Source organism: Aethalodelphis obliquidens, unplaced genomic scaffold (assembly GCF_003676395.1).
Source record: "Aethalodelphis obliquidens isolate GAN/ISIS:26980383/991018 unplaced genomic scaffold, ASM367639v1 scaffold43, whole genome shotgun sequence".
NCBI lineage: Eukaryota > Metazoa > Chordata > Mammalia > Artiodactyla > Delphinidae > Aethalodelphis > Aethalodelphis obliquidens.
The window spans coordinates 6,449,137-6,521,225 of record NW_020837987.1 but is presented as its reverse complement, the minus strand read 5'-3'; the positions used below and the strand labels follow the sequence as shown (position 1 = coordinate 6,521,225).

General features: G+C 39.3%; 1 protein-coding gene across 2 annotated transcripts; it reads left to right on the top strand.

Moving 5' to 3' along the window:
* The first annotated feature begins 28,423 nt into the window (after positions 1-28,423).
* On the top strand, positions 28,424-50,940 carry LOC113605530 (zinc finger protein 568-like). Of its 2 annotated transcripts, none has more exons than XM_027078958.1 (5): positions 28,424-28,894; positions 29,978-30,030; positions 42,894-43,017; positions 43,314-43,409; positions 48,674-50,940. In XM_027078958.1, exons 2-5 carry the CDS (start codon positions 30,022-30,024, stop codon positions 50,107-50,109), a joined length of 1,665 nt encoding a protein of 554 aa, XP_026934759.1. In that variant the 5' UTR covers positions 28,424-28,894; positions 29,978-30,021; the 3' UTR covers positions 50,110-50,940. The 2 variants fall into 2 exon arrangements, with proteins under 2 accessions (XP_026934759.1, XP_026934760.1); XM_027078959.1 differs by lacking the exon at positions 28,424-28,894 and adding an exon at positions 29,120-29,238.
* The last annotated feature ends 21,149 nt before the right edge of the window (positions 50,941-72,089 follow it).

Here is a 72,089-nt window from a genome sequence, read left to right as displayed (position 1 = left end):
AAAGTGTTGGGGAAAAAAACCCTAACATTCTATAAAGCTATAGTAATCAAAATGGTATGGTGCTGGCACAAAAACAGACACATAGATAAATGGAACAAAATAGAGAGCCCAGAAGTAAACCCACACATATCTGGTCAATTAATCTATGACATAGGAGGCAAGAGTATACAATGAAGAGACAGCCTCTTCCATAAGTGATGTTGGGAAAACTGGACAGCTACATGTAAAAGGATGAAATTAGAACATTTTCTCACACCATATACAAAAATAAACTCAAAATTAATCAAAGACCTACTGTAAGACCTGAAATCATAATACTCCTAGAAGAAAACATAGTACACTCTTTACAGGTCTTAGCAATTTTTTTTTTTGGATCTGTCTCCTTAGGCAAGGGAAACAAGAGCAAAAATAAATCAAACTTAAAAGCTTTTGCACAGCTAATGAAACCATCAACAAAACGAAAAAAGCAACTTACTGAATGGGAGAAGATATTTGCAAATGATATGTCTGATAAGAGGTTAATATCCAAAATATATTAGGAACTCATACAGCTCAGTAGCAAAAACAAACAAACAACCTGATTTAATAATGGCCAAAGGACCTGAATAGGCATTTTTCCAAGAAGACATATGGATGACCAACAGACACATGAAAAGATGTGCAACATTACTAATCATCAAGGAAATGCAAGTCAAAACCATTGTGAGATATTACTTCACACCTGTCAGAATGGCTACTGTCAAAAAGACAAGAAATAAAAAGTGTTGGCGAGGATGTGGAGAAAAGGGAACCCTAGTACATTATTAGTGGGAGTGTAAATTGGTATAGCCACTATGGAAAACAGTATGGAGGTTCCTCAAAACATTAAAAATAGAACTACTATATGATCCAGCAATTCCACTCCTAGTTGTATATACAAAGAAAATGAAAACACTGATTCGAAGATACATGCATTCCCATATTCACTGCAGCATTATTTACAACAGAACAAGGAATATTATCAGGGGAAAAGAAGGCATCAAATAATCATAAAGAGATCAATTGCTCAAGAAGTCATAATAATCATTAAAGTGTATAGACCTAAGAGCAGAGCATCAAAATGCATGAGGCAAAAACTGATTGAACTATATTCATAATAGCCAAAAGGTAGAAATAATGAAAATGTCCACTACCGGATGAATGGATAAACAAAATATGCAGGGGCTTCTCTGGTGGGGCAGTGGTTGAGAATCCGCCTGCCAATGCAGGGGATATGGGTTCAATCCCTGGTCTGGGAAGATCCCACATGCCCTGGAGGAACTAACCCCGTGTGCCACAACTACTGAGCCTGTGCTCTAGAGCCCATGAGCCACAACTACTGAGCCCGCATGCCACAACTACTGAAGCCTGTGTGCCTAGAACCCGTGCTCCACAACGAGAGAAGCCACTGCAATGAGAAACCCACACACCACAACAAAGAATAGCCCCCACTCGCCGCAACTAGAGAAAGCCCGCGCGCAGCAACAAAGACCCAACACACCCCAAAACAAATAAAATAAATAAGTTTTTTTTAAAATGCTGTATCCATTTAACAGAATATTATTTGGCCGTAAAAAGGAATGAAGTACTGATACATGTTACAGTATAGATGAACCTCAAAAACATTATGCTACATGAAACAAGCCAGAAGCAAAAGACCACATATTATATGATTATTCCATTTATGTGAATTATACAGAATAGGCAAATCCATAGAAACAGAAAGCAGATTAATGGTTTCCAGGGACACTGGGGAACGAGGGATTGGGGAGTGACTGGTTAATGGGCATGGGCTTTCCATTTGGGGTGATGAAAATTTTCTGGAATTAGTGGTGACAATTGCACACCGCTGTTAATGCACTAAATGCAACTGAATTGTACACTTTTTAAATGGATAAAATGTGAATTTCATCATCATATAAATGACTAATAGAACTGTAAGGAGACTACTACACCCCACTTTCAGTAATTGATAAGTCCATGAGACAGAAAATCAGTAAGGACGTAGTTGAACTGAATAGCAGCATTGATCAGCTGAATTTAATTGATGCTTATAGACTGTTTCATCCAAAAACAGCTGAGTACACATTCTTCTCAACTCAGTTCAAACATTCACCAAAATAGACCACATTCTGGCCATAAAACACACCTAACACATTTTGAAGACTAGAAATCATATAAAGTATGGCCTCAGGCCACAATGAGAAATAAACTAGAAATCAGTAATAAAAAGCTGAAAAAAATCACAAAATGTTTGGAGATTAAACAACAGATTTATAAATAACACATGGGTTAAACAATTATCAAGAGAAATTCAAATATGTTTTCAACCAAATGAAAATACAATTTATCAAAATTGTGGAGTGCAGTGAAATGAGTACTTGGAGAGAAATTATAGCCTTGAAGTACTATATTAGAAAAGAAGAAATATCTAAAATCAATAACTTAAGCTCCCACCTTAGCAAATGAGATAAAGAGGAGCAATTTAAACCTAAATCAAGCAGAAAGAAAGCAATAATAAAAACTAGAAATCATTGAAATTGAAAACAGGAAATTAATGGAGAAAATCAGTGGAAACAAAAGCTAATTCTTTGAAAAGATCAATAAATTGATAAAACCCTAATGAGTCTAACCAAGAAAAAAGATGACAAAACTATAAATCTCTTAGAAAAAAAATTTAGGGGACAACTGACATTGGATTGGTAATGATTTCTTGGCTATGACACCAAAAGCACAGACAATGAAAGAAAAAGTAGATATATTGGACTTAATCAAAATAAAAAACTGTGCATAAAAGTATACTATCAAGAGAGCTAAAAGACAACTCACAGAATGGGAGAAAAAATCATATTTCTAATAAGTGATTAACATCCAGAATATATGAAGAATTCCTAACAACAAATAACAATCCAGTTTAAAAATTGGCAAGTGCCTTTTATAGACATTTTTCCAGTGAAGATACACAGATGGCTAACAAGCACATGAAAAGATACTCAACTTCAATTGTCATTATGAAAATGAAAAATCAAGACCATAATGAGATATGACTCCACACCCATTAGGATGACTATTATTTTAAAAATGGAAAATAATAAGGTTTGGCAAGGATGTGAAGAAATTGGAACCCTTGTGAATTGTTGGTGGGAAAGTAAAATAGTGCAACTGCTGAGGAAAACTGTTTGGCATTTCTTCAGAAAAGTTAAACTTAGAGGGCTTCCCTGGTGGCGCAGTGGTTGAGAGTCCGCCTGCCAATGCAGGGGACACGGATTCGTGCCCCGGTCTGGGAAGATCCCACGTGCCGCGGAGCGGCTGGGCCCGTGAGCCATGGCCGCTGAGCCTGTGCGTCCGGAGCCTGTGCTCTGCAACGGGAGAGGCCACAACAGTGAGAGGCCCACGTACTGCAAAAAAAAAAAAAGTTAAACTTAGAACTACCATATGATTCTATATTTCCACACCTAAGTATATATCAAAAGAATTGAAAGCAGGAATTCAAATTGATATTTGTAAACCAATGTTCATAACAGCATATTGACAATAGCCCCAAAATGGCCATCAGTGGATGAAATGGGTAACCAAAATGTGGTATATATATACAACAGAATATTATTCAGCCATGCAAAAGAATGAAATTCTGATATACACTACAATATAGATGTAACTTGAAGACAGTGGTGACTTTTGTCCTGAAAAACAGTTACCTTGGCTGGATTATTTTTTAATAAGAATCTTGATAGATGGAATTTTTTTTGATATTTATTTTATTTATTTGTTTGCACTGGGTCTTAGTTGCAGCAGGTGGGCTTCTTAGTTGTCGCTCACTGGCTCTTTAGTTGCAGCTCACCAGCTTCTTAGTTGTGGCAGTCAGGCCCCTTAGTTGTGGCTCATGGACTCCTTAGTTGTGGCATGCAAACTCTCAGTTTGGGCATGCATGTGGGATCTAGTTCCCTGACCAGGGATCGAATCCAGGCCCCTTGCATTGGGAACATGGAGTCTTAACCACTGCGCCACCAGGGAATCCCTTGGCTGGATTTAAAATACAATCTGTCTCCCCTGAATAAGCAGTAACTGAAATATCTGCTCCATTTTTCCAGTCTTCTAGTTGTTGATTTCCCTAGGCTCTTTGGAGTTTCCTTTTACTTGTAAGTTTCAGGCATCAGTCAAAGATTTGGGCAGAATTTGTATGTAGATCTTGAGTCTCTTTCTCGGTAGCTCCCTCCTTACTGGAATTTAACTATTCATTATTAAACCATTTCATGAAACTTCAAACGTCATCCTCCAACTTCTCAAGCCAGTATGATTGTGGCTTTCTACTTGTGTTCAGCTACCTCGTGCCACAGAGGCTGTAAAGTGCTCTTAGGTGATAATCTATATAAATGTTAATGTGTCACAGTGCACTTTTTGTTTTTCAAGGTTCAACTCCCCTTCAATTTTTGCCTACTTTTATTTGTTCCCCAATGCCTTCACATTGTGTGTGTGTGTGTGTGTGTGTGTGTGTGTGTGTGTGTGTGTGTGTAAAAACATAGTCCAGAGTTTATAGTTATTATCTTTGTGTGGATTAGTCTGAAATAAGCAAGTCTGCCACTACTGAAAGTGGAACTAGACAATGACATTTGAGCAAAGAACTGAAGGAGGTGTGGGAATGAGTCATGGAAAATTTTGAATAAAGAACATTTAGCTTTAGAGAACAGAAATTTCAAAGACCCTGCAGAGAGCATACGTGACATGTTCAAGGAATGGTAAGAAGCAGGACATTATGGTCAGAGAAAAGAGAGGTAAGAAGGGACTAGTAAGTGATGAAGTTTAGAAAGAGATTGAAGGCCAGATTAAGTTGTGTCTTGAAGATGAGTCTAGGAAGGGATTGGCTTTTGTTTTGTAAGGAGTGGGAAACCATTGGAAGGCCATAAGTAGAGGACTAACACAATATGACTTATGTTTTAAAGGGATTGTCTTATAGGACCTATTAATATTAGAGGGCAGAGGAGCTAATGTGGAACCAGAGATACAAATTGAGAGGCTCAAGGTAATAAGGGCTTGGAGCTGGGTGATAATGGTTGATGTATTGAGAAGTAGTCAGTTTTTTGAGGTATTTTCAAGGTAGAGCTATAAAGATTGGCTGATAGATTTGGTGTGGCTCATTAGAGAAAGAGAAAAATCAAGATGATGCCCAGATTTTTGGCCTGATCAAATTAAAAGATGCAATTTCTATCTGTTGACATGGAAAAGCTACAGGACAAGCTTGTTTGAGGGTCTGGATGGACAGGTTGCTAGGGAGAGGCCTAGATTTCCAAGCACAGAAGTCTACTAGACAACTAGATATGTGGATCTGGAATCCAGGAGGGACGTCTGACTAGAGATATACTTTCATGGGTTGTTAGAATATTAATTGTGTTTAAAGCTATGAGACTGGATGACAAGAGATCTAAGGACTGATCTTTGGGGGGAACTCTATCATTTAGAGGGCAGAGAAACGAAAAGCAAGCAGCATAGAAGATAAGAAAGTGGAGCCAGGGAGTTAGAACAAAAACTTAGGGAGGAAAATGTACTGGGAGCAAAGTGAAGAAACAGTTTTTAAAAGGAGGGAATGATGAACTTTATCAAATTTTGCTAATTGGCCAAGTAAAAAGAAGACTGAGGGGAAAAAAAAAAAAAAGAAGACTGAGGGACTTCCCTGGTGGTGCAGTGGTTAAGACTCTGCACTCCCAATGCAGGGGGCCCGGATTCGATCCCTGGTCAGGGAACTAGATCCCACACTCATGCTGCAACTAAGAGTTCACATGCCACAACTAAGGAGCCCTCAAGCTACAACTAAAGGAGCCCACCTGCCTCAACTAAGACCTTGTGCAACCAAATAAATAAATAAATATTTTTTAAAAAGAAGAAGATGGGATACTGACCACTGAATTCTTTAGCAACAGTAAAGTTATTGGTGACCATGACAAGATTAGTTTCAGTAAAGTGGTGGTAAGTAAAACTCTGAAAGTAGACAGAATATGTAGTTAAAATGACTATAGTGATGGGAGATTTTACAGTCTCTCTAATTGACTGATCAAGCAGACAAAATGTTTTTAGGCTTATAGATAATCTAAGCAGCACACTTAACAAATTTGACCTGCTGGACATATCTAGAGCATGCATCTGACAACTTCAGAATATACATTCTTTCCAAGCAAACATGGAACATTTATAGAAGTTGACCGTAAAGAAACTATCAAGCAAATATCAGTAGATTAATATCTTAAGCTGCAATCTCATCACATTGCAGTTAAACCAGATATCAGTTACAAAAAGCCTGGAACCTTTCAGTATATCAGAAAGCAAGGAAGTTATCAGATTACTGGGGTCATTTCAAAGGACACAGGAGCCAACTTGAAGGGACTCTCACTGGCCAAAGATGATTTTAACAAGGAAAAGATTAATGACTACAGAGGACTGAAATATAACAATTTGTGAAAATCCATAGGATCAAATTATGCTGGAAAAATAGCAAGAAATCAAAACTTATTTTTCACCAGTGGCTGGTGCACCAACTCCTTATATTGAAAATGTGATAATTAAAGAGTTCTCTGTATGAACTGTATTTCATAGTACACAAATAGTCCTAATAGTGATTGCAAATAGCTAAGTAGTTTAAAAAGAAAAGTCTGTACAGAGTAATTCTAGTTAATAAGTCTAATAAGTATGCTAGAAAAAAAGTATGCTAGAATTAGAAAAATCAACATTTTACAACCTTAAATGAAATAACTGATTCAAGCAATCATCATCAATCTATGCTAAAACCCTAAATAAATGGTTGATTGAGAAGTGGATATTTTTAGGATTCCAAAGTGTCACCTTACGTAAAAGGCAAATTAACTTTAAAGTGGAAAGATCACTGGTCAATCTCAGACTCAAAGTAGGACAACTAAATACTAGGTACTGATTGGTGTTGTACAATACAAAGACAGGGCCAGTAATGTTTCATTGGAATCTCATTGAACATTTAACTTATAATTTACATAAAGAGTAGAGGAAAATTAAGTAATGCCAAAAAGAAGCAATCAGGCAAATCCCAAATGTTGCATATTCTGTTGGACAATTGATCTATTCAGTTTCAGTAAGTCAATGGCATGAAAACAAAGGAACATTCTAGATTAAAAGAGACTTGAACCTCAAAATTCAATTTAAATCCAATAAAAGTAAACCAAATTTTAAAATAAATAAATAGACTTGAGAGACATAACAGCCAAACACAATGTGTAGACTCTGTTTGGATCCTTTTTTTTTTTTTTAATTTATTTTTGGCTGCATTGGGTTTTCGTTGCTGGTGCGGGCTTTCTAGTTGCGGCGAGTGGGGGCTACTCTTTGTCGCGGTGCACGGGCTTCTCATTGCAGTGGCTTCTCTTGTTGCAGAGCTTGGGTTTTAGGCACACAGGCTTCAGTAGTTGTGGCACGCGGGCTCTAGAGCGCAGGCTCAGTAGTTGTGGCGCATGGGCTTAGTTGCTCTGCGGCATGTGGGATCTTCCTGGACCAGGGATCAAACCCGCGTCCCCCGCATTGGCAGACGGATTCTTAACCACTCTGCCACCAAGGAAGTCCATGTTTGGATCCTTTTTTGATGAAACCAGTGGCAAAAGGATATTTGTGAGTATAGTGGTATTTTATTGCAGTACCTTTTTGTATATTATTGGCCATTTAGATTTGCTAAATGCCTGTTGTAGTCTATTGCCCATATATTTATTGAATTGTCCATCTTTATTAATTTGTGGATATATATTCTGGATATGTATCCTTTGTCAGATGTACACATTATCTTCTCCCAGTGGCTTGGTTTTTGACTCTCTTAATGATATCTCTTAATGAACAGAATTTCTTAAATTTGAGTGACATCAATATTTTTTCTTTTATGATTAGTGCTTTCTGTGTCCAATTTTAAAAATCTTTACCTATAGGAGTATCATAGATATATTTCCCTTTAGTTTATTCTAGAGGCCTTAATGTTTTATCTTCCACACTTAAGTGTACTATCAATTTTGAATTATTATGTATAGTTTGAATTAAGGATCAAGGTTTATTTTTTTTCCTCACATGAATATCCAATTGATCAAGCACTATGAATTGAAAAGACCATTCTTTACCCGTTGAATTTCAATGGCTTCTTTTTCATAAATCAGGTATCTAAATATGCTCAGTCTGTTTCTGGACTTTCTATTCTGTTCTATTGATCTATTTATTTATCCTTGCACCAAACCACAGTCTTATTGGCTGTGACTTTAGCACAAGTCTTGGTAGATGGTAATTAAGTCCTTCAGCTTCTTCATATTTTCTTGGTTATAATAGAGCCTTTGCATTTCCATATCATTTTGGAATTAGCCTGCCAATTTCCACAAAAATTGTGCTCAGATTTTGATTGAGACTACATTGAATTTATAGATCAATTTGAATGAAAATTGACATAGTAACAACAATCTTGCAGTCAATGAACATGGTATATCTGGGCCACCATTCAATCAGTATAGATGGAGACAGCCTGTCAGGCCAGTGAGGAAAGAAGGGACAGTTGAATCAAAGGAGCAGGAAAAAATTGGTTTTTTATTTGGCAAAAGATGAAGTTCGGCCTTCAATAATACACAAGATCAACTCCATAAAGATGAAGGATTTTCATGTTAAACATAAAACTTTAAAACACTGGTTAAAAAAATATAGTTGCATGTCTTTTAGACATTGGGGTAGGGAAATATTTCTTAAATAAAACACCAAAGAGTTGATTAACAAAGAAAGAATTAATGTATTTGGCCATTTTAAGTGGTCATTCATCAAATGATATCTTAAACCAAAATAACAAGTTATAAATTAGGAAAAGACATTTGCCATACACATAGCTGACAAAGAATTGATATCAAGAAAACCCTCTACAAATCAAGGAGAAAAGCAAAACAACCCAGTAGGAATATTGACAGGAAACATAAGCATTTCAAGAAAAAAATATATGAGATCAATTAATACATTAAGAGATGTTCAATGTAATTAGGAGTAGAGGAAATGCAAGTTCAAAACCACAGCAAAATATTATTTAACACCCATTGGATCAGCAAAAGTTAGAGTCTAACAATAATGTATCAATCCAGGCCTTGCAGGAAATAGGTAGTCATTCAAATTGGGTGCATTGAGTAGAGGTAATTAAAGGAACTATTTATAAAAATGTGGATAGAGTGTAGAGAAATCACAGTATCCTGAGGCAGAGATCCATTATCACCCTAAACCTGAGAGGTGTCTGGGAAAAAGAGTACCAGAACCCCCAAATAGAGAGGGCCATGTGGAGAGGGAATGTTTGTCAAGACCTGAGAACTTTAGTTGAGAGTAACAGCCAACATCCTGCTTCCGCAGGGAAAGAATCGGGAAGGGATAAATGCCTCATCCACTTTCCTTTCTCCCTCTATCTCCTGGTAGGGCTCCCATTGAAGGAATGCAATTAGAGAAAACAAGTTACAACTGGTCGAAGGTAGTGCATTATCTCAATAGATTGTTCACGGTCAGTTACAGATCGCACTCCTCATTCTACTCTTCCCCCCCTTCTCACTACTGCACTTGACTAGTCTTAAAAAAAAGTTACAAATTAGGAAAATATATTTGCTATACACATAACTGACATTGATGCCAGTCATCCTCTCCTGCACAGAATAGGGTGAAAAATGATAGAGAATTGATCAGGGGAGGCAAAAGAAAGCTATTCAGTACAAATCCCAAATGTTGGAGACGATGTGTTTCCAAGTTCTGTCATTCGTTGCTGGTAGTAACATAAATTAGTGAGCCAGTTGTGAAGAGTTTGGCAGTTTAGTTTAGTTTTTTTTTTTTTTTTTTTTTTTTTTGCCGTACACGGGCCTCTCATTGTTGTGGCCTCTCCCGTTGCGGAGCACAGGCTCCAGATGCGCAGGCTCCGGATGCGCAGGCTCAGCGGCCACGGCTCACGGGCCCAGCAGCCGCTCCGCGGCATGTGAGATCTTCCCGGACCGGAGCACGAACCCGTGTGCCCTGCATCGGCAGGCGGACTCTCAACCACTGCGCCACCAGGGAAGCCCGGCAGTTTAGTTTTTATCTTCTATGGTTGAACATTTACATGCCCAGGAACTGTACTCCTAGGAGTATACCCAAGATAAGCTGTTACACATGTACACCAGGAGACACGCACAAGAATGTTCATCACTGCACCATTCTCAATAGCCAAAACACAGAAACAACCCAGATGTCCATCAACAGGAAAAAGTGCTTTACTCTCACAGTGGACTACTTATTAGATAGCAGTCAAAATGAATGAACTGCAATGACACAACAGTACAGAAAATCTTAGTGATATAATAATATTAGAAGAAAAAGTAAATTCCAAAGATTACATATAATGAAGTAGCTTTTATTAATCAAGTAAAAAATAATTAATAATATACTTTTTAGCAAAACATATGCAGTAAAACTGCATAAAAGCAAACGAAGGGACTGATGAACACAGGATTCAGGATGGTGATTACCGGGAGAGGAAGGGGGTTGGAGAGAGTTAACATATAGTTACATATAGGCTATTATCGAGGTTATATTTATTATGCTGGGTGGTGGGTTCATGAGTGCTTATAACATTATTTAAAATAACAAACTTCATTGATCAGTTTAGAATGAATTACCATGTTGTAACGAGTGAGTCTGAGATCTTAGTGACAAACAGCAAAGAATTATTTCTCACTCATATTCATGTCCATTGTAAGTTGGCAGCTGGTCTGTTCCATGTTATCTTTATTCCAAGACCTAGATTGCAGAAGCAGCACTTATATAAAATGTGGCAGTCTCATGGCAGAGGGGAAAGAGAGATGGTGAAATGAAGCAACTACTCTTAAAGCTCCTGCTCTGAACTGGCACATGTCACTTTCACACATTACCAAGCCTGATATCAATGGGCAGGAAGTATAATCCTCTTCTAAGGAGGGGCCCAGAGAAAAGTGGTAAAAAGTATGGTATAATATCAAAGTCTACCACACTAGCCAACTAAAAAACCTAATGTGGGCCCTGAATGGACAAAGGCTGTTATTAATATAACTATGTGCACCTGAGGTAAAAATATCAGACAGGGACTTCCCTGGTGGTGCAGCGGTTAAGAATCTGCCTGCCAATGCAGGGAACATGGGCTTGAGCCTTAGTCCAAGAAGATCCCACATGCCGCGGAGCAACTAAGCCCGTGTACCACAACTACTGAACCTGCGCTCTAGAGCCCGCGAGCCACAACTACTGAGCCTGCAAGCCACAACTACTGAAGCCCGCGTACCTAGAGCCCATGCTCTGCAACAAGAGAAGCCACCGCAAGGAGAAGCCCACGCACCTCAACGAAGAGTAGCCCCTGCTCACTGCAACTAGAGAAAGCCTGCACGCAGCAACGAAGATCCAACGCAGCCATAAATAAATAAATAAATTGAAATATATATATATATCAGACAAAACCCAGCAAAAGCAAAGACAAAGTTAGGAGACATGGATCTGGTATCTACATTTCTTCTCAGTAGAATTACATTCCTTACAATTCTGAAGTCCAAATAATGTCTTCAAAATTGACAGAAAGACTTCAAAAAGAAGCATCTCTGAAAAAAAATAAATAACCACCTACTTCCCAAGCCTGTGATTAAGGTATAATGTCTGTAAAGTCGAAGTTTTCAGATGAAATTCTGATGGAAGTTAGTTGCCTTATGATTTTCAAAGGATTTGTTGGAAGTCTCTATTTCCATTGGACTGTGTCTCAAGAATTACTAGGAAGGGTGTGTAAGCATTTTGCTAAAGTAAGAAGGAGGGGTACTTGATTTATTTAATCATGTTTCATTGGCCTTTCTCTTTGGATTTAGTGCAATGGGCTTCAAACTTTGCCCAAAGGTACCCGAGATTTTGGTTTGTTTTGTTTGTGGGAAAATTGGATGGTTTGGGGTCCTGTAGAGGAAATGGGTTCAAGAACTCTAATGAGAGAGAATTCCATGTCCTATTGATCTACACTGGGCCTAGTGAAAAGTCCTTTCACCAGGAGTTGAATGGGAACTGGGTGTGTTGAACCAAGTTGAAATGTAGAAGGCAGAGGCCAAGATCCTTGGGGTAGAAGATTATTTCCAACTCAGAAGTGTGGGAATAAGGGAGACAAAATACAGAGGGGAGAGAGGAAATGAAGAAAGAGTCACTGCTACTTTAAGATTGCAATAAACTTAAAGGACTTATGAAGGCTTCAGTACACTTGAAATCAAATAAATGCAGTAAAAAAAACCCACATGTAGCCTACATTAAAATTATTTTTATGTAGCTCAATAGAATTGTGTTGAATATTAAACCTGTCAAATTGAATTTTAAAGACATTTGACTATACATGGTAATTTTTATATCGTAGGTCTCATGTTTTAAAGCCTACACATAGGTCTGAAATATTTGTAGGCCCTAGAATAGTCCACAGGGGTCAGGTGGTTTGCCCATCATTAGTTCATCCTTTACTCTATCCCTGGCCCATGTCTCTAAAACTTCCCCACCTACTTCCTTAATGACTAAAGGTCTTTTAATGTCTTTTTTTCCACTCTTTCCCTTTAAAAAAATTGAGGTATAATTTACATATAATAAAATATAAAAATATTAAGTATGCATCATGTGCATATAACTGTGTGTCCCTCACCCAGATCAAGAAATAGAATATTTTCCTTTCCCTCAGAAAGTTCCCTTGGCTCCTTCCCAGACAACAGCTACCATCCTCTTCTGAGGTAATCACTCTTCTGACCTCCATTTCCATAGATTAGTTTTGCTTGCTTTAGAACTCCATGTAAGTGGAATCATACAATGTCTTTGGTATCTGCTTCATTTGCTCAGATGTGAGATTCATCTATGTTGTTGTGTGTAGCAGTTTCTTTCTTTTCGTTGCTGAGTAAGCGTACCACAGTTTGTTTATCAAATCACCTGTTGGTGAATAGTTGGGTTGTTTCCAGTTTGGGACTATTACAGATAAAGCTACCATGAACATTTGTATACAAGTCTTTGTATAGATCTATGTTTCCATTTCTCTTGGATAAATACCTAGGAGTGGATTGACTGGGTTCTATAGAAGGTATATGTATGAAGATTCTTAATTTTTGATACTGTTAATTCAGTCTCAGTAGTTTCATTTTCTTAGCTTGGCAACCCATGGAAATATTAGCCAGAGTGGCAATTTTGACTGATAATTTTGGACCAACAGATAGAGGTGAACATCAGCTGCACCAGGCTTTGGGCAGAGCGCCAGTGGAAAAGCCAAAGCAAAACTTCAGCAGCTGTTTCTGGGGCATAATTAATGACTGTTTTAGTGTTCCCAGGTAACCAGCTGCTAGTTCTTCTCTAACTAAATTTGACAACCAACAGCAACATGAGCAGCCATTTTATGCAATGCTCCCGATAGAGTCTCTGTTAAATGAACTTGGCAGAGAGCTATACTATGACTGCTGCCCCATCCCAAAGTTGTTTCAAGCCACATGAATTTAAATTGGCCTCAACCTTCGTGAAATTTTACTTTCTTGTTGCATGTTGGACAATACCTTTCTAAGATCTCCTGGTGTCTAGTGTGCAGGCGTGGTTTCTGCTGTCTGGGAGTTCCTTCAAGGGACAAATACTGAAGGCACAGAGTAAGTCATAAGTGTTATTTAAAATATGAGGCACTCAAACTGATCTGATCTTTAAATAAAAACAGTGAAGTGAAGGTAGACATAAGAGGTGGTTGAGCTTGCAGCAGAAGACAAATAAGGTATGTCCCATGGGCTGACTGATGCCCCCAGTGTTAGAGGTAGAAGAGGGGTACCTCTGAATAAAAGAATTTATCTTTTGCACTCTCTTAATTAGGACACTAGTTTGATCTTTAGTTATTTGGGGACATACAAATGTTACAGGAGGGAGATTACAGCTGGCCTTGAAATTTTCATTAAGGATATAAATGAGATTTTATTTCTTTGGTCATATTGACTAGAATACAGAAAACTATTAGCTATCTGTTCAAAAAAGACTAAGTAAATATCCCATCCCATCCTTTGTCTTTTAAAGTAGTGCTTCTCAAATTGTGGTGAAAGACAACATCTTTTTTCTTATTTAAAAATTTCAAACTGTTGTGGACCAAGACTTTTGGAAAATATAATAAACATAAATTTAATGAAAAATAAAAAAAGACATACATAACACAGTCCCAATTTCTTTCATTTTTAGATTCAACAAACATAAAATTAGATTTTCATAAATATAATCAGAACAAACATAACAGGGAAAAAGAAAATAATATTAAACACTTCACATTGTTCATTAAAGTGTGCATAGGGGTGATACAAAATTACTGTTATACTCATAGCTTTTGTAGTTCCATAATCCTAACCAAAGAAAATATGAAGGAAATAGCAATTCTCCATACTGTGTCTATACATACACTTTGAATGAACACTGTGCATAACACGTTTTTCAGGTTCTGTGATAAATGAGCTATTTAAATTGTTGAGTAGGAACTTACCTCTTCTGTGCTACCCAGTTGCCATCTGCCTGTCACTATTACCTCTATCCACAGGTCTCAGAGTGTACACTCTTTCATCTACCCTGGTAATAAATGCTCCATCCAAAGCATCACCAGCGTCTGCCACTTCCAGGAGAGTCTCACCTTGGCCCTTCCTCACAGGTTTTACCAGGGGTTACTCTCAGGAGTGATGATTTCTGTTTCTAAGGCCATGTCCTCTTATTTCCCTCCAAAGAATCTGATTTGCAGGTATCTCTAGTTCTAACAGTGTGATTTTTGCCCAAGTCTTAAGCTCAGAAACATTATCTCTTTACCCAGAATCTTCACTCTGGGCCCAAGTTTGTATCTTTCTTGCAAGAAACCAGTTCTCTTCTGGTGGGTGCTTGATGTTTGACAGACATAATAGACAGTCTCAGCCCACCTTTACTTTGCTGATTTCCATTACAGATTTTGGAGGAATTCAGTATTTTATTTTCTAACCTACCTTGTGACTAAGGGCAACCATGTGCCATAAATCTGGCCAGTGATATATAAGCAGATATATTTGGGGGTCAGGGTGTCAGCATTTTCTTTCTTAATAGAAGGGGAACAGTTATCTAGCAAAGTCTTTCCCCTTAATTTTTGCCAACAGCAGAGACCAACCTTGAGTCCCTGATAAGGCACCATTCCCTGTGAGGACCAGCCTGGTAGAAGGTCGATTACATTAGACATTTCCATCATGGATGAGGCAGAGATTCATCCTCACAAGTATAGACACATATTATCTTAGATTTCCTTTCCCTCCCTTTAATGCTTCTGCCAGCATCACTAACCACAGACTCATAGAATGCTTTATCTACCATTATGGCATCCTGCACAAATTTTTGTCTGAACAAGAAACTCATTTCACAGCAAAGGAAGTGCAGCAGTGCATTAATGCCCAGGGAATTAACTGGTCTTATCACATGCTGTATCACCTGGAATCAGCTTGCCCCGTTGAAAAATGGAATGGCTTACTGAAGATTCAGTTACAGAACCAGTTGGAGACATCACCCTGAATGGTTGGAGTTCTGTTTTACAGGATGCAGTATATATTTTGAATTGGAGACCATTATGGCCTACCCTATAGGCAAAACACATGCTCCAGAAATGAAGGAGTGAAGTGGGAGTAGCTTCTCTCACTATGACACCTAATAACCCACTCATGGAATTTGAGCTTTGCTGCTGTGGAGAGAATAGTTCCCAAGAGGGCAATTCTTCCACCTGGAGACACACCAATGGCACTTGGTCTGTGGAATTGGAAGATGAGACTTACCTCTTGAACATTTTGGGTTCCTTATACCACTGTACCAACGGGGGAAAAAAGTTAATCTGCTGGCTGGAATGATTGACCCTAATTACCAAGGAGAAATCAGGTTACTGTTATACAATGGAGGTAAAGAGGGACATATCTGGACATCTCTGGCATTCCTCTTAGTACTTCTACGCCTCAAAGTAAAAATTAATGGAAAATGTAGGTAATAAAAAGAAAAAAATACAGAATGATTGAGGATACTGAATCTTCAGGAATGAAGGTTTGGGTAAATCTACCAGGTAAAGAATCTAGAACATCTGAGGTTCTTGTCGAAGGCAATGGAAATGCAGAATGGATTGTTGAAGAAGGAAGTCATAGACATCAACTATGACCTCATATCTAGTTAGACATGAGGACTGTAGTAGCTTTACATATTTTCTCTTTGCTTGTTGTATTAGTTTATTTGTATGTACTAACTACTTTTTCTTCTTTCTTCTCATTTTTATTTTATATACAAGAAGTTGTTGGAGGTTAACTTTACAATTTATTCTCTAGGCAACAGAATATTCAGTGGGGCTATTACTGAATCCGACTTTGGCTTGAGGAATAATTAATATAGCCAAAAATTAATTAATTAGTAATCAATATAGCTAGCTCTTGGGATTGTACATTTTCTTGTTTGGATAGTTGTACCTAGCTAGGCAGATGTGTAGAGTTGTTTTGTTATTGTATGGGAGCTCAAATGTGTGTAGAAAGTTATTTAGAAACTGAGTAGCCAAAGGGGTTGACTGTGCCCAGTTATTGCCTCTCAGCTCCAAATTCACCCTTCAATACCTACTATGTGACTATGGACTGGATTTTTAAAAAATATTTATTTATTTATTTTAGGCTGCATTGGGTCTTAGTTGCGGTATGAGGGATTTTTCGTTGTGGCGCACGGGCTTCTCTCTAGTTGTGGCATGCGGGCTCCAGAGTGCATGGGCTCGAGTTATGGTGCACAGGCTCAGTAGTTGCAGTGCAGGGGTTAGTTGCCCCAGGGCATGTGGGATCTTAGTTCCTACCAGGGATCGAACCAGCATCCCCTGCATTGGAAAGCAGATTCTTTTTTTTTTTTTTTGAATTTTATTTTATTTATTTTTTTATACATCAGGTTCTTATCAGTCATCAATTTTATACACATCAGTGCATACATGTCAATCCCAGTCGCCTAATTCAGCACATCACCACCCTCACCACCCCGCCGCTTTCCCCCCTTGGTGGCCATATGTTTGTTCTCTACATCTGTGTCTCAATTTCTGCCCTGCAAACCGGTTCATCTGTACCATTTTTCTAGGTTCCACATATATGCGTTAATATATGATATTTGGTTTTCTCTTTCTGACTTACTTCACTCTGTATGACAGTCTCTAGATCCATCCACGTCTCAACAAATGACCCAGTTTCCTTTCTTTTTATGGCTGAGTAATATTCCATTGTATATATGTACAACTTCTTCTTTATCCATTCGTCTGTCGATGGGCATTTAGGTTGCTTCCATGACCTGGCTATTGTAAATAGTGCTGCAATGAACATTGGGGTGCATATGTCTTTTTGAATTATGGTTTTCTCTGGGTATATGCTCAGTAGTGGGATTGCTGGATCATATGGTAATTCTATTTTTAGTTTTTTAAGGAAGCTCCATACTGTTCTCCATAGTGGCTGTATCAATTTACATTCCCACCAACAGTGCAAGAGGGTTCCCGTTTCTCCACACCCTCTCCAGCATTTGTTGTTTGTAGATTTTCTGATGATGCCCATTCTAACTGGTGTGAGCTGATACCTTATTGTAATTTTGATTTGCATTTCTCCAATAATTAGTGACGTTGAGCAGCTTTTCATCTGCTTCTTGGCCATCTGTATGTCTTCTTTGGAGAAATGTCTATTTAGGTCTTCTGCCCATTTTTGGATTGGGTTGTTTGTTTTTTTAATATTGAGCTCCATGAGCTGTTTATATATTTTGGAGATTAATCCTTTGTCCGTTGATTCGTTTGCAAATATTTTCTCCCATTCTGAGGGTTGTCTTTTCGTCTTGTTTATGGTTTCCTTTGCTGTGCAAAAGCTTTGAAGTTTCATTAGGTCCCATTTGTTTATTTTTGTTTTTATTTCCATTACTCTAAGAGGTGGATCAAAAAAGATCTTGCTGTGATTTATGTCAAAGAGTGTTCTCCCTATGTTTTCCTCTAAGAGTTTTATAGTGTCCAGTCTTACATTTAGATCTCTAATCCATTTTGAGTTTATTTTTGTATATGGTGTTAGGGAGTGTTCTAATTTCGTTCTTTTACATGTAGCTGTCTAGTTTTCCCAGCACCACTTATTGGCGAGACTGTCTTTTCTCCATTGAATATCCTTGCCTCCTTTGTCATAGATTAGTTGACCATAGGTGCATGGGTGTATCTCTGGGCTTTCTATCTTGTTCCATTGATCTATGTTTCTGTTTTTGTGCCAGTACCATATTGTCTTGATTACTGTAGCTTTACAGTATAGTCTGAAGTCAGGGAGTCTGATTCCTCCAGCTCCGTTTTTTTCCCTTAAGACTGCTTTGGCTATTCAGTGTCTTTTGTGTCTCCATACAAATTTTAAGATTTTTTTGTTCTAGCTCCATAAAAAATGCCATTGGAAATTTGATAGGGATTGCATTGAATCTGTAGATTGCTTCGGGTAGTATAGTCATTTTCACAAAGTTGATTCCTCCAATCCAAGAACATGGTATATCTCTCCATCTGTTGGTATCATCTTTAATTTCTTTCATCAGTGTCTTATAGTTTTCTGCATACAGGTCTTTTGTCTCACTTGGTAGGTTTATTCCTAGGTATTTTATTCTTTTTGTTGCAGTGGTGACTGGGAGTCTTTCCTTAATTTCTCTTTCAGATTTTTCATCATTAGTGTATAGGAATGCAAGAGATTTCTGTGCATTCATTTTGTATCCTGCAACTTTACCAAATTCATTGATTAGCTCTAGTAGTTTTCTGGTGGCATCTTTAAGATTCTCTATGTATAGTATCATGTCATCTGCAAAGAGTGAGAGTTTTACTTCTTCTTTTCCAATTTGTATTCCTTTTATTTCTTTTTCTTCTCTGATTGCCATGGCTATATTGAATAATAGTGGTGAGAGTGGACATCCTTGTCTTGTTCCTGATCTTAGAGGAAATGCTTTCAGTTTTTCACCATTGAGAATGATGTTTGCTGTGGGTTTGTCGTATATGGCCTTTATTATGTTGAGATAGGTTCCCTCTATGCCCACTTTCTGGACAGTTTTTATCATAAATGAGTGTTGAATTTTGTCAAAAGCTTTTTCTGCATCTATTGAGATGATCATATGGTTTTTATTCTTCAATTTGTTAACATGGTGTATCACATTGATTCATTTGTGTATATTAAAGAATCCTTGCATCCCTGGGAAAAATCCCACTTGATCATGGTGTATGATCCTTTTAATGTGTTGTTGGATTCTGTTTGCTAGTATTTTGTTGAGGATTTTTGCATCTATATTCATCAGTGATATTGGTCTGTAACTTTCTTTTTTTGTAGTATCTTTGTCTGGTTTTGGTATCAGGGTGATGGTGGCCTCATAGAATGAGTTTGGGAGTGTTCCTTCCACTGCAATTTTTTGGAAGCGTTTGAGAAGGATTGATGTTAGCTCTTCTCTAAATGTTTGATAGAATTCACCTGTGAAGCCATCTGGTCCTGAACTTTTGTTTGTTAGAAGATTTTTAATCACAGTTTCAATTTCATTACTTGTGATTGGTCTGTTCATATTTTTCCTATTTATTCCTGGTTCAGTCTTGGAAGGTTATAACTTTCTAAGAATTTGTCCATTTCTTCCAGGTTTTCCATTTTATTGGCATAGAGTTGCTTGTAGTAGTCTCTTAGGATACTTTGTATTTCTGCGGTGTCTGTTGTAACTTCTGCTCTTTCATTTCTAACTTTATGGATTTGAGTCCTCTCCCTCTTTTTCTTGATGAGTCTGGCTAATGGTTTATCAATTTTGTTTATCTTCTCAAAGAACCAGCTGTTAGTTTTATTGATCTTTGCTATTGTTTTCTTTGTTTCTATTTCATTTATTTCTGCTCTCATCTTTATGATTTCTTTCCTTCTGCTAATTTTGGGTTTTGTTTGTTCTTCTTTCTCTAGTTCCTTTAGGTGTAAGGTTAGATTGTTTATTTGAGATTTTTCTTGTTTCTTGAGGTAGGCTTTTATAGCTATAATCTTCCCTCTTAGAACTGCTTTGGCTGCATCCCATAGGTTTTGGATCGTCGTGTTTTCATTGTCATTTGTCTCTAGGTATTTTTTGATTTCCTCTTTGATTTCTTCAGTGATCTCTTGGTTGTTTAGTAACGTATTGTTTAGCCTCTATGTGTTTGTGTTTTTTACGTTTCTTTCCCTGTAATTGAGTTCTAATCTCATAGTGTTGTGGTCAGAAAAGATGCTTGATGTGATTTCAATTTTCTTAAATTTACTGAGGCTTGATTTGTGACCCAAGATGTGGTCTATCCTGGAGAATGTTCCGTGCACACTTTAGAAGAAAGTGTAATCTGCTGTTTTTGGATGGAATGTCTTATAAATATCAATTAAATCTATCTGGTCTATTGTGTCATTTAAAGCTTCTGTTTCCTTATTTATTTTCATTTTGGATGATCTGTCCATTGGTGTAAGTGAGGTGTTAAAGTCCCCCACTATTATAGTGTTACTGTTGATTTCCTCTTTTATAGCTGTCAGCAGTTGCCTTATGTATTGAGGTGCTCCTATGTTTTGCGCATATATATTTATAATTGTTATATTTTCTCCTTGGATTGATCCCTTGATCATTATGTAGTTTCATTCCTTGTCTCTTGTAACATTCTTTATTTTAAAGTCTATTTTTTCTGATATGAGTATTGCTACTCCAGCTTTCTTTTGATTTCCATTTTCATGGAATATCTTTTTCCATCCCCTCACTTTCAGTCTCTATGTGTCCGTAGGTCTGAAGTGGGTCTCTTGTATACAGCATATATATGGGTCTTGCATTTGTATCCATTCAGCAAGCCGTCGTGTCATTTGGTTGGAGCATTTAATCCATTCACGTTTAAGGTAATTATCAATATGTATGTTCCAATGACCATTTTCTTAATTGTTTTGGGTTTGTTTTTGTAGGTCCTTTTCTTCTCTTGTGTTTCCCACTTAGAGAAGTTCCTTTAGCATTTGTTGTAGAGCTGGTTTGGTGGTGCTGAATTCTCTTAGCTTTTGCTTGTCTGTAAAGCTTTTGAATTCTCCATCGAATCTGAATGAGATCCTTGCTGGGTAGAGTAATCTTGGTTGTAGGTTCTTCCCTTTCATCACTTTAAGTATATCATGCCACTCCCTTCTGGCTTGTAGAGTTTCTGCTAAGAAATCAGCTGGAGTTCCCCTGTATGTTATTTGGCATTTTTCCCTTGCTGCTTTCAATAATTTTTCTTTGTCTTTAATTTTTGCCAATTTGATTACTATGTGTCTTGGCATGTTTCTCCTTGGGTTTATCCTGTATGAGACTCTCTGCACTTCCTGGACTTGTATGGCTATTTCCTTTCCCATGTTAGGGAAGTTTTTGACTATAATCTCTTCAGATATTTTCTCGGGTCATTTCTCTCTCTCTTCTCCTTCTGGGACCCCTATAATGCGAATTTTGTTGTGTTTAATGTTGTCCCAGAGGTCTCTTAGGCTGTCTTCATTTCTTTTCATTCTTTTCTCTTTATTCTCTTCCACAGTTGTGAATTCCACCATTCTGTCTTCCAGGTCACTTATCTGTTCTTCTGCCTCAGTCATTCTGCTATTGATTCCTTCTAGTGTATTTTTCATTTCAATTATTGTACTGTTCATCTCTGCTTGTTTGTTCTTTAATTCTTCTAGGTCTTTGTTAAGCATTTTTTCATCTTCTCGATCTTTGCCTCCATTCTTTTTCTGCAGTCCTGTATCATCTTCACTATCATTATTCTAAATTCTTTTTCTGGAAAGTTGCCTATCTCCACTTCATTTAGTTGTTTTTCTTGTGTTTTATCTTGTTCCTTCATCTGGTACATAGCCCTCTGCCTTTTCATTTTGTCTATATTTCTGTGAATGTGGTTTTTGTTCCACAGGCTGCAGGATTGTAGTTCTTGCTTCTGCTGTCTGCCCTCAGGAAGCAGATTCTTAACAACTGGACCACCAGGGAAGTCCCTGGACTGGATTCTTTAAGCATATCTTTACAGTGAATATGATGTGAAGCTTTGTCAGTAGAGGGCACTGGAGGAGGAAGGGGGCATCTCTTCCTGGTTCTGGTCACTGTATTTTGCTTTTTCTTGCTCTTGCTTCATGGTCTATGAGGTGTGTGTGTGTATGTGTGTGTGGTGTGTGTGTGTGAACCCTCAGTGATGCTCAGCACCAGCTGTGCTCCAGAGCATGCAGTCTCTTGGAGGTCTCGCAGACTTGAACTGGACCCAGTGACCACATTGCTGAGGCCCTCCTGATGAGACACTGTGTGCTCCAGACCTCATGCCCATAGTGGCACATCAACTCTCTCTGCATGCCTGCCCATCAGCTTTGGCTTGTATGTGCCTTGGAGGGCTGTTTCCTGGAACTCTCCTGATGTGGGTACCATGCATCTCAGGCCTCATACCTGTAGTGCTATTCTAACTTTCTTTGAGTACTTGGCATCCCAGCAAATTTCTTTGCCATCCAATGGGCTGCAACCACATTTTATCAAATGAGGTCTGAAACCCAGCTTCTGGGAGGGACCCTCCTTCCAAGTTTGTCCTTCCTCAGCCATAAAGGACCCTTTCAAATTCTCTGATGTCTTTATAGTTACCCTCCTATAATTGCTTTATAATTCTTTATATTAAACTTCTGTTTAAATTCTGGTACAATTTTTGTTTTGTGAATGAACCCAAACTGATACAAACTGACTATAGGAATTGGCTACTGGTACAAAAACTTCTCATTCATTTTTGGCAAAAACCCACGATTATTCACCAAGACCTTCACACTTCTCTATGATACACAACTATTAAAAGTCTTCAGGCTTCCCTGGTGGCGCAGTGGTTGAGAATCTGCCTGCTAATGCAGGGGACACAGGTTCGTGCCCTGGTCTGGGAGGATCCCACATGCCGCGGAGCAACTAGGCCCGTGAGCCAAAACTACTGAGCCTGCGCGTCTGGAGCCTGTGCTCCGCAACAAGAGAGGCCGCGATAGTGAGAGGCCCGCGCACCGCGATGAAGAGTGGCCCCCGCTTGCCACAACTAGAGAAAGCCCTCGCACAGAAACGAAGACTCAACACAGCAAAAATAAATTAATTAATTAATAAAACTCCTACCCCCAACATCTTCTTTTAAAAAAAGAAAAAGTCTTGTAAGGCAGGATAGTTTTTGCCATATTCCTCCTTGACAGATCATTATCTCCACAATAAAGACCCTCAACTTTCTCTTCAAGATATGTGTTTCTGCCAATCAGTGTTCTTAACAGAACACTGAGCATGATGGAGAAGCTCAACAATCTGAAAGTGAATATTTGTTTACAGTGATGTTATATTTTTATGGGGGTTAAACTCAAAAGTCAGGAACAGAATAAAAAATTGGTTATAGTCTAAATTATACTATAAAATATCTTAAATGGTTCACAAGGCATATAACATGGATTGATTACCTAACACTGAGGAATAATGTATATATATGTGTGTTAATAACACACCATTAATACACATATATAAAGTCCATATACAAAATACAATTTCATGGTTCATATTCACATGAAATATTAACACATATATTAATTTATGTAACATGTACCTTATAGTAAATATGCATATGATTGTTGAGAAATAGGATATTCATGTGGTCCTAAGTTATCAGCCCTCAGGTTACTCACTAGTTAGAGAGGAAAAAATATAACTTTACAATTAAGATATCTGGCCATTACCACCTTAACCAAATGATCAAATTTAGCATCACCAATAGTGACATGACCTGACTTCATGTTTCTCCTGATGTGATACAACAAGAGGACACAACACTGTCTACGTAGTATCCTTACCAAATATGTTTAACCTGGATTTTACCATGAGGAAATAACCAGATAAACCTAGAATGTAAGACATTCTGCAGAATAACTAAGCTAGAATCTTTTTTCTTTTTTAGTTTTTTGGTGACGCCGCGCAGCATGTGGGATCTTAGTTCCCCAACCAGGGATCGAACCCGCGCCCCTTGCATTGGAAGTGCAGAGTCTTAAAAACGGGACCTCCAGGGAAGTCCCTTTTTAAAAAAAAAATCAATGTTTAAAGAAAACAAAAAGGTGGAGGGACTGTTCTAGATTAAAAGAGACTAAAGAGACATAACCTCAAATATAATGCATAAACTTTGTGTCCTGATTAAAGAAAAACCTATACAAGACATTTTGGGGACATTTGGGGGAAATTGCAAGTGAATTGTGGAATTATTAATTTCCTTGGCTCTGATCATGGTGTTGTGGTTAGAGATACATGGGATGTGCTACTGTGTTTACTGATGTGAGTGTAAGTGGTTTTTGTGGTATGTTTTTTGTGGTACCAAAACAATTGAGTGTTTTTTGCGGTATGTGGTGATATATGTGTGAGACACTGTGTTTAGTGGTGTGTGGTAAGAAAATGTCCTTGTTTTCTTGAGGCTATGGGGAGGGGGAAGTGTAAACGGTGACAAAGCGATAAAGAGGCATGGACATATATACACTACCAAACGTAAGGTAGATAGCTAGTGGGAAGCAGCCGCATAGCACAGGGAGATCAGCTCGGTGCTTTGTGACCGCCTGGAGGGGTCGGATAGGGAGGGTGGCAGGGAGGGAGACGCAAGCGCGAAGAGATATGGGAACATATGTATATATATAACTGATTCATTTTGTTGTGAAGCTGAAACTAACATACCATTGTAAAGCAATTATACTCCAATAAAGATGTTAAAAAAAAAAAAAAAAAAGAAAATGTCCTTGTTTTTTTGTTTTGTTTTGTTTGTTTGTTTTTGTCCTTGTTTTTAAGATACGTGCTGACATATTTAGTAGTGAAGCATCATGATACTTGAATTTATTTTCAAATGGGAAATAAAGTTTATCAAAAGTGGCAAGTTGTTAACAACTGATGAATCCAGGGGATAGGCATGTATAAGAGTACTTTGTACTATTCTTTGGGTGCTTCTGGAGATTTGAAAATTTTCAAAATAAAAAAGTGAAGAAAATGTGCCTGTTGAGTGATTCCGCTCTACCGTATGAGAGAAATAAATGTGGGAGGGCACTGAGATGCTTAAGGATGTACCCAAAGACCCCACTGGAACAGGAGAACTAGGGAGCCAGTTCCCCAATTTGTTTCCATAAAAGAAGTTTCTGGAGAAGGATTGCAGAATATCCTGGTTGGGCCAAGGGGTGGGGGGGAGGTGAAGTATCTCAGGAAGTAAGGCAGAAGGACTTGGCTTTCTAATGAATTGATAGGTCATTCCATTCCTCCTCCTGCTCTGAAGGAAGATTTACTCATCCAGACAGAGGTTAGAAGACTGAAATTGATCTTATGGGCTAAAATCAAGGTGTTGGCAGAGCAACATTCCTCCTAAAGGCTCTAGGGGAGCTTTTTAAATTTATTTTATTTTATTTTATTTTTTGGCTGCAGAGCTTGCGGGATCTTAGTTCCCCAACCAGAGATCAAAGCCGCAGGCCCCTACAGTGGAAGCACAGAGTCTTAACCACTGGACCGCAAGAAAAGTCCAAAGGGGAGCATATTTTCTCTTGCCTTTTCCAGCTTCTAGAATCACCTGTACTCCTGGTTCATGGCCCCTTACTCCCTCTTCAGAGCACATCATTCTAACCTCCCCTTCTTTCCTCACTTCTCCTTTCTGACTCTGACCCTCCTGCCTTCCTCTTATAAAGAACCGTATGATTACTTTGGGGCTACTCAGATGATCCAGGATAATCTTCTTATTTCAAAAGATCCTTAATTTTTTTTTTTTTTTTTTTTGCGGTATGCGGGCCTCTCACTACTGTGGCCTCTCCCGTTGCGGAGCACAGGCTCCGGATGCGCAGGCTCAGCGGCCATGGCTCACGGGCCCAGCCATTATGTGGCATGTGGGATCCTCCCGGACCGGGGGATGAACCGTGTCCCCTGCATCGGCAGGTGGACTCTCAACCACTGCGCCACCAGGGAAGCCCCAAAAGATCCTTAATTTAAGCATATCTGCAAAGTCTCTTTTGCTATGTAATATAACATCGTCATTCACAGGTTCTGAAGCTTAGGACTTAGACATATTATGGGAGAAGGGGCATTATTCTGTCTACCACATTATCTTATTGGCATCATTTTATATATATATATATATGTATATATATATATATACATATATATATACTTTTTTCTCCTTTAATTTGTTCATGCAATACATTTTGTCATTTTGTTGTTCTTTCAACATTAGCAAATTTTTTGACAAAATTAATTGTACAAATTTTATACTACATTATTGAAATCAGTCTTTTATTTGGATTTTTTGCATCTATAATCACAAATGTTAAAGTAATTAAAGAAGGAGGCTATTAGACTGAGGTGACTCTAATGCCTTGGTAGCTTATGTAAGCAAACCAAAACCTAACCCAGAGTCAGTGCACTCGAATCAGAGCAAATAAACCTTAGGGACAACCAATCACAAACAGCCAACTCAGCTTTCCCAAATAAAATGACTGCTTAAGGTATAGCCAATCAAATAACTTCCTTGCTTTGCTTTGGGGTCTTCCCTATAAAAACCTCTCCACTAGTAAATAGGATATTTGTTGAGTGCTCCTAACCACTTTTGACTTGATGCTGCCTGATTCAAATTGATGTATGCACAAGTAAACTTAAAAAATTCTGTGTCTCAGTTTATCTTTTAACACAAATGAAACTGATTAATAACTTTTCTTTTGGCCTGTCGTTATCAGGTTTTATGCTAGTTAAACAAAGTTAGAGAGCATTCCTTCTTTTCCTAGGATCTGAATAAAGTGAACAATCGTTATTAGTTCAAAAATTAGCTAAAACTCAATTATAACCATCTGGTACCTTTTTAATAGTACATATTTTAAGATATATTTAAATTTCATTATAGCTAGTGTTCTGTTCAGGTTTTCTACTTCTTAGTAGAAATTAGTAATTTAAATTTTACTAGAAAATCTACAGTTACCTCTACTGTGGTTATAAAGTTGCACATAGCCTCAAAATTATTTTAAACATTATGTCTATGGTTTAAACTTCCACACTTCTAATGTTTTTGTTTTGATTTAATTTTTTGTTTTGTTTTGTTATTGTTTATCGATATTGTGTTTCATTTATCTTCTAGTACCAAGTTGTGAATTTTAAAAGTCCAGCCCACTTTTTTGTTTTCTAGTTCATCATTTTCAGAATCTATACTGATAGAAGAAATTTTCATATATTGAGGTATGGGGAAATCATTCTGGTTTATACATAATTTGGCCTGAACTTTATGTTCCTGGAACAGCCTTGTGTCCTGTTTATCATACATTACACATCTGCTTTAACCTTTAAAGAAAAAAATGCATGATCCAGAAGTAAAGAATGTCCACTTTGAAGATAAGGATAAAATGCCTCCCTTCCTATAAGCCCATACCACCAGTTCTCCTTTAAAGATAATGTTCCTTTCCCAGACGCCAAGCCTATACTGACTCACTGTGTACGTGCTAATCTGTCTCTTGAAAGCTTGAAGGAAAGTACCCATGTCATGTTTGACGTACGTTCTTTGTTCTGACAAGATATAAAACTATGCTGAAAGCCATGCTTCTCTGGAGCAGTTTCTCAGAACTACTGAGAGGCTATATCCCCTACTATAGTCCTCAGTACAGCTGGAATAAAACTCTCTTCTATTCCTTATTGTAGATGGTTTATTGATTATTTGCATCCACAATAGTTATTCATTTTATATTTGACAAAATTTAATAAGTAATGTTTTATAAGAAGGACATGAAAATGGCCAAAATATAAAGTGATACTCTTTTTGTGTGTGTGTGTGTGTGGTACGTGGGCCTCTCACTGCTGCTGCTTCTCCCGTTGCGGAGCACAGGCTCCGGACGCGCAGGCCCAGCAGCCATGGCTCACGGGCCCAGCCGCTCCGCGGCACGTGGGATCCTCCCGGACCCGGAACCCGTGTCCCCTGCATCGGCAGGCGGACTCTCAACCACTGCGCCTCCAGGGAAGCCCAAGGTGATACTCTTAAAGTAAAAAGAAAAAAACTCACACATCCTAGAAATTAACTACTGTTAACAAATGTTAGTGTGACTTTCCAGCGATCTTATTACCTGTGTCTTTTAATCTATATTTATGTACTTATAAAATGTTTGAAAACAGTATTACATAGTATACAGAGTTTAGTATTGGTATTCCATTCCGTACTCAGGGTTGTCCTTCCTGAATCTCCCCGGGCCCTTCTCAGACTCCCCCACCCTGAACTCTACTGCTTCCCTTCAGACTCTCCCCGCCACGTCCCCAACACGCTAGGCTGGTACTACATTTCCCAGACGCCTTCAGGGTGGGCCCAGCCCCTACCGGGCGTCCCTGGGGCCCCGCCCAAATCGTGCTGAAAAGCCGGGACTGCAGGCTGCAGCGTTCCGGAGTGAGGACTGCACTTCCCGGCGGCGCCCGGGACCTGGGAATGAATTCTCAGCGGAAACTTGAGCACCCCCTTTCCCCGCCTGTGGGCTACATTTCCCAGAAGCCTCCACGGGCCACAACCCTTTCTTACCCCTCCGCAGCCACCTATTGCTACCTCGACCTGTGAGTTCGCCCAGGTTCTTGGAGGATGTTCGCGTGCGGCTGGGCGGTCAGGACTGGGCTTCATTGAAGCTTGGAACACGACGCGACTTGGGGCGGAGAAGACTTGTGCCGGTTCAGGTTCTATTTGGATTTTTTCCCTCTCTGGACTACATTTCCCCGAGGGCTCCGCGGTGTATGCGGATTCCGGCCGAAGTTCGCTGGCCGGTGTGAGTTGCCGGGAGTTCGGACGCAAAGGATCGGGGCATTCCAGGTTGCCTCGCTCACTGGTTTGGGGCGGATTCAATCAGACTGGAGTGAGAGGACCCCGGAGAAGTGGACGGTGAGGAGGCTCGGGGCAGGGCTGGGGTCCTTCGGGAGTTTTAAATATGGGTGGCTGTCGGGCATGTCCAAGCTGCGTGCACGCGCTTGGAAAATAAAGGACGACGGGGAGGGTGGTGCTCTCCAGGCCGCTTGTCCACACTCGGGGGTGGGAGGTATGGGCCGCGCGCCATCACGGGAGGGTGTGGCTTCAGGCTGGCGCGGGGGCGGGCTGGGGATGTCTGGAGGTCAGGGGTCCCGTTGCTGTGTGGCTTCCTGCCTGGGGAAAGTCCGTGAGATACTCCCTGGTGTTGGTTTGTGCGCCAGACGACCGGTGCTCGGCAACCAGTGCCTCGCGGTGCTGTGGTGGGTACTCTATCAAAGCGGGACTCCCTGTGGCTCGGTGTGCGCGCGCCCAATGTGGCCACGTCGCAGACTCTGCCCTTTGGAGCTGGGAATGGCGCCTTCTTTGTACATTTTTGGTGGGCGCTGAGTGGGTTGCGCGGGTGGGTGTGTTCCGGGCGTCTACCTCAGGCCGGGACTGCACTCCCATTGCACTCTCCAGCCCAAGAAGTGGCACAGCTGCAGCCGCTCGCTCTCCAGCGCAGTGAATGGCGCTTCGGGGGCTGTTTATGGTGGTGTCGGGGGGTTTCTAGAGCTTTGGGCTGGGACGCCCTCCTACTTCCACTTCTCTGTTCTTTCACCGTGTGGCCACCAAGGCCCAGGCAGGTGCCCCCAGCTTAAAGGACAGGAATTTGGGATTCTTTTACAGATGAATCCAATTAGGATGTTTCTTGGAGCCACAGATCTGGGCTCAGTGTACGATACTGGGGTCTGAAAATACCCAAAGTCAGGTTCTTATGGAGGAAAGAGGCCACAGTCTGGGAGTCTTTCCCAAGACTCCCATCAGGGCCCCTAAGGTCGCCTGCTCTTCTTTTTGAAGATGAGAGAGGGTGGTGGGGTTGCAGGCTTCTTTGGTTTTGGGCTCCCTCTCAGTGCCTGGGGTGGGGTAGGGATTTGTTCTGACTCGGCCTCCTCTGGGCTCCAGGAAGGAACTGCTGTCTCTTAGTTTCTTAACCATTTTCTACCTTTTTCCTTCTCTAAGAATCCAGAAGAGGAGGAGAAAAGAGCTGCTGTTCATCAAAAGTCATGGCGAAGGTAAGTTGTATTTGCAATTTTCTTCTTGGAAAGGGCTTCTCTGTTTTCAGGACACTATCCTGTTTCAGGATTCTAGCCAAGAGATTTACAGTAGTGATTTGGAGAAAGGGGAAGAGATGGTTTCCTCCTAAACAAGCCAGGAACCTAAACCTGGGCTGTCTGCCTTGCATACATTGTCTTATCTGATCTGGATTTTCCATTTCCCTGGATTTTGTTCAGTGCTATAACAGTCTTGACAGGATGTGCCTCCGTGATTTGGCAGGGAAGTTGAAGAACAGAATAAGTTTAGTTAAGTCTCACTAATTTCTTTGTTGTCCCCTCCAGAGTCACATGCAGTAGCCTATTTACTTCCAGATTTCTAACAGCCTGGAATGCCTGCCTGCCCCCTTCAGATTTAGACATCCCCCCCTCCAAATAGAAATAACCTAATTGCTCTCTTTCTAACGATTAAAGTTATATAGGATTTTTGCAAAAATTTCAAAATTTGAGTAAGTTATTAAAGTTTATGGCCCATGGTCCCACCACCTAGAGGTTAATCACTATTAATGTTTTTAAATTATTTTGTCTGCACGTATGTGTGGGTATGTAATTTTGTTCACAGAATGGGATCATATTACTAATAGAAGCAACTAACTTATTGGGTGTTTACTTTGAGCCACTTGTAGTTTGAAGCTCTTGATATGTGTTATCTTGTTGAATCCACATAACAACCCAATGAGTCAGTTATGACTGTTTTTCATTAATTCAGTGATGCTTTTTTCCCCCACATTTTAACTTCTCTGAAATCAGGATGGGTTTGTCAATTCCCTTTAAGTTATAGTTTCATTGATTGCATTTTTTTCTTTCGTGGTATATAAAGTAATGGTGGCTTTACAGTCAGTGGCATCTCAGATTTTATGAAATATATTATTATTCTAAGTTGACAGATGAGAAAATAGATTCTGTTAAGTCACTTGGTCCAAAATTACAGTTAATAAATGGTACAGTTGGGATTTCTAAATTGCCTACTGATTTCTTTTGCCCATTTGTCAGTTTATACGTTAAGCATATTTTCTCTTTGTCATTTACAGGTTGTTTTAGAAATATTTTTTCACGGTTAATGTATCTTTTGTGTGTTTTTAAGATTCAGAGTTTTCAAAAAATGTTCTCTTTATGTCATGCCAGAAGGTCTTCTCTACAAAAATAGAAAGTCACTCATTTTTCTAAAGTACTTTTGTCTAAACAATTTAATCCTTAAGGTATCTGGTTTGAGATATAACTAGAGAATGTTGGCTGTAAAATTTCTAGTTGATTTTAAAGGATGGCATGGTATTTGTAGTATGTGAGATTCGGAGTTTTTTTTCCTGGATGTGTCTGAGTGTAGGTCTTCCTTTATTAATTCTGTCCACTTGCTTTTCAAGGATTCTTTTCACCCTAAAGACTAAAGAAATATTCTTTCTTTTCTGGATGAATCTGTTTCTTCCTTTCTCTTTGACTTTTCTGAATCCTGTGAGAACTTATTGAATTTGTCTTCCAATTTCCATTCTGGCCAGACCCTTCCTAAGATTCTCAGAAGAGGACTACATTCTCCCCATCAATTCTCAGCATATTTGGGTGAGGAAGAAAGTCTAGCTCCCCTTTGCCCTTCAACCTTCGACTGTCCATTTCTCCCTCTGTTTTCCTCCTCTCCTCAGAGTGATCATTGTCCTTTCACTGTATTAATAAGAGGCTCTGCACTGCATAAAAGCGTAGAGTCTTACCCAATATCCACCATTTATTAGCTCTCAGACCATGGCTTCCTCATAACTTTTGTATAATGTAGTCTACAGGGTTTGGGGAATATGCTGGTAATGGAAATTTACCTGAATGTGCACTTACACCAGCAACCGGGAGGTCCCCAGCTCCTACTTCCTGATCTCCCCAACATTCAGTGCGGTGGCAGATCCCTTTGCATCTGTCCCTTTCCTGCTCCTTTTCGGTCTCGTGCCCTGTGACCTCACTCCACTATCTCTGTGCCAGATGAGACTTTTGTGGAAGTGGGTGATACGTTGATTTAATCGTACTCCTTGGCTCTAGGTTATTCCTCAAAAATAAAATAGTCCAGTTATGTCACTTCCTTTATTCAGTGAATCCCTGTTACTTTCAGGATAAAGCTCTAGCTCTTTCACATTCATTGTTTGTTTACTAAAAAGCACATTCTATATTTACTAGAGCACCAATCCTAGTATTGGAGTAAAGTGGTGAGTAAAGATGGTATGTTGAGTCCTGGCAGAGGTGACTGTCACCCAAGACCTTTCTGTTCTGATCCCTTTGGACTTCTTCAGCATCGCTTCTATCTACTCCTTGCCCAGAATCCCTCACCAGTTACCCCAGTGAACTGTCTGCTCCTCAGACACACAGGATTCAATTAGTCTCCCTCTCTACCTCCAACTTACCATGTTCACTCTGCTTGGAATGCTGCTTGGTCTGTTTTTGTTTGCTGGAGTTCTGTTCCTTTTCAGGGCCCCAGTTAATCTTCTACTTGTTACAGGAAATTCTCCACATACCTCTCAACCTAAGTAAGTCGTTGTACCTCGTTTCCCATAGGAAGTTTCTTCTACTTGTAATCGGAGCTCATGTATCCTGCTTAAAATCCCTGACCTGTGAGGGAATTCCCTGGTGGTCCAATGGTTAGGACTCCACACTTTCACTGCCCAGGGCGCGGGTTCAATCCCTGCTCGGGGAACTAAGATCCCGCAACCCACGTGGCACGGCAAAAAAAAAAAAAAAATCCCTGACCTGTGAGAACCTCTAAAGGTCTCGCGAGCTGATACTTGTTTTCAGTCTCATTGCTCTGCTCCCTCTCTGACTTGACTTTAGCCTTTCTCAGAATGCCCAGTGCTATCTCTGGCCTCCATGGCACAAGAAGCACAAGAGGGGCGCTTATCCCTCACCACCACTTTCTCAGGGTTCTGTGAAGCCTACTTCACTTTCCTGATTATGCTTGCTGCCTCTGAGTGACTGCATTCCCCTGTGTTGCATCTGTTCTTATCACACTGTATTGTAACTCTCGTTAAAAACTGCTTTTATTAAATATTGAATAGTAAAAAAAGTTTATGGTGTGGTGAATGAGTGAACACCCGTATTTAAGAAGTAGAGCATTAAGCATTGTTAAAAACCCCATGTGAGCTGTGAATCATCCCAATCCAATTCCCTTTTCTGCCCTTCAGAGGTAACTGTTATTCTGAATTTTATGTTTTTCTTTCCCTTGCTTTTCTTTACAGTTTTAATCATATGTGTTTATTGTCATTTTAAAATTTGATACAAATAAAATCAAACTGTTTGGAATCTTCTGCAACTTCATTACTTGTCTCTCAACGTATATTCATGAGATTCATTCACATTGTGAATTTATCCTACTGTATAGCCATCCACTGTATAAATATATATTTTTTCTTTCATATTACAGTCATTATTCCTGTGAACATCCTTGAATTTGTCTCTTGGTACCATGCACAAGAATTTCTCTAGTTATATAACTGGAAATGGAATTGTTGGGTCATAGGGTATGTGCATCTTTAATCTCACTAGACATTGCCCAGTTGTTCTAGTGTTTATACCCAGTAATAAATCCTGTTACTTCATATCCTCACCAAATACTTGGTACTGTCAGACTTCAATTTTTACCCATTTGGTAGGCATGAATTGCTATGTTATTCTGAATTTAAATGTGCGTATCTTGGTTTTAAATGAGGTTGAGCCCCCTTTCATGCTTTCTCTTCTCTGAAGTACCATTTCATCTCATTTTCTAATTTTTCTATTGAGTTTTATATTTCCAGTTTTTCGTTCCCTTTAATGCTTTGTAAGCATTCCTTAAATATTGTGGATTGTCAGTCATATGTGCTGTACATGCTTTCTCTCATTTTTTGTCTTGACTTCTAACCTTTAGATAGTAGAAATTCTCAATTTTAATGCCATCAAATTTAACACTGTTTTCCTTTACTAATTTATGTATGTCTTGTTTAAGAAATCTCTTTTCTCCTAAGAGTAAAGATATTTTCCCATAATGTTTTCTATAAATGGTTTTGTTTTGCCTTTTGTGTTTAAGCTTTTAATTCACTTGGGGTTGATTTTTACCATGGTGTATGGCAAGGGTCCAATTTTACTTCTTCCATTTGGATAAATTCTCACAACCACCCTCAGGTTCAATAGCTTATTAGAAAGACCCACAGAACTCACTGAAAGCTACTAATTCATGGTCACATTTATTACAGGGAAAGGATACATTAAAATTAGCCAAGGGATCACTATATTGTACACCTGTAACATATAATATTGTACATCAACTATACTTCGATTAAAAAAAAACTTGCAGTCTTACTGGACAGATAGAACAACAACAGCAACAAAATTAGCCAAGGGAAAAGATGCGTAGGATAGAATCTGAGAGGGTTCCAAACTTGAAGTTTACCTTCCCAATATTGATATGTGACAACATGCAGGGAAGCTCACCTGAGCTCAGTGCCTAGAGTTTTTATTGACGCTTCATTGCATAGGCAAGATTGAATCATTTTCACGTGGTTAAATGCAATCTCCAGCATCTCCCTTCCCTACTTGTCTGGAAGTCAAGCTGCTATCACATAACCCAAAGCCCCAAGGTGCTGATTACATGGTTGGTCTTTCTTGCATGGCCAGCCCCTACCCTACATCGTTTCATTAGCATAAACTAACATATGTGGTCTTGGGGGCCCACCATAAATAATAAAGACACTCCTGTCACTTGGGGAATTCCAAGTGTTTAGAGGTTGTCCTATTAGCTAGACAAAGGCAAGAATCTCTCTTTGGAGGCCAAATTTCTTACTCCACAATCATCCTTTCCTCTCTGTAATTCAGTGGCAATTCTGTCATAAATTAAGTGTGTGTGTATATATATATATATGTGTGTGTGTGTATATATATATATATATATATATATATATATATATATATATACACGCTTTGGTCTATTCTGTCCTTTCTAATCCACTGGTGTGTTTGTTTTTCCCAGCTGGCCTATTTGTCTATCCCTCCACCAAAACCACATTGTCTTAATTAAGACAGCTTGGTAATAATATTTGATATTTGGTAAGTCATGTTCCTCTACCATCATAGTCTTGTCCTCGAAGAGTGACTTAGCTGTTTCTGGCCTTTGGATTCTCCATATAAATTTTAGAGTTGGCTGATCAAGTTACATAGAGATCCAGTTGGGATATCAATTCGTACAACATTGAATCTTTGATCGTTTTGTGGAATGTTGACATTTTTACAGTATTGAGTTTTCCTCTCACTCTATGTGGTATAACTCTGCTGATTTCAGTCTTGTATAATGGTTTCTAATTAAAGTTTTTAATTGGAGTCTTACACGCCTTTTGTTAATTTTATTCCTAGGTATTTTAATATTTTGTGTTTTTTGTGAATGGTATTAATTTTTAGACTAATTTTCTCATTGTTTCTTGTATACAGACATGAAATTGATTTTTAGATAACGATTTTATATCCATCCAACTTGCTGAACTCTCATTTATTGTAATATCTTGTAGGTTCTTTTGGATTTGGGGTCATCTAACTTAGATAATCATATCATTGATGAATAAGGACACTTTTTGTGTGTAAATAATTGTGTTATCTGTAAATATTGATGTTTTCCATTTTTCAGTCTTTATTTGGTGCTAATTCTTGTCTTATCACACTGGCTCCATCTCCCAGAACAGTATTGACTGGTGAGAATGTGGGCACATTTTCTTAGTCCCAGTTTTAGAGAGGATTCCTTTGATGTTTCACTTCTATTTATGATGCTTTCTCTTGGATTTTTGGTTTTTTTCAAGATGTCCTTTATCAGGTTAGAGACATTACTTTTTATTCCTAATTTGCTCTGAATTTTTAATCACGAATGAATATTGAATTCTTTGAAACACCTTTCTACATCTCTTGAGGTGATCTTATGGATTTTCTCTTTTAATTTGCTAATGTGCTTAGTAACTTTAATTGATTTCTAAAATCATTTATACTATGTTATACCAGGAGAAACCTAACTTGGCCATGATGTATTATGATTCTTTTTCATATTGCTGAATTCAGTTTGCTAATAATTTATTTAGAATTTTACATCTGGGCTTCCCTGGTGGTGCAGTGGTTGGGAGTCCGCCTGCCGATGCAGGGAACACGGGTTCGTGCCCCGGTCCGGGAAGATCCCACATGCCGCGGAGCGGCTGGGCCCGTGAGCCATGGCCGCTGAGCCTGTGCGTCCGGAGCCTGTGCTCCACAACGGGAGAGGCCGCAACAGTGAGAGGCCCGCGTACCACAAAAAAAAAAAAAAAAAAAAAAAAAAATTTTACATCTGTAGCATGTGTAAGCTTGGCCTATAATTTCCATTTTTCATAAAATCTTTATGCAAGTTATGTTGTCAAGGTTACTCTAGTCCAAGAGTCAGCAAACTGTGGCCCTGGCCTGTAAGCCAGGAATGTTTTCTACATTTTTAAATGGTTAGAAAAAAAATAAAAGAAGAATAATATTTTATGACATATGAAAATGGTATAATTTAGATTTCAGTCTCCATAAGTAAGGCTTTATTGGAACATAGCCGCACTCATTCATTCATGTAATGTCTACGGCTACTTCCATGCCCCTGTGAGAGTAGAGTAGTTACAAGAGACAGTAATGACCCACAGACTTTAAAATATTTACTTGGGCTTCCCTGGTGGCGCACTGGTTAAGAATCTGTCTGCCAATGCAGGGGACATGGGTTTGAGCCCTGGTCCGGGAAGATCCCACACGCTGCGGAGCAGCTAAGCCCGTGCACCACAATCCTGTGCTCTAGAACCCGCGAGCCACAACTACTGAAGCCCGCGCGCCTAGAGCTCATGCTCCGCAACAAGAGAAGCCACCGCAATGAGAAGCCTGCGCGCAGCATCAAAGACCCAATGCAGCAAAAATAAATAAATAAATAAAATTTTAAACATAAAATATTTACTTTCTGTCCCTTTATAGAAAAAGTTTGCTGACTTCTGGTCTAGCCTCATAAAATATGTCATAGTGTTCCCTTCTTTTCTTTTTTCTTCTTCCCTTGGTTGGATGGGGGGAGGCTTTGAGTGCAGTGTTAATCATAATCTTCACTTCATGGCACATTGTTATTGGTCTGGGCAAGGTTGTTCACTTGTTCTGATTATTTATTTACTTCTCTTCCATTCCATTTCCCACCCACCCCCCATAGGCAATCCTATTAAGGTACATCTTTTTATTAGTATGTATTCATGAAAAATGTTTCTGTCTTGTCTTAAAGTCCAGTGTGGTCAGTTTTTCTGAATCTTCCAGATATGATTGAGATGATTATTATTTGAGTTGGGTGCATTTTTCTGTATGTGGCCAATAAATCAAGCTCACTAGTTTTATTATTTAAGTGTTCTCTATTTTTACTGACTTTTTATCTGTGTTATCAGTTATTTTGAGAGGTATGTTAAATCTCCCATAATGATGAGGGTTTATCTGTCATAATTCTGTTCCTTTTTGTTTTGTGTGTATGTACTATATATATTTATTATTTAGGTGTGTACACGTTATCTACTAGCCTTTTACTTCCAGTCTTTCTGGATGTTTATGTTTTGGATGTGTCTCTTATAAACAGCATATAACTGGGCTTTGGTTTTTGACCAACTGTATCTTTTAATGAGAGCATATAGTCTATACAGTAGTTGTAATTACTGACATAATTGAAAGTATCTTTGTTGACTTAGTTTGTGCTTTTTATTTTACCTTTTCTGTATTTTATTATCTCATTCCCTTTTCCCTTCTGTGAGTTTGAAAGTTATGAACTGTGTTTGTTTATTTATTGGTTACCTTAGACATTTTAACATACTTTTCTTACCAGTGTCTGAAACTAAAGAACATCTTTATGCTCTTGCTGAATAGTATAAGGAAGTAGATATTCCAGCTGATCAAGCAACTTATATTGTAGTCAGGTATTTTTCTTTCATTGTTTTTTTTTAGTCCATAAAACATTTTTATTATTTTATATATTGAATGTTAGCTTAGTTTATCCACTTTTTGCCATTTTAAAGAACGGCACCATTCACCATTCTTACATCTCAAACCCTCTATCTGGGAACACTTTCCTTTAGTTGGAAGTACATACATTAATGAATTTCTGTTCTTTTGGCTTTTTGAAAATGTTTTTTTTGTCCTCCCTTGTGAGAGAGAATTTTTATTCTGTCATCTCTGATTTACATTGTTGCTGTTGAATAGACATCTGTCAATCAGACTTATTCTTTTGTAGACAATGTCTTTAATATCAAATTACTTTTAACATAGTCTCTGTTTTTAATGCTCTTCAGTTTTTATATAATTGCCCTGGATTTCTTTTTATTTATTGTTTGAGACTCATTTGGCTTCTGAATAATGCTTTCTTTTGCCAGTTGTGAAAATTTCTTAGACATTATGTCTTCAATTACTACCTTTTTCAGTCCTTTCTCCTTTTTTCTTCTAGAACTCTAGTTAGATATCTGTTAAACCTTCTTGCTTTATCTTCTTAACCTCTTATACTTTCCCCCATTGTCTTTGATAGCATTCTGCATAATTTCTTTTTAAATATTTCAGCCCAGTAATTTTTCTCTTCAGAGATATTTATTCCAGCCATTGTATGATTTAATTTTAGGTATTGTGTTTTTTATTCTAGAAGTTTTAAATTTTTTTCTTTTAAATCTACCTGTTATCTTTGTGGAGTTTTGTTTCTTAATACCTTACCCCCTTTTTAAAAATCATATACCTGCGTTATCTGCATAATATGTAAATTTTTGCAGGTGTGATATTTTCCCTCCAACATTTTATTATGGAAATTTTCAAATATAATGAAAGTTGAAATAGTTGATTTTCCTGCCTCTTGGATCATGGAATTATGCCTCTTTGCATGTTTCATTTTTATTTAATTTTTTATTTAGGTGAAATTCACATAGCATACAATTAATCATTTTAAAGTGTACAGTTCGGTGGCATTTAGTTCATTCACAGTGTTGTGTTGTTTTATTATTTTTGACTCTTTGGTCATTTTCCTTGGAATTCTACCCATGGATTCTTGAGGTCTGGGTGAAGGTTGTTCCTCTAGGACACATCTGGGCTTGCTTCTTCCAGGAGCACCGCCAAACCAGAACCACGTTAAAGTAGATTCATAGATGGTAGGTTTTTTAGATTCATTTTAGTAATAGGAATGTGAGCTGAGACCTGTGTGAGGGCTAATTTGTGGTTACAGTTCCTCCGGGGAGAATATTTTCCTTTCACCAGCAGCCAGAGTTCAAGTCAGGCAGTTTTCCTTGTAGCCCCTGAGAATGGGAGTGCTGCTTCTACTTTTTCCTTACTCTGAGGGCCTGGTCCTAGAGGTCCCAGGTCTTTGCAGTGCAGAACCAATACATTATGGACAGTTGGATTCCCTGGGGTTCAGGGAAAGCAAAGGTTTGTTATTCTCCTTCAAGTCAAGAAAGAGAAAGAGACTCTGTGCGTGTGTGTGTACACACTGGGTTGCCAAAAGCAGGAAGATAGGAACAGAGGAGGAAAGAGGAAAATTCATTTTCAGTCTTTTGGGAACTCTGAGGTCAGTGTGGTGACTCAGGGCTGCTCTTGCTTCTTCTTCCTTTGCCTTTTTAAGCTTTCTTTTCTCTTAGATGAGCCCAGGAGATAAATGATCTGGTTTTGCAACCCTAAAAGCCATTGTTTATATGAACTGATGTTTCTTCTCTCCTTTGAAAGCATTTTTTATTCTGGAAGATTTCAACAGTGGATTTCTTTTTCCTGAAACTGCCTGCCTCCCTGAGCCTTTCCAAGGGACTTGTTCCCCACTTCTTCCTATTCCAATGAGTGATGCTACCAAAGGCTGCTGTCCCATAAGTGTCTCTCTGTTCTTCAACAAATGTTTAGCTATTTATTCAGAAAACCCCTTAGCATTCCATAAGTGCTTATCCTTCTACCAGGAGTACTGATGGAATGGGGAAATCAACCCTTGCTGAAAATTTTGTACCTCCTTGTTCGAGCTGTGCTTTGATGAAGTGGAGGTGATTCATTAAATGAGATTCCATGTTGCAAACCTGGGTTTTCCAGATAAACAAGAAGGTAATTGACACTGATTTGTTGCATTCTCAGTATTTGCCCGTGTCTTTAGCTTTGAGATTTTTTTTGACTGGGAATATGATAGATTCAGTATATGAAGTTATGTGATATTCCAAGGAGTCCGTGGGTCCATTTTGAACTTGTGTGGTGTATACTCATCTTGGGTCACATCAATGTGAGTCTGGATCTTACTTCATCAGTCCTGGTAGTTCTGGACCAAGGAGAGTATAGTTAGGGACAACTTATTGTAACAGGAACAGTTTAACCAGATGCATAAATTATTGAGAAGTAACGACTCTTGTACCGCAAGAGAACTTGTTTAAGCTAGTGCTGCAAAATAAGAACATTGAATACATAAGATGGGGCATCATACAGCCAATGAAAATTATGTCTATTTATAGTGACAAGTAAAACAGCTAGAATTGAATATGAGCCTGAGTTTTTAAGAAATAAAATCACATAAGTTATATCCAAATCCTATGTTCAGAGAGAGAGATTTTTAAAGATATCTGTGAATTCTTCAGACTTTTTTTTTCTGTTCACGTGGCTTGTGGGATCTTAGTTCCCCTATTAGAGATTGAACCCAGGCCCTTGGCAGTGAGAGCGCTGAGTCCTAACCACTGGACAGCCAGGAAATTCCTGAATTCTTCAGACTTCTAAACAAATTTTTAAAATGAGAGAATGGAAGGAGATGGTCACAGTGTTATGTGCTGAACATAGCATGTGCTATGTACATGTACGTACAGCTTCATTTAATTGGAAGACACCAATTATCTGGACTCTATCCACCCAGGCCTGGGAATAAACAATGGAAGAGGATAATGCCGAGAGGTTATATCTGTAGTAGCAAGCATGTTTAAGAATCATTTGTACAACACAAGGAATGTAACTAATATTTTATAATAACTATAAATGGAATATAACTTTTAAAAATTGTGGATCACTGTTATATACGTGAAACATATAATTTGTACATCAACTGTATTTCAATTTAAAAAAAAAATGATGTGTGCACCAAGAACGTGTGCTGTGATCATCCTTGTTTCCACACTGACCTATCCATGTTTTCTTTCTTTTTTTTCCCTAATAGAAGTATAATCAATTTATTGATACAATGTTGTGTTAGTTTCAGGTGTACAGCAAAGTGATTCAGTTATACATATATTTTTTTCAGATACTTTTCCCTTATAGGTTATTATAAAATATTGAGTGTAGTTCTCTGTTCTATACAGTAGGTACTTATTGATTATCTATTTTATAAAGCGTAGTGTATATATGTTAATCCCAAACTCCTAATTTATCTCTCCCCCACCCACCTTTCCCCTTTGGTAACCATAAGTTTGTATTCTATATCTGTGGGTTTATTTCTGTTTTGTATATAAGTTCATTTGTATCTTTTAAAAAATCTATTTATTTATTTTTATAAATTTATTTTATTTTTGGCTGTGTTGGGTCTTTCGTGCTGCGTGCGTGCTTTTTCTACTTGCGGCGAGCGGGGCTACTCTTTGTTGCAGTGCGTGGGCTTCTCATTGTGGTGGCTTCTCTTGTTGCAGAGCATGGGTTCTAGGCGTGCAGGCTTCAGTAGTTGCAGCATGTGGGCTCAGTATTTGTGGCTCGCAGGCTCTAGAGTGCAGGCTCAGTAGTTGTAGCGCACGGGCTTAGTTGCTCCACGGCATGTGGGATCTTCCCAGCCCAGGGTTTGAACCCATGTCCCCTGCATTGGCAGGTGGATTCTTAACCACTGCGCCACCAAGGAAGCCTGTATCCTTTTTTTTTAGATTCCACATATAAGCAGTATCATATGATATTTGTCTTTCTCTGTCTGGCTTACTTCACTTAGTATGATAATCTCTAGGTCCATCCATGTTGCTACAAATGGCATTATTTCATTCCTTTTTTATGGCTGCGTAATATTCCATTGTATAAATGTACCACATCATTTTTATCCATTTATCTGTAGATGGACATTTAGGTTGCTTCCATGTCTTGGCTATTGTCAGTAGTGCTGCAGTGAACACTGGGGTGCATGTATCTTTTCGAATTATGGTTGTCTCTGGATATATGCCCAGGAGGGGCTTGCAGGATCATATGGTAGCTCTGTTTTTAGTTTTTTAAGGAACCTCCATGCTGTTTTCCATAGTGGCTGTATCAATTTACATTCCCACCAACAGTGTAGGAGGGTTCCCTTTTCTCCACACCCTATCCAGCATTTATTCTTTGTAGACTTTTTTTTTTTTCCGGTACACGGGCCTCTCACTGTTGTGGCCTCTCCCGTTGCGGAACACAGGCTCCGGACGTGCAGGCTCAGCGGCCATCGCTCACGGGCCTAGCCACTCCACGGCATGTGGGATCTTCCTGGACCGGACCACGAACCTGTTTCCCCTGCATCGGCAGGCGGACTCTCAACCACTGCGCTACCAGGGAAGCCCTCTTTGTAGACTTTTTGATGATGGCCATTGTGACCGGTGTGAGGTGATCCCTCATTGTAGTTTTGATTTGCATTTTTCTAATAATTAGCGATGTTGAGCATCTTTTCATGTACCTTTTGGCCAGCTGTATGTCTTTTTTGGAGAAATGTCTATTTAGGTCTTCGGCCCATTTTTGGATTGGGTTGTTTGTTTTTGATATTGAGCTGTTGACTTACTCATGTTGAAAGGTCCAGCACATCCTGTTTTCCCAACGGCGTTCCCCTATTGAATTGCTTTTTCAAAATTTCTTTTATTTTATTGTAAAGATTTTGCCTGTTAATTTCTGTGTATTTTTATCTGTGGTTTCAGGACTTGAAATTCAAAGATGTGGCCATTTACTTCACTCAAAAGGAGTGGGAGTGCTTGCACTCTGCTCAAAAGGATTTGTACCGAGATGTGATGTTGGAGAATTATAATATCCTGATCTCACTGGGTAAGTTTACCTGCCCTCCAGAATTCAGAATTGGCCTTCTGGAATTTTTATGTTTATTGTTATAAATTTCTTGTGAGTGCCTCCCAAGTGCTTGACTGAATTAATGATTCTTGCTTACCAAAGAACGCTTTTTGTGCCTTGTGAAGTTAGAAATTGGCTGCTCCATCAGACTTTATCTTCTTCATCCTTTCCTCTGACCCTTAATTTACTTACTCCTCTTTCCTGATAATCATGGACTGATTTTAATTCTGGGACACTCACAACATAACTTGGTCCTTTTTTTCTTTCTTGAACAGGATTTTCTGATTCTAAGCCAGATGTGATCTCCTTATTGGAGCAGGGGAAGGAACCTTGGATGGTTAACAGCAAGGAGACAAAAGAATGGTGCCCAGGTGAGTAATGGTTACTCATATGGGAAAGGCCATGGCAGGTGGTCACCCACCTGGCCTGTGACAAGGCAGGCAGCACTTCTGAGATGTTGGTAGGAAAGCTCCCTGGAAAGCCTGAGATCTGGAGAAGAAAGTAAGGATGTTTCAGCATGAGGCCCCAAATTTTCATTCCACTTACCACTTTCATGCTACCCTTGCTCTTATTCCTTCTGATTTCAGGAAGGAAGTGCCTTCCTCTTTCCCACGAGACAACCATTTACCCTGCACTTTGGGTCCAGTTTTGTCCTGACTTAAAAGTAGCTCTGTTGAGATATAATTGGCATATCATAGAATTCATTCATTTAAAGATACAGTTCAGTGGCTTTTAGTATATTCAGAGTTTTGCAACCATGACAACAATCTAATTTTAAAACATTTTCCTTTACCCCAAAATGAAATCCCATACCCATTAGTGGTCACTCCCCACACCCAGCCCTACGCAACGACTAATCTGCTTTCTGTCTATAGAGCTGGCCGTTCTAGACATTTCATATTAATGAAATCGCACAGTACGTAGTCTTTGTGACTGGCTTTTACAATTAGCAGAATGTTTGTTTTCAAGGTTCGTACATGCTGTAGCATATACTACTACTTCATTTCTTTATATTGCCAAATAGTATTCCATGTTGTGACTATAGCACATTTTGTTTATCCATTCATCAAATGATGGACATTTGGATGGTTTTCCACTTTTAGGCTACTATGAATAATGCTTCACTTTTCCTAGTTTGTCAAATGTGTTTATCATGAAAGGGTTTTAGAATACTTTTGTTAACTGCTTTTTCTACAAATACTGAGATATGTGGTCTGTATCCTTTGTTCTATTAATATGGTATATTGCATTGATACATTTTGGGGTATTAAACCAACTTTGCATTGCCCAGGTAAATCACACTTGGTCATGATTTATTACCCTTTCAATTTGTTGGTGGATTTAGTTTGGTTTTATTTGTTGAGGATTTTTGTGTCTATATTAAGTAAGGGATATTGATCTATAGTTTTCTTGTGATGCCTTTTTCTGGTTTTGATATCAGGGTAATAGTGGCCTGAGAATTCATTGGAAAGTATTCCCTCCTCTTCTGTTTTTTTGAAGTGTTTGTGAGGGATTTGTATTTGAAGTGTTTGTGAACGATTTGTATTAAGTTTTCTTTAAGTGTTTAGTAGAATTCAGCAGTGAAGCCATCTGGTCCTGGGTTTTTCTTTGTGGGAAGGTTTTTTTATTATTTTTTATTTTATTTATTTTTTTGGCTGTGTTGGGTCTTCGTTGCTATGCGCAGGCCCCCTCTAGTTGTGGCCAGCAGGGGCCACCCCTCTCTGGGGTGTGCTGGCTTCTCCCTGCGGTGGCCTCTCCCGTTGCGGAGCATGGGCTCTAGGCGCACGGGCTGGGAAGATTTTTAAATTACTGTTCAATCTCTTTGTAGGCCTATTCATATGTTCTCTTTCCTCTTGAGTTAGTTTTGGTAGTTGTCTTTCTAGGAATTTGTCCATTTCATCTAAGTGATCTAATTCGTTACATATAGTTGTTCATAGTATTCCCTAGAAATTCTTTTAATTTCTGTAATGTTGGTAGTAATATCCCCACTTTCATTCCTGGTATTATTATGAATCTTCTTTTTTCCTTGGTCATTCTAGCTAAAGTTTGTCAGTTTGTTGTTTTCAAAGAACCAACTTATAGTTATGTTGATTTTCTCTATTTTTTTTCTATTTTATTTATCTTCTCTCTTTATTTCCTTCCTTCTGGTATCTTTGGGTTTAGTTTGCTCTTCTTTTTCTAGTTCCTTAGGTGTATAAGATAGATTATGGATTTGAGATCTTTTGTGGTTTTAATATAGGCAATTTAAGCTGTACATTTCCCTTTAAGACCTGTTTTAACCATATCCCATGAGTTTTGGTATGTTGAGTTTTCATTTCATTCATACTGAAAAGTATTTTCTAATTTCTCTTGTAATTTCTTCTTTGTTTCATTGGTTTTTTAAGAGTATGTTGTTTTCTGTTTCCTTGTTGATCTGGCAAGTCGACCTATCTATTATTGAAAATAGAGCATTAAAGTCTTCAATTTGTTGAATTGCCACTTTTCCCCTTTAATTCTGTAGGTTTTTGCCTCCATGTATTTTCGGGCTCTATTATTAGGTGCATATATACTTATAACTGATACATAATTTCCTGATGGATTGACCTTCCTATCATTATATAGTAATTATAAAATTATAAAATTGTCATTATAAAATGGTCAATTATAAAATTTCCTTTGTCTCTAGTTATAATTTTTTTGTCTTAAAGTCTGTTTTGTCTGATAATAGTAGTTATTGAAGCTCACTTTTTTAATTGAAGTATAGTTGATTTACAATGTGTTAATTTCTACTGTACAGCAGAGTGATTCAGTTATACATATATATACATATTCTTTTTCATATTCTTTCCATTATGGTTTATCACAGGATATTGAATATAGTTCCCTGTGCTGTACAATAGGACCTTGTTGTTTATCCATTCTCTGTATAATAAGTTTGCATCTGCTAATCCCAAACTCCCAATCCATCCCTTCCCACACCCACCCCCTTTGGCAGCCACAAGTCTGTTCTCTATGTCTGTGAGTCTGTTTCATATATAAGTTCATTTGTGTCATATTTTAGATTCCACATATAAGTGATACATATGATATATATCTTTCTCTTTCTGACTTACTTCATTTAGTATGATAATGTCTAGGCCCATCCATGTTGCTGCAACAACATGGATGGACATTATTTCATTCTTGTTTTATGGCTGAGTAGTAGTCCATTGTATATGTACCACATCTTCTTTACCCATTCCTCTGTCAATGGACATTTAGGTTGCTTCCATGTCTTGGCTATTGTAAATAGTGCTGCAGTGAACATTGGGGTGCATGTATCTTTTCAAAGTATTGTTTTCTCCAGATATATGCCCAGGAGATGATGGCCTTTTTGATGATGGCCATTCTGACCAGGATGAGGTGGTACCTCATTGTAGTTTTGATTTGCATTTCTCTAATAATTAACAGTGTTGAACATCTTTTCATGTACTTGTTGGCCATCTGTATGATCTATTTAGGTCTTCTGCCTATTTTTTGATTAGGCTGTTATTGAGTAGGATTACATTGATTTTTATTGTTGTGTAAAACTGTCAGTATTCTAGGACACTGGTGTAGGCACATGAACAGATTTGCTCTAATGGCACAGGCTTGCTTCTCTGTTAACTGCCATATGCATCAGAAGTGATGTAGGGAGAGCATTTTGAAGCTGGGCAGGAATCAGGAGCAGGAAGACACCTCTATCACCTGTTAAACAATTAGAAGCATGGAGTGATAAGTGAATCTCAAGTCACTCTCCTAATCTCATTATCTTTAGCTTATTTCTCTTTATTTCCATTTAAATACGCTTAATCTACTGATTAGTTTATTTAACATTAATTAAACTGTATGCTGGGGTTGGTTATATCACGGAGCATACAATAAGTATTATGTTAGTTCTAGGCCACTTAGGGAGAAATTATACCAGTAGATAAACTGATGAACAAATATGTAATTCCAGAACTGAGAAAAAGATCGAGGGCAAAGAACAGGATACATGACAGAAAATTAAGATATTTAGAATGAGAGAAACTGGCCATGGAGAGATCCTGGAACACAAAACATTCATGGAATATGAAACATTTCCTGAAAGGGTCTAAGATGAGAAAGTAATTGGCATGATATGGGAGTCAAATGGATGCCAGTATAGTGAGCTCATGGTGAGTCAAGGTGAGAGCACCTCAAAATGAAGGTGAATAGGGAAGCAGGGACCAGATACTACAGAATTTTGCAGGTCTGGTAGGGAATTTTGTATTTTTTTTGAAGTGCACTGGGAAAGGCACTGTATTTAAACATTGAGTGCCACACTTTGAGTTGCCTCAATCAGTGAGGGAGATTAAAAAAATAAAAACGAATGGCCATTCACTCACCAAACAGTCATTGAGTATTTACTCTGTATAGGTACAGTGAAGGGTGAGCAGACAATACAGAAATAAGCAAGTTAAAATATAATCTGTTGAGTTTAGAGGTGAAGTATACTAATGTCTGCAAGATGGATTGATGGATGGAGGGGTAGATAGATGTGTGAAAACACAAATAGAGCCAAATGTTTATTGTAGAATCTAGCTAGTGGGAATATGGGGGTTCCCTGTTTGATTCTTTTCATTTTTCTTTATGTTTGAAAGTTTTTGTAATAATGTTGGAGAAATAGATTAAATGACATGTGTACTGCAGAAAAATGCAGTAAGTAGAGGGATGAGCGTCCTGTTTTGTAAAGTGTGGTCTCTTGGGGAATCCCCAGGTGGCCCAGTGGTTAGGACTCGGTGCTTTCATTGCCAGGGCCCAGGTTCAATCCCTGGTTGGGGAACTGAGATGCCGTGGGGCATGGCCAAAAAAAAAAATAGTGGTCTCTTAAGTCAGCGTTTGCATAGAGGTCAGAATGAAGTAATTGAATGACCCGTATTGATATCTAAGGGAAGATATTTGCAGGCAGAGTTTCTGAAGGAGAGGTGTGCTTGGCAAGTTTGACCATCCAGTTGGTCAGGGAGCTGGAACAGAGTCAGCTGAGGGGAGGAGATAGCCAGTGAGGTTAGAATGAGGTAGTGCAGGACAAGTTCAGGGAAGGCCCTGTAGATCACAGGAGGATTTTGACTTTTACTCTGCATGAGAGGGAAATACAGTGGAGAATTTTGAGCAGAAGAATGGCATGATCTAGCTTATTTTAAGAAGAACAGTACAGCCACTGTGTTGGGTGTGGAATATAAGGAGGAAGTAGGGAGATACTCCAGGATAGTGTTTTGTTAATCTTGATGAGAGATGGCTTTGGACAACATGATCGCCACTAGAGATACTAGTAGAAGTAGTCAAAACCTGGATATATTTGAGGCTAGAGATGAGAAGATTTGCTGTTAGATAATGTCCTACTCCTTTAGATTCTCATTTAGTTGGTTGGGTCCTGGACATTATATTTTTAACAGGTTCCCCAGCTGATTCTGATTCTTACCAGAGGCAAAGAATCACCTCCTTCACAAGCTCCCCTCATTTTCTCTGTTCTTATTCCCCCCAACCCTTTTTTCAAGTTGCAATGCAGTGTTAAGAGTTTACATTATTCACTATTTTTAGTTTGTCATTTCTACCTTAGAACTTTCCTTTCTCCTGCAACATGAAAATACCCACTATTTTCTTTGTTATCTTACAGATTGGGAGTCTAGAAGAGAAACCAAGATGCTAAAGGAGGACAGTTATGAAGTTCAGTCATTTCAACCAGAGATAACAAAAAGACTTACAAACTCTACCCTTGAGTATACTAGGGTCAGAAGTAACAGAGAAATCAGATGCCACTTGGAGAGGCTACAGGAAGGACGTTTCAGACAAGCCACAATAACCTCTGAAAAAAGATCCACTTCCATTCAGCGCACAGATCGTAGAACACCTCAGACAACTCATACTGGAGCAAAATCCTGTGAATCCAAGGAATGTAAGACTTTCAGGTACCAATCACACCATAGTCAACATGAAGGAAGTCATAATAAGGAAAAAGAATCTAAATGTGGAGAATGTGGGAAAGCCTTTAATAGTAGGTCAGACTTGATTAAGCATCAGAGAATTCATGAAAGCAAAAAAAGTGATGAAAATAAGAAATGTGCCTTTATTCGTGATGCTCAGATTACTAAATCTCAGAGCATTAATACTGCCGAGAAACCTCATAAATGTAAGGAATGTGGGAAAGCCTTTCATTCTAACTCGCAACTTAGTAAACATCAAAGGATTCATATAGATGAGAAACCCTATAAGTGTACAGAGTGTGGAAAGCCATTTCCATCTACCTCACAACTTAATTTACATCAGAGAATTCATACTGATGAGAAATACTATGAATGTAAGGAGTGTGGGAAAGCCTTTACCCGTCCCTCACACCTTATTCGACATCAGAGAATCCATACTGGTGAGAAACCCTATAAGTGTAAGGAATGTGGGAAAGCTTTTCGTTATGACACACAACTTAGTCTTCATCAGATAATTCATACTGGTGAAAGACGCTATGAATGTAAGGAATGTGGGAAGGTCTATAGTTGTGCCTCACAACTGAATCTACATCAAAGAATTCATACTGGTGAGAAACCTCATAAATGTAAGGAATGTGGGAAAGCTTTTATCTCTGATTCACATCTTGTCCGACATCAGAGTGTTCATACTGGTGAGAAACCATATAAATGTAAGCAATGTGGGAAGTCTTTTCGTCGTGGCTCAGAACTTACCAGACATCAGAGAGCTCACACGGGTGAGAAACCTTATAAATGTCGGGAATGTGAAATGGCCTTTACTTGTAGCACAGAACTTATCCGACATCAAAAAGTTCACACTGGTGAGAGACCCCATAAATGTAAGGAATGTGGGAAGGCTTTTATTCGAAGGTCAGAACTTACTCATCACAAGAGGAGTCATAGTGGTGAAAAACCCTATGAGTGTAAAGAATGTGGGAAGGCCTTTAGTCGTGGCTCAGAACTTAGTCGACACCAGAAGATTCATACTGGTGAGAAACCCTATGAATGTAAGGAATGTGGGAAAGCCTTTATTCGTGGCTCACACCTTAGTCAACATCAAAGAATTCATACAGGACAGAGGAGTGAATGAAGGCATGTGGGAAGCTTGGAATTTAATTGACACCTGGAAATTCATACTAGTAAAACACAAACAAAACCCCCTCTAATTGTAAGGAATATGGGAAAGCATTTAAGGATAACAACTTAATATCAGAGTTCATACTGTGGATGTGAGGGAGTCCAGAATTGATATTTGTTACTGATTTAAAACCTTATAAATGTTATGAATTGCGAGGGGTGTATTTGTGTTTCAGAATTTATTAGACATTAATCAATTGGTGAAAAAGTGAAAAACTCCATGAATATAAAGAAAGTGGAAAGGCTTATTAGGAAAGCAGTGTTAGAGACATTAATCATTCTAACTTTTCTCAACATCGAGGGTCAATTAGCCCTTATGGGAAATCAGAAGTCATATTATAAATATTTATATGGAGCACCAATTTGCTTTAGCTAACTAATTATTCATCTGATAATTCATACTAGAGGAAGGCTACATTGTTAAAAATGCAGCAGATTCTTCCATTCCATTCAACTCTTGTTAAATGTTTGCAAGCTCTGAACTGAATCAGAGTGGGAAAGGATTTAACCAATATTTAGTGTTTACTTGGCTTCACCATTATTACTCATTTCTTATAGGGCTAATGACTTAACCAAATTCTCTCATTTATCAATTAGTAATATTAGAACCATATTTCTTAGTAGTATTGCATACATTGTATCCCTTAGAATAGTGTCTGGTTCATATTGAAAGTGTGTTAAATAAGAGGGGCTTTATTCTTTTTTGAGGTACGTGGACCTCTCACTGTTGTGGCCTCTCCCGTTGCGGAGCACAGGCTCCAGACACGCAGGCTCAGCGGCCATGGCTCACGGGCGCAGCCGCTCCGCGGCATGTGGGATCTTCCCGGACCGGGGCACGAACCCGTGTCCCCTGCATTGGCAGGTGGACTCTCAACCACTGCACCACCAGGGAAGCCCTAGAGGGGCTTTATTCTTAATTTTGTTTTCCTAATTGTGTATTAGAGATCATATGAGAGGAAGGCCTTATGTGTGCAGTGACTATATGAAGATCTTACATCATCTTTCTTCATGGAATGTTAGATATTTCCTTCTGGAGAAAAATTTTAAAACAAGCTTTTCATAGGTTGCCCTTTTCCCCATTAGGGGGTTCATAATGTAAAGAAGCCCAGTAGAATAAAAGTGGGGTGCTGTGAGGTCAGAGGGAAGACTTAGATAATTTTTTTTAAGACCCTCTAAAAAACAAGAGACATATGCCATGATCTCTGGCCTCCCTTTTAGTGAATTAGAAAATAAAGCCTCAGCCAAAATCCATTTCTCCACAAGGAAATTTAAAATACTTGTATAAATAATTTTTACATTAAAAAGGAAATCAAGGCAGGGCTTCCCTCATGGCTCAGTGGTTAAGAATCCACCTGCCAATGCAAGGGACACGGGTTCCTGCCCTGCTCTGGGAAGATCCCACAAACCACTGAGCAACTAAGCCCGTGGGCCACAACTACTGAGCCTGCACTCTAGAGCCCACGAGCCACAAATACTGAGCCCGAGAGCACCTAGAGCCCATGCTCTTCAACAAGAGAAGCCACCCAATGAGAAGCCCGGGCACTGCAACGAAGAGTAGCCCCCACTCACCGCTTAGCCCGCGCACAGCAACAAAGACCCAACGCAGCCAAAAATAAAAATAAATAAATTTTTTTTTTTAGAAAAGGAAATCAAAGCAAATTATCATTCGGCAGATTGTCATTCAAATGAATGACAAAGAGACAACTTCATGTTAAAATTTGTAGGATGCAACCAAAGCTTTACTGAGGGAATTTAACTTCTTTCAGTATATGTAGAAAACAGGGAAAATTCAAAGCGAGGGTTCATTCTCACTTCCTTATACTTAGTGCACTGCCTATTCCTGGTAGGTTCCCATTAAACATCTGTTGATCAGAGGAATGAGAGAGTGAATGAATAAGCATCCAACTCTAGTATGTTGAGGTGCTCTAACAAAATAAGTGCAAAGCCCCAAAAAACACCTTAAACTTTTTGAAGTGAAAAAGATTGCACCCTAGAAAGAAAAAACTCAAGCATCATAAGTGAGAAAGGATATGTAACTACAGAAATGAAGGAGATGAAGAAATAAGCCAATATTGTTTGGCTGACACTGTTGGTTGCCTGTCCATTGGTATTAACCATTCTCCCTTTGCCAGGATTGCCTGCTGCCCACCTAAGTCTAAATGCCAGATGCTTGCCCTCCTAATTGCTTTGCAGCTGGGCATGTGGGTAACAGTCCCGGCCATAGAAGATCTAAGCAAAAAGTCTGCAGGTGAGCTTCAGTTAAATATTGTTTACTAACAAAATAGGAGGAAATGGTCTTCCTATATACAGGATGCATGTCTCTATGTCTGTGTGATACCTGGAATTATGGCCATTTTACAACCAGGGGAGGTGAGAAACTGAGATTGGCACAGGAATAACTTGTGTCTTTGACATTATTGAGATGATGAAACAATTCAGAACTGCCCTGTGCCCGGACGGGTGTGAACTAAGAAATTCTGGGCCTATATGTTATAAGTTTATATTCAACTTTATATATCCGAGTCCTAGAAAAAAATATTTTCCTATACATACACGTTTATTCCACTTTGGTAACATGAGGAAATGTTTATATTCAGCTTTTTATAGTGTATGTGAAATTATAGAAAAAGCATTATTTTCTTAAACGTATATGTGTGTGTATATATATACAACTTTGATTTGTTAAGATGTAGGAAATGTCTGTTTGCATTTAGCATCTCACAGTATATGTTTATATGCAGTTTTTTTTAGTATGTCTGAAATCCAGGAAAAGTAGTAGTTTCCTGAATATAGTAAGAACCAAGAAAAAACTAATTAAAGAGCTACACCATATAATTTCTCTAGTACTAGAGTAGATAAAATCTAAGTCTTTAAGATATAAAGAGTATCAGCTATGAGGCTAACCCACCCCCATACCAAATTTGGAAAAGGACAGCATCCAGCTCAAATCAGCTATAAAAATAATCCATTGTACTCAATGGTATATGAGTATTCCAATTAAAATAGCAAGTCAAATCTAGCAGCCTATTAAAAGAAAACAGAGGGGTTGTTTTGTCTAGAATAAAATGGTTCATGACCTGGTCTGTCAGATTGTAAAAAATGTGATGTATAAATGTAGTGTTTGCACGCTGAAAACTAGACACTAAAACAACTTATCCACTGAAAGTAGTAAACTGTTAGCAGCATATGCATATTCAACTGCTGTGAGGTCACTGCATTGCCCTCTTAATCACACCTCATGGGGTGTAATCAGTCACAGCATTTGGAATAATCACCATCCAGTGTATTCCACCTTTGCCCCACACTTTGGAAAAATATTACATACTAAGTTTAATGTAAACATGTATTATGTGACAGATTAAATCGGTCATAGCTAAATATCAATCAACCCATTGGAGGACAATTTATAACAAAAATTTGAGCATTTTTTTTAAAGAGGGAAATGATTACTAAATTTTATCTATACTTTCTCTACAATTTCTAACTTTTTGAGTTATAATAAATGTTATAGTTATAATGAATGTCAAGAAATGATTCTCTGTAGATTGGAGGTTGCCAAGGGGGAGGGGGTTGGGAGAGGGTTGGATTGGAAGTTCGGGATTAGCAGATGCAAACTGGTATATATAGAATGGATAACAACAAGGTCCTACTGTATAGCACAGGGAACTATATTCAATATCCTGTGATAAACCATAATGGAAAAGAATATGAAAAAAATATATGTATAACTGAGTCACTTTACAGCATTAATTAACACAACATTGTAATTGAACTATACTTCAATAAATTTTAAAAAGAAATGATTCTGATTTTTTGCCCATGTATACATATTTCTATTTTCAAGATTTGAGAGTTCTAGTCCAAATTTATGTAACATGTTTTGCCAAAAGTGAGATATACTGCAAAGGTTAAAACAACACAGAAAAAAGAGCTATCTGTACCTATTTTCTGAAGTGCCAACATCAAAAGCCTTTCATCCTTTTCTCCATACCCTCTCATACCCACATTGGAGCTTTATTTTCGTAATGGGGGTTATGGCTGGGAGTGGTGTAGTTTGACTGGGATTGTGCTGACACATTGAAGTATAGCCTCCTTTTCTCACTTGATAACATACCAGTGGACTTCCTTCCAATCAAAACCTACAGATGTAACTAGTTAGCTTTAAATGATTACATAGAAAAAGCACGTTAAAAAATGCCCAACATCGCTAATTATTAGAGAAATGCAAATCAAAACCACAAGTACCATCTCACACGATTCAGAATGGCCATCATCAGAAAGTCTACAAACAGTGCTGGAGAGGGTGTAGAGAAAAGGGAACCCTCCTACGCTGTTGGTGGGAATGTAAATTGGTACAACCATGGTGGAGAACAGTATGGAGGTTCCTTAAAAAACTAAAAATAGGGGCTTCCCTGGTGGCGCAGTGGTTGAGAGTCCACCTGCCGATGCAGGGGACATGGGTTTGTGCCCCAGTCCGGGAGGATCCCACATGCCGCAGAGCGGCTGGGCCCGTGAGCTATGGCCGCTGGGCCTGCGTGTCCGGAGCCTGTGCTCTGCAAGGGGAGAGGTCACAGCAGTGAGACCCCGCGTACCACAAAAAACAAACAAACAAACAAAAAAACACCTAAAAATGGAACTACCATATGATCCATCAAGCCCACTCCTGGGCATGTATCTGGAGCAAACCATAATTTGGAAAATTACATGCACCCCAGTGTTCATTGCAGTGCTACTTATAATAGCCAGGACATGGAAACAACCTAAATGTCCATCAACAGAGGAATGGAGGAGAAAGATGTGGTATATTTATACAATGGGATAATACTCAGCCATAGAAAAGAATGAAATTGGGCTTCCCTGGTGGTGCAGTGGTTGAGAGTCCACCTGCCAATGCAGGGGACATGGGTTCATGCCCCAGTCTGGGAAGATCCCACATGCTGCGGAGCGGCTGGGCTCGTGAGCCATGGCCGCTGAGCCTGCGCGTCTGGAGCCTGTGCTCCGCAACGGGAGAGGCCACAGCAGTGAGAGGCCCGTGTACCGCAAAAAATAAAAAAGAATGAAATTATGCCATTTGCAGCAACATGGATGAGATCATACTAAGTGAAGTCAGAGAAAGGTAAATATATGATATCACATATGTGGAATCTAAAAAAACATGATACAAGTGAACTTATTTACAAAACAGACTCAGACTTCAAAAACAAACTTATAGTTACCGAAGGGGAAATGGGGGGGGATAAATCAGGAGTTTGGGATTAACATATACACATTATATAAAATAAACAGCAAGGACCCACTGTATAGCACAAAGAACTATACTCAATATTCTGTAATAACCTTTATGGGAAAATGAAAAAGAATGGATATGTATATGTATAACTGAATCACTTTGCTGTACACCTGAAACTGACACGTTGTTAATCAACTGTACTCCAATATAAAATTTAAAAAATTTTAAATGATTACATAATAAAGACAAACCCTATTCTACCAATGAAAGTTCAGGTTTCTTATTTTTACAAATGATTGTACAATTTTACTGCACATGTATTGTTTCATGTTGCTTTTTTAATTTCTGGAAGTGGGTAGATTCCTATCAGTTGGATTCCTTGCCTGACAACATAGATACTTAAAATGTAGTTAATGCCTTATTTTTTTTAAATTTTTTTTATTTTTGGTGAAACTTGCCATTAAACTCTACAGGAATTTATATCTATTTCCAACCTAATTTCAACCAGGACTGAACCTTTTTTTTTAAATTGGATGAAGAAAAATAATGTGCCTTCAGTTTGCATTTTCTTAACTGCCAATGAGGTTGAGCATCTACCATGCCTGAGTTATTTGAATTTTATTTCTGTGAATTGTTTTTTTTAATCTATTCCTTTTAATTAGACTAGCTTTTAAAGCAATTTGTAGAAATTTTGTTAAGATTGTTTTGTCATATATTTTATAGTTTGTTTTCTTAGTCTAGCATGTATCTTCCTTTTTGTGACAAAAAGTCAAACTTTTGTGAAGGGCCAGCCAGTAAATATTTTAGGCTTTGTGGTCGTACAGTCTCTACTGCCTTTGTAATATGAAAACACGTAATAAACCAGCGGTTCTCAATCAGAGGTAGTTTTGCCTTCCCTACCCCCAACCCCCAGAGACATTTGGCAATTAAAGAGACATTTTTTGGTTATTGCTATGAAGGGGAGTGCTGCTGGCATCTCGGATGCGCTAAACATTCTACCCACCCTCCCCGCTGTCCCCCCCAAACAGAATTATCTGGTCCAGAAAGTCAGTGGTGCTGAAGCTGAGAAATCCTGACCTGTAAGCAAGTGGGCATGGCTGTGTTCCAATAAAACTGTATTCAGAAAAACAACGGGCCACATTTGGCCTACAGGTTGTCATTTGTTGACGCCTGTTTTAAATTATCTTTTTGCTATATGAGATCTCGTTTTCTGGTTTTGTTCCTGAATTGTCTTTCATCTCATTTTTTCTAAATTTTCTTCCATTTTATTTTATGCTTTTAAATCTTCTTAACTAAATAAAATACAAAACAATAGCAACTACTGCCTAATAATTAGGCCTCTTATTGTTTTGTTTTAAAAATGTTTTTATTTATTTTTGGCTGTGTTGGGTCTTCGCTGCACAGACTTTCTCTAGTTGACGCGAGTGGGGGCTACTCTTTGTTGCGGTGCACGGGCTTCTCGTTGCAGTGGCTTCTCTTGTTGCGGAGCACAGGCTGTAGGCTCACAGGCTTCAGTAGTTGCGGCACGCGGGCTCAGTTGTTGTGGCTCGCGGGCTCTAGAGCACAGGCTCAGTAGTTGTGGCACACGGGCTTAGTTGCTTTGCAGCATGTGGGATCTTCCCGGACCAGGGCTCGAACCCCTCTCCCCTACATTGGCAGGCAGATCCTTAACCACTGTGCCATCAGGGAAGTCCCCCTCATTGTTTCTGATTAAAATTTTATAAATCATCTCAGCAATAGGTCAAGTCTTTTCCCTTTGGTCCTGCTTTTCTCCCTGGGTCTGTAGAAGCAATAGCAAACCAACACTTGGTGTACACATAGAAACGCATGGTATGAGGTACCACCTAAGTAACACAAGCAGTGATACATCTGTAATTTTCTTTATTAACAGTATTTTAGTAGGATCTAAAACTATTGAAAAATACTGATCTGATTCTTTTACTTGCTGTTGTATTTTTATGCATTTATCAGTCTCTTTACCGATAAAATATAGAAAAACAATTGCAGATAAAAATCCATTCTATTCTAAGCAGCAATGGATTTAATAAGAGGTATTTTGTAATTTGAAGAATTTTCAGGAAGCCAAGGAATCGGGCCTTTGGAGTGCACCATCCAGAAAAAAGTAGTAAGAATGAGGCACAAATATAGCACAGATGTGCTGATAAAGGCTCAGATACACTGTTCCTTGAACAGTACTTGGATGGTACTGTGTTTAAGGAAAACTGCTGCTGCTACTTACTGCATATCACCTATTGTTCTATGGAATGGATGCTAGAAACTTCCATAGCTGCCTCAGGAGAACCAGTCACTCCTGCCACTGTGGGTCCTACCCCTGGATATGCTGCCACCACCTCATTATACTCATGTCTTCCACCTCCAGCATTCAGGTAGTGCCTGGTAGAAGCCGGGGAGTTGCATGCCGGCTCCCAGCTACAGTGGGGTCAGGGTGAAGCCTGTGAATTGTAATGAGTAATCACAACTTGGGGGGATGACAAGGCAGATTCATTCTTATTTAACACTGTCCCTTTAAATTTGGTAGAACAAGTACTTTCTCCGACCCCAGATAAAATCATGGGCAGACCATGTATAGAAAGCAAAACCTTTGTTTTTAATTAATTTATTATTATTCTTTTTAACAGTAGGTCCTTGTTGGTTATCTATTTTAAACATAGCAGTGTGTACATGTTAATCCCAAACTCCCAATCTATCCCTCCTCCCCACCCTTTCTCTGACTTACTTAAGCATCGTTTACAGGTGGGCTTCTCCCTTCCCTTACCTCAGGCATGTTCCCTTACCTCAGGCAAGCTCCCTTCCCTTACCTGAGGCCTTACCTCAGGCATGTTGGTGGGTAAGATGGCAGCTGAGAAAGAGACTGGAAAGGCAGAAGCCATCCATGTCGTTTTTTTTCTCATCTCCCAGCTGTCCTAGTTTCTGATTGTTTCCTTTATGGAGCTTAAGTATTGGAGAGAGAGTCAAGTTCCTATTTGCATGATAATGGTGATCCTGCCACACTGCTCCCTGCACTTGCTGGCTTTCTGCTGGGGTGCTTTAAGTTCTTTGCAGGCCCTCAGCATATAAAACTGATGACCTATTCAATACTCTTTTTGCATTCCTTTTTTTTAAAAAAAAATACACCTTTATTTTATTTCTTGGCCGTGCCGTGTGGCATGCAGGATCTTAGTTCCCCTACCAGGGATCGAACCAGTGCCCCCTGTGCAGAGTCTTAACCACTGGACACCCAGGGAAGTCCTGCATTCCTTTTCTGATTTGTGTCTACTTTAGTATTCTCAAGTTTATCTTTTTCTAAATATTTTTTCTTAGCTGTTAATGTGATGGATTACTCAGTTTGAGTCTGTTGAGGGTTCCCTCATGATTAAGTTCAGAATATGCATCTTTGCTTTTATGAATTTTTGACAAACACTAATCTCTCTTCAGACATTTGTGAAGGAATACATGATGCGACTATCTTATTATTGGTGATGGTAACTTAATCACCTGATTAAGGTGATGTTTTCCAGGTTTCTCCACTGGAAAGAATATCTTTCTCTTTGTAGTTAATATGTAATATGTGGGGAGATGCTTTTAGATTATTAAAATAATTGTTTTCCATTAAAGGTTTAATATCCATTGATGATTCTTAATTGAATCATTACTATGATGGTCATGTCCTATGATTCTAATCCTTTTGAGATTTGTTGAAATTTGTTTTATGGCTCAGAATATTCTCAATTTGTATAAAAGTTCTGTGCTTGCTTTAAAAAATGCCCATCCATCGAATCACTATTTATGAGCTTCTCAGGCTGCTTCTAAAAGTTTGTACCAAGAATCATCAGTTCAACAAATTAATGTGCAAGGTGTTTAGAACAGATCCTAATTGACCTGTTAACTGTTGATGAAGATAATACACATACTGTTATATAAATATTAGGTGCAATTTATTACTAACTTCAACAGTTGTAAATTTTCTATTATTTTATAGTAAATTCATATAATTTCAGCAGTGTTTTATTGTGGAATTGAGTCTTGGTTTCAGACCTGCTCTCCTAGGAGAGAAATCCAAAGTGGAAATGTGTTCTGTTGGTTAACATTTGAGAGGGAAGCTCCTTTGAGTATGGGTAGAAACCAACAATAACAGTTATCCATAGCCTTGATTGCTTTTAAAGATAACTTAGCACATTGCAGAAAACATTGTGACAATTACAGTGAAAGTGTGGCATAAAACTAGGAGGGTCCACATAGGATAACTAAACAAGGAACAGAATGACCAGAGAAGAGACAGACTTGTGATTACATAGAGTGCTTATTTCTGCTTTCTCCCTTAAAATGACAGTCAAGTGTAAAATCAAAAGAACAGGGAATACCCTGGAGGTCCAGTAGTTAGGACTCAGCACTTTCACTGCGATAGCCTGGGTTCAGTCCTTGGTCAGGGAACTAAGATCCCGCAAGTCAGGCGGCACAGCCAAAAAAAAAAAAAAAAGAGGATGGATGAAAGGGGAATTAACAGAAAAAATGACAGATTTTTAGAAGATGGAAAGCATATGAGGACTTCCCTGGTGGCACAGTGGTTAAGAATCGGCCTGCCAATGCAGGGGACACTGGTTCGAGTCCTGGTCTGGGAAGATCCCACATGCCGCAGAGCAACTAAGCCTGTGCGCCACAACTACTGAGCCTGTGCTCTAGAGCCTGCGAGCCACAGCTGCTGAGCCCACGTGCTACAACTACTGAAGCCCGCATGCCCAGAGCCTGTGCTCCGCAACAAGAGAAGCCACCACAGTGAGAAGCCTGCGCACCGCAACGAAGACCCAATGCAGCCAAAAATAAATAAATTTATTTTTTAAGAAAAAGAAAACAACTGATACCACAAGCTTGGGAGCTTAATGAAGAAGCCTTGAAGAGAAATTCGAAGTGAGATTTTGTACCACAAAATACCAGAAAGGCCTGCAGCAGTCCCATGGCAGCAATAGTGGTGACAGCAGAGGCAGTTGGGACAATGCCAAAAATTTGAAGGGAGGAAAGCCTTTCTCTCTGACCAGAGGAAGTGTGTTTCCAAAAACATGTGGGGGATCCTGTTGCTTTCTTTATATCTGTTTACTGCATGGCCCTAGAGGTTCACAAGAAATGCATGGTAGAACAGAAAAGCAAGTTGTCTCACCTACCAGAGGACAGGGAGGAGGGAGGGGGTCTCTGGGTAAAAAATATCCAAATGAAAATTTTAGAACTGAAAAATATAACTCATAGTTCACCATATGGGCTCAATATCAGAATGAAGGTGATAGAGGAAAGATTAAGTAAAGTTGATTAACAAAACTAATCTGTTTAACAGAAAAAAAAAAAGATCAGGAACTTCTGGTTTTGGTGCTGAGATTTAAAGTGCTTGGAATTCATCACTCTCATCTCAAAACAAGAAAAAGCTGGACAAATTAAAAAACAAAACTTCTCTTGGGCATATCAGAAAACAGGTTGCAGGGCAATCCACTATCCTGAAATCTAGAGAGACGGGCAAACTCAGACACGGTCAAGATCCGTTTATACCTGCATCAGAGCAGACTTCAGAACAAACATTATCAGGATTAAAGAGGGGCACAACATAATGATAAAGAGGCAATTTCCAAGAAGATAATCCTAAATATATGTACTTGACAACAGAACATCAAAGTACATGAGGCAAAAACTGATAGAACTGAAAGGAGAAATAGACAAATCCACTAGTTACAGTTGTAGACTTCACTCTCCTGTCAGTAACTGATAGGTCAAACAGGTAGAAAATCAGTAACGATACGGTTGACTTTAACAGCATTACTGTCAACCCAGCATGACTGAATTCATTTTTTTAGTTTTGAGTTTTTTGTTTTATTGAGCTGACATACAGCACAAGTTTAAGGTGTACAACGTAGTGACTTGACATACTATCCTGTGCAATGATTAACCCAATAAGGTCAGTTAAATTCATCACCTCGTATAGGTATCAAAATTTTTTCCTTGTGAACACTTTTAAGATTTACTCTTAGCAATTTCCAAATGTACAAGACAGCGATGTTAACTATAATCATGTCGTACGTTACATGCCCAATGTATTTATCTTATAATTGGAAGTTTGTACCTTTATAGTATACTCCATCCAACAATAGAATATACATTCCTGTGCTCCCATGGAACATTCACCAAGTTAGACTACATTACTGGCCATAAGACACACCTTAACAAATTTAAAGTAGAAATCATACAAATATATTCTCAGACCTCAATGGAATTAAACTAGGATTTGGAAAGATAGCTGGAAAAATCTCCAAATACATGGAAAGTTAACACAGTTCTTTATAACAGATGGATGAAAGAAGTCTCGAGACATTTTTAATATTTTAAACTAAAAAATAAATAAATAAAACTGTAATAGGCTGAAAAATGTACTCCCCTCAATAATATCCACATCCTAATCCCTAAACCTGTGATTGTTACATTATTTGGGAAAAGTGTCTTTGTAGATATAATTAAGTTACAGATCTTGAAATGGAGAGATTATTCTGGTTTACCTGATTGGGCCCTAAAAAGGAGGAAGAGGGAGATTTGACACACACAGAAGAAAAGGTAATGTGAAGACACAGCCAAGGTATATTTGAAGATGTCAGTTCCGAGGGCTAAAGTGAAATCACCCAAAGGAATTACAGCAATTACCAGAAGCTTGAAAAGGCAAGGAATGGATCTTCTCCTAGAACCCTGGGAGGAAGCATGACACATGAATCCTTGATTTCAGCCCAGTTATTCTGATTTCAGACTTCTAGCCTCCAGAACTGAGAGAGAATAAGTTACTGTTGTTTTAAGCCATTGAGTGCGTGGTAATAAGTGAAAACGGTGCTTAGAGGGAAATTTATAGCATCACATGCATATGTTAGAGAAGAAGAAAGATATAGACTCAAGAACCTAAGCTTCTACCATAGGAAAGTAGAGAAGAGTAACTTCAGCCTAAAGCAAGTAAGAGAAAAAAAAAGTTTACAGCAGAAATCATTGAAATTGAAAACAGAATAGAGGAAATCAATGAAAGCAAAATTTTAGAAAAGATTAATAAAATTGATAAATCTCTAGCCAAGGTAAAAGGAAAAGAAAATGCCAATCACCAATATCAGAAATGAAAGAGGGGTCATCAGTACTGATCCCATATACATTAAAAGAATAATATGGGGGGTTTCCCTGGTGGCACAGTGATTGAAGTGTCCGCCTGCCGATGCAGGGGACACGGGTTCGTGCCCCGGACTGGGAAGATCCCACATGCCGCCGAGCGGCTGGGCCTGTGAGCCATGGCTGCTGAGCCTGCGCGTCCAGAGCCTGTGCTCCGCAACGGGAGAGGCCACAGCAGTGAGAGGCCTGCGTACCGCAAAAAAAAAAAAAAAAAAAAAAAAAAGAGTAATATGGGAATATTATAAACAATTCTACAACTTTGATAATTTAGATGAAATGGACCAATTCCTTGAAGACACAAACTACCAAAACTCACACAGGGAGAAATAGATAACCAAGTAGCCCTTTACTTTGAAGAAATTGAATCAATAATTAATAACCCCCCAAGAAGAAAGACCAGGCACAGATGGTTTCAACAGTGAGTGCTATTAAACATTTAAGGAAGAAATGAAACCAGTTTCCACAATCTCTTCCAGATAATGGAAGCAAGAGAGAACACTAATAATTCATTCTATGAGGCCAGCATTATCTTAATACCAAAACCAGATAAAATTTATAAGAAAACTACAGACCAATCTCTCTCATCAATACAGATGCAAAAATTCTCACAAAAATATTAGCAAATCAAATTCAACAATATATTAAAAGAATTATACACCACGATCAAGTGGGATTTATTCCAGCTATTCAAGGCTATCAACATTAAAAAAAAAAGAAAAAAACTTAATGTAATCCACCATATCAGTCAAAAGAGAGAGCATGTGATTATATCAGTGACACAAAAAGCTTTTGACAAAATCCAAAATCCATTCATGATAAAATCATTCCCAGATAATTAGGAGAAGAGAACTTTCTCATCATGATGAAGAGCATCTACAAAAAACCTATAGCTAACATCATACTTAATGGTGAAAAACTGGATGTTTTCCTCCTAAGATCAGGAACAAAGCAATCATATCCTCTTTCACTATTCCTATTCAATATTAGACTGGAAGTCCTAACTAGTTCAGTAAGAAAATGAAATAAAATGTGTACAGATTGGAAGGAGGAAATAAAACTTTCTTTGGTCATAGATGACACAATAGTCTATGTAATCCCAAAGGATCAAGAAAAACTTCCTGGAACTAACATGCAAGTATAACAAGGTCACAGGATACCAAGTCAACTGCTTTCCTATATACCAGTAATGAACAACAGGAATGTGAAATTTAAAGATGCAGCACCATTTATATTAGCATGAAAATAAATAATTAGGTATAAATCTGTCGAGAGTTTAGGTAAGCTACCCATAGTACTGCTGTCTTCGCATCCATTTTGTTTGGCCAAGCAGCCTGCAGAGACCTTCAACTGACACTAGCCCCCTCATGCTAGCTCATGCCCTAGATAACAGTCTGCAGATTCACTAGCAAATGTAAGTTCCTGACATGACCTCCTCAATACCTTTGTGATCAACAATCTCCCCTGCCTCCCAGCACTTTCTTGTGCACCCCTTAGTCTTCTGCAGCCCCTGTGGGGCTTGTCAAAGCTCTCTTTTGATTTGAATTGGCCAATCCAGCCTTAGCCCAGGAACCCCGAAGCCTTCCTTCATGACCCTAATAAAGGTATGTGCCCCAGGTCCTATCTCTCTGTCTGCATTCTGCCTTGACCTCCCCCAATGTCCCCTTGATGCGTGCTGGGTACTTTCTCCAGGACCTGTGAGTAAACTTCCCTATTTCAATTTCTCTTGTGGTCTATTGTTGAATCATAGCTATCTGGCCCTGTGCTCCACTTAACAAGTATTAATTTGACAGACTCATAGCAAAATGTAAGTGTGTGTACATATATATATGTATTTATTTATATATAGGATCTATATGTGAAAGACTATAAAACTCTGATGAAATAAATCAAAGATCTAAATAAATGGAGAGAATCAAGTTCATAAATTTGAATACTCAAGGGGGGAAAGTGGTGGGGGGTGGTGGTGGTGTGATGAATTAGGAGATTGGGATTGACATATATACAGTAATATTTATAAAAGGGATAACTATTAAGAACCTGCTGTATAAAAAAATAAATAAAATAAAATTCAAAAAAAAAATTTATACTCAATATTGTGAAGAAGTCAACTGTTCCAGACTTGATCTGTAGATTCACTCCAATTCTCAATCAAAATGCCAGAAATTTTGTAGATATCAAAATTATTCTAAAGTTTTGAGGAAAAGTAAAATCCTCAGAATAACCAACACAATGCTAAAGAGGAAGAACAAATTTGTATGACTCACATTACATATTTAAGACTTATTCTAGGGGCTTCCCTGGTGGTGCGGTGGTTAAGACTCCGCCTGCCAATGCAGGGGACACAGGGTCGATCCCTGGTCCGGCAAGATCCCACATGCCGTGCAGCAACTAAGTCCATGTGCTACAACTACTGAGCCTGTGCTCTAGAGCCCGTGAGCCACAACTACTGAGCCCGCATGCCACAACCACTGAAGTCCGCACGCCTAGAGCCCATGCTCTGCAACAAGAGAAGCCACCACAGTGAGAAGACCATGCATTGCAAGGAAGAGTAGCCCCCATTCACTGCAACTAGAGAAAGCTCACACACAGCAATGAAGACCCAATGCAGCCAAAAATAAATAAACTAATTAATTAATTTTTAAAATTCTTAAATATTTAAGGAGTCAGTTGATCCCAAGATGGAATGCATAATGTGATAAAATCTAAATGTGTTGTATAGTATTGTGATTAATTTTAGCAAGTCCATTATAACAAACATTATAGTATAGTATTTCAGCATTTATGTTGTTTGAACTGATTAAGGAATTTGTGGTTTTGTTTACATTTAGTGTTCTACAGTTCTCACATTCAAAAACATATTGGCTCTCTTGACAAATGAAATAAAACCAGAAACAAACAATCAGACTTCAAACTTAAAAGCTTTTGCACAACGAAGGAAACTGTAAACCAAATGAAAAGACAACCTACAGAACGGGAGAAAATATTTGCAAACGATGCGACTGACAAGGGGTTAATTTCCAATATATACAAACAGCTCATATCAAAACAACCTAACCAACAAACTGGGCAGAAGACCTAAGGAGACATTTCTCTAAAGAAGATATACAGCTGGCAAACAGGCACATGAAAAGATGCTCAACATCGCTAATTATTAGAGGAATAAAAATCAAAACCATGAGTACCACATTGCACCAGTCAGAATGGCTATGAAAAGTCTACAAATAATAAATGCTGGAGAGGGTATGGAGAAAAGGGAATGCTCCTACACTGTCTGTGGGAATGTAAATTGGTACAGCCACTATGGAGAACAGTATGGGAGTTCCTTAAAAGACTAAAAATAGAGTTGCCATATGCTCTAGCCATCCCACTCCTGGGCATATATCTGGAAAAGATGAAAACTAACTTGAAAATTTACAGGAACCCCACATTCATATCAGCACTATTTACAATAGCCAAGACATGGAAGCAACATTTATATCCATTCAACAGATGAATGGATATAAAGATGTGGTGTATATTCACGATAGATTACTACTTAGCCATAAAAATAAAAAAAGAAATATTGCCATTTGTAGCAACATGGATGGATGTATAGAATATCACACTAAGTCAGAGAAAGATTATTATATGATATCACTTTTATGTGGAATCTACAAGATACAAATGAATTTATCTACAAAAGAGAAAAACATTCACAGACATAGAAAACAAACTTATGGTTACCAAAGAGGAAAATGGAAGGGAGAAAAGGCATAAATTAGGAGTATGGGATTAACAGATACATATATCAATACATATAAAATAGATAAGCAACAAGGATTTACTGTATAGCACAGGGAACTATACTCAGTATCGTGTAATAACCTATAATGGAAAATGTGAATATACATAACTGAATCACTTTGCTGTACACATGAAACTAACACAGTACTGTAAGAAATATATTGCATATTGTAACAAATGCAGTTGAGAGAATCCTTAATTTATCTGAAGCATTAAAATCACACTTTAAAGAAAAGGGCCTCCCAAGTTTGTTGACGTTTTGTTTTTTTTTTTTGCCGTACGCGGGCCTCTCACTGTTGTGGCCTCTCCCGTTGTGGAGCACAGGCTCCGGACGCGCAGGCCCAGCGGCCACGGCCCATGGGCCCAGCTGTTCCACGGCATGTGGGATCCTCCTGGACGGGGGCACGAACCCGCGTCCCCTGCATTGGCAGGCAGACTCTCAACCGCTGCACCACCAGGAAAGCCCTATTTTGGATATTTTAAATTTATTTTATTTATTTATTTTTGGCTGCATTGGGTCTTCATTGCTGCATGCGGACTTTCTCTAGTGTCGAGCAGGGGCTACTCTTCGATATGGTGTGCAGGCTTCTTATTGTGGTGGCTTCTCTTGTGGAGCATCAGCTCTAGGTACACAGGCTTCAGTACTTGTGGCATGTGGGCTCAGTAGTTGTGGCTCGTGGGCTCTAGAATGCAGGATCAGTAGCTGTGGCACATGAGTTTAGTTGCTCCACGGCATGTAGGATCTTCCCAGACCAGGGATTGAACTGGTGTCCCCCTGCACTGGCAGGCAGATTCTTAACCACTGCACCACCAGGGAAGTCCCTGTTGACTTTTAAAATAACCTACTGAATGAAGCTTACTTGTTTATAGTTTTTAATATCTTTGTGATAGTTAATTTTGTGTGTCAATATGGCTGGACCATGGTGCCAAGATATTTTGTCAAACATTCTGGGTCTGCTGGATCATATGGTCCACGTGACAGAGCAGCTTGCATGGCAGCCTGGACCTGTTGCAGAGCCTTCTCTTGTTCTGGGCCCCACTTAAAATCACCAGATTTTCAGGTCACCTGGTAAATAGGCCAGAGTAGCACACTGTTGGGCTGCAAGCCTTGTAGTTGCCCAGCCTAGAGACCAAAGAAAGCCTGGAGACAGCAAGAGATGTCAATAGTTTTTTGGACAGGGGATCTTACAGACAGTGGGCAGGACACTGCAGCAGTCTTCACTACTCAGGGGAGAAGGAGGCTACCATTTATAGGGGGATTGATGTCAGCTTGGCTCATCAGTTACCAGGGAAACCAGCAGCTGGGGCACATCACTCACAGCCCCTCAGATTCACAAGCATCGCTAGGGCAGATGTTTCCCTTTAGTAAACTAGGAGGTGGAGCCATTCCAGCCTGAGGATTAGAACCATTCGTAGCTAGGGCAAGGGGCAAAGACGTTCACGTGAGTAGGGTACAGGTAAAGAAAGGACTGATCGAGGGCTTCCCTGGTGGTGCAGTGGTTGAGAGTCCGCCTGCCAATGCAGGGGACACAGGTTTGAGCCCTGGTCCGGGTAGATCCCACATGCCATGGAGCAACTAAGCCCGTGCACCACAACTACTGAGCCTGCGTGCCTAGAGCCCGTGCAGCGCAACAAGAGAATCCACCGCACTGAGAAGTCCGCGCACCACAACGAAAAGTAGCCCCCGCTTGCCACAACTAGAGAAAGCCTGTGTGCAGCAACGAAGACCCAATGCAGCCAAAAATAAATAAATTTATTTAAAAAAAAAAAAAAAAAGGACTGATCGAGCAGGGGATGCACAGAGCAAGAGAACAGCCACGTTGGGTGACCTGACCAAACACTCCACCCCTACATACCCTGCACGACCCTTACAATTTTGGTCCACCCCTCTTCCGAGATATCCCTGGGGTCAGGTATGTAGAGGCGCACTGCAATCGAATACCACAAATGCAATACGGACAACAGCATCTAAAGGATATCGAGAGTCCAAGAGGTGGAAAAACTTTGTAGCCAGATGCTTATCAGGTCAAGTTTTCATAGAAATCCAGAGGACACCAACAGCCTCTCACTGTAGACCCAGCAATCAGACTCATTTCACAGTGAGGCCTCCATTGTGGCCCAGTCCACGAACAAATTCCCTCCCCTCACACTAGGGACACAATGTAAGATGTTTAACAGGCACAACACAGGGAAGGTCATGACCATTAAGCAAAATACAAGCAGTAATCACATTCTGAGATAATACCACCTCTGCCTGTGGTCCTGGCCTGCAGTACCATTCCGCCAGTCCACCCTTAGCCCCACAGCTTGCGCCGAATACTGGAGAGGCAGTGTAACAACCCACCACAGGGTTAATGTAATGGCGCCTTTCTCTAGTAAGGGGCCCGGAGTAATTACCTTAGTAGTCTCAGGTGGGCTGAGTAGGAGACAGGTGAAGTCTGTCAGTCCCTTTCTAATCCTGTCCCCCATGGGGCGGCAAACTCCAAACACCCGGGACTTACCTGCCAGTCCCAGGGCCATTTTATAACGTGTTCCCCTGGAGGTAGACCCTGTGGCAAGGGCCAGAGTGAGTTACTGTCCTGACCAGTAGTTGGCAACCGTCCTTCGGTGGGCAACCGTTGAACTCGCATTGTGTTGACTAGTTGTCTCTGGGTTAATATGGCTTGGTCATTGGGAAAACTGCTCCTGAGATGTTCAGTTATAGTCCTTAGGGCTTGAGTTAGCCTCTGGTCCGCATATCGAGAGCATGGGTTTTCAACATCAGTTGTTAAGGAGTCCATTTATTCTTTCCATTAGCCCGGGAGCAGTGAGGTTGGAGGGCAGGTGGAAATGCCAGCGTATGTCATTTTTAATCAGCCCATTCCTGAACATCGTGGCTGGTAAAGTAGTTTCCTTGTTCACTGTTGATGTCCATGGGGGTCCTATATGTTGCACACAGGCGTTCTAGACCCCAAATAGTAGGGTTTTCTTGCATTGTTAGATGACTCAGGTAGGTCTTTGGTAACGTCTTCCGCCTTTGCAATGCACCGTAGATGCATATCGCTGTCATTCCATCACACTAGATTGTTGCTCTGCCCTCTGCCATAGCTGGGACCAGAAGGTTACTATTATTTTGCCATTGCCACAGGCCCCAACCAAACCCTTCCGGGTAACTGGCCACGTCCAATTCACAAGCCTATCCCTGAGGTAATATCCCTAAAGCTTGTGTATGTAATTGTTTAGGGGTGAGGGGTCGGAGGGTGAGGCTTGTCTTTTGTAGATAATCCAGGTCCTTGTGTGTTTTATTCATCAGCCATCCATGTGCATTCAGATAAGCCATAAGCATTTGGCTGCTACTTTTTAAAAGTTATTTATTTATTTTGCGGTATGCGGGCCTCTCACTGTTGTGGCCTCTCCCGCTGCGGAGCACAGGCTCCGGACGCGCAGGCTCAGCGGCCATGGCTCACGGGCCCAGCCGCTCCGCGGCATGTGGGATCTTCCCGGATCGGGGCACGAACCCGTGTCCCCTGCATCGGCAGGCGGACTCTCAGCCACTGCGCCACCAGGGAAGCCCCTGGGCTGCTACTTTTAAACTGGAAAGAGACTCTGAGGTTAACAGGATATCATTGATATAATGGAAGAGAAAGACATGCCTCATGGTAGTCAGCTGCCACAGGGCCCCACATGCTAGTGGACAGCCACCTCGGGATCACCCCCATAACTTTCTGTCCCCCATCTTTATATCCTGACCTCATGGCACTTGTGGGAGTTTCCTCGGCCTCCTGGCTGGCCAACTATTGCGCTGTACCCCACAGAACTGCAAGCCTTGTAGTTGCCCAGCCTCAAGACCGAAGAAAGAGCCCAGAGATGGCAACAGAGATATCAGTGGTTTATCGGGTGAGAGGATCTTACATACCTGAAGCAAGGTCCTGGAGTGACACCCCACAGTGTGCATCAGACAGCGAATAGGACACGGCAACAGTCTTCACTACTCAAGGGAGAAGGAGCCTACAATTTATAGGGGAAATGACGTCAGCTTGGCTCATCAGTTACCAGGGAAACCAGTAGCTGGGGCACGTCCCTCACAGCCCCTCAGATTAACATGCATCATGAGGGCAGATATTTCCCTTTAATAAAGTAGCAGGTGGGGCCATTCTGGCCGGAGGATTAGAACAATCACTAGCTGGGGCAGGAGGCAAAGACATTCACGTGAGTAGGTTACAGGTGAAGGAGGAACTGGTCGAGTAGGGGATTCACAAAGAGCAAGAGAACAGCCATCTTGAATGACCTGATCATTCTGACAGCTGTCAGATGGCTATTATCAAAAAGCTGACAAACAATAAGTGTTGGCAAGAATGTCGAGAAAAGGGAACCCTGTGGGTGGGAATGTAAATTGGTGCAACCATTCTGGAAAACCATATGGAGATTCCTGAAAAAGTTAAAAATAGAACTACCATATGATCCATCAATTCCACTCCTTGTTATGTATCTGAAGAAAATGAAAACACTGATTTGAAAAGATACATGCACCCCAATGTTCATTGCAGCATTATTTACAATAGCCAAGACATAGAAGCAACCTAAATACCCCTCAACAGATGAATGGATAAAGAAGATGTGGTATTTATTATAATGGAATATTACTCCGCCATTAAAAAGAATGAAATGATGCCATTTGCGGCAACATGGATGGACCTAGAGGGTATTATGTTAAGTGAAATAAGTCTGACAGAGAAAGACAAATACTCTATGACTTCACTTATATGTGGAGCCTAAAAAACAAAACAGATGAACAAGCATAACAAAACAGAAACAGATTGATAGATACAGAGATGAAACAAGCCAGAGGGGAGGGGTTGGGGGAAGTAGAGAAATAGGTGAGGGAGATTAAGAGGCACAAACTTCCAGTTGCACAGTAAGTGAGTCATGGATATGAAATGTACCTTGTAGGAAATACAGTCAATAACTATGTAATATCTTTGTATGGTGACATATCATAACTAGACTTATTGTGGTAATAATTTTGAAATATATAGAAATATCAGGGCTTCCCTGGTGGTGCAGTGGTTGAGAGTCCGCCTGCCGATGCAGGGGACACGGGTTCGTGCCCCGGTCCAGGAAGATCCCACATGCCGCGGAGCGGCTGGGCCTGTGAGCCATGGCCGCTGAGCCTGCGCATCCGGAGCCTGTGCTCCGCAGTGGGAGAGGCCACAACAGTGAGAGGCCCACGTCCGCAAAAAAAAAAAAAAGGCTTTTTAAAAAAGAGAATGGAAATGTAATAGGACCAATTAAACAGATGTTACCTATATAAAATAAACAATAACATGTTTCTCTCTATCCCTTGGTATAGTAGAGTATTTTTACTCTTCTTTCCTTTTCCAATAATACTTCTGAACTACCTGCACCCTTTAAGACATCGTGTTATTCTTGTATATTGGTAAAATAGAATATAGGTAAACATGAAATTCACTTTGACATGCAGCTCTGCTCTTACTAAGCCCACATTACAAAGATTCTCGTCGTCAGCCTAATGTGATGACATCAAGTTAAATACAAAGCATTTGAGCATTCGTGGGATATACGTATAGAATTTTACTTACAGGCAGCATGTCCTTAGACTTGTAAGTAATCTCTAGGCCCGTAGAATGTCCTGCCTGATAGGAGTGTCTTTGTTTGCTTGGGGGCCCAAGCCACCAGTCTAACAATGTGATTTATGATAGAGGTTTTGGGACACACCATATCAGTTCTGACCACTGGAAGAACTGGAG

Coding starts and splice junctions, on each gene's coding strand:
- LOC113605530 (XM_027078958.1), top strand. Junction 43,018..43,313: donor TAATATCCTGATCTCACTGG/GTAAGTTTACCT, acceptor TTTCTTGAACAG/GATTTTCTGATTCTAAGCCA. Junction 43,410..48,673: donor GACAAAAGAATGGTGCCCAG/GTGAGTAATGGT, acceptor GTTATCTTACAG/ATTGGGAGTCTAGAAGAGAA.